Source organism: Esox lucius, chromosome 6 (genome assembly GCF_011004845.1).
Source record: "Esox lucius isolate fEsoLuc1 chromosome 6, fEsoLuc1.pri, whole genome shotgun sequence".
Classification (NCBI taxonomy): Eukaryota; Metazoa; Chordata; class Actinopteri; order Esociformes; family Esocidae; genus Esox; species Esox lucius.
Window position 1 is genome coordinate 28391639 of NC_047574.1, and position 68483 is coordinate 28460121.

The following is a 68483-nucleotide window of genomic DNA, read 5'->3' on the forward strand; positions in this document are numbered from 1 at the left end:
ACCCCTAGATACTTAAACTCCTCCACTTGAGGCAGGCACTCTCCACCAACCTGAAGCGGGCAAGCCACCCTTTTCCGACTGAGGACCATGGCCTCGGATTTGGAGGTACTGATTTTCATCCCCACCGCTTCACACTCGGCTGCAAACCGTCCAGCGCATGCTGAAGGTCCTGGTTAGAAGGGGCCAACACGACAACATCATCTGCAAAGAGCAGAGATGAAATTGTGTGGTCCCCAAACCTGACACCCTCTGGCCCCTGGCTGCGCCTCGAAATTCTGTCCATAAAAATTACGAACAGAACCGGTGACAAAGGGCAGCCCTGCCGGAGTCCAACATGCACTGGGAACAAGTCTGACTTACTGCCGGCAATGCGGACCAAGCTCCTGCTTCGGTTGTACAGGGACCTGACAGCCCTTAGCAAAGGACCCAGGACCCATATTCCCCAAGCACCCTCCACAAGATGCCGCGAGGGACACAGTCGAATGCCTTCTCCAAATCCACAAAACACATGTGGATTGGTTGGGCAAACTCCCATGAACCCTCCAAAACCCCGTAGAGGGTATAGAGTTGGTCCAGTGTTCCACGGCCCGGACAAAAACCACACTGTTCCTCCTGAATCCGAGGTTCTACTATCGGCCGTATTCTCCTCTCCAGAACCCTGGCATAGACTTTCCCGGGGAGGCTGAGAAGTGTGATCCCCCTATAGTTGGAACACACCCTCCGGTCCCCCTTCTTAAAAAGAGGGACCACCACCCCGGTCTGCCATCCCAGAGGCACTGTCCCCGACCGCCACGCGATGTTGCACAGGCGTGTCAACCAAGACAGCCCCACAACATCCAGAGACTTGAGGTACTCAGGGCGGATCTCATCCACCCCCGGTGCCTTGCCCCGAGGAGTTTCTTGACCACCTCGGTGACTTCAGCCCGGGTGATGGACGAGTCCACCTCTGAGCCCTCATCCTCTGCTTCCTCAATGGAAGAAGTGACAGCGGGATTGAGGAGATCCTCGAAGTACTCCTTCCACCGCCCGACAACATCCTCAGTTGAGGTCAACAGCTGCCCACCTCTACTGTAAACAGCGTTGGTAGGGCACTGTTTCCCTCTCCTGAGGCGCCGGATGGTTTGCCAGAATCTCTTCGAGGCCAGCCGATAGTCCTTCTCCATGGCCTCACCGAACTCCTCCCAGGCCCGAGTTTTTGCCTCCACAACCACCCGGGCTGCAGCCCGCTTGGCCTGTCGGTACCCGTCAGCTGCGTCAGGAGTCCCACAAGCCAACCAGGCTTGATAGGACTCCTTCTTCAGCTTGACGGCATCCCTTACTTCCGGTGTCCACCACCTGGTTCGGGGATTGCCGCCTCGACAGGCACCGGAGACTTTGCGGCCACAGCTCCGAGCGGCCGCTTCGACAATGGCGGTGGAGAACATGGTCCACTCGGACTCAATATCTCCAGCCTCCCTCGGGATCCAGTCGATGCTCTGCCGGAGGTGGGAGTTAATGATCTCTCTGACAGGAGACTCGGCCAGACGTTCCCAGCAGACCCTTACAGTACGCTTGGGCCTGCCGAGTCTGTCATTTAACGTGACTCTGATTAATCACAAATAAAGTTCAGCTGTTCTAGTAGGATTTTCCTGACATTTTCTTAGTTGCATCTCGGAGCAAAAGCCATGGTCTCCAGAGAGCTTCCAAAGCATCAGAGGGATCTCATTGTTGAAAGATATCAGTCAGGAGAAGGGTACAAAATAATTTGTACCCTTGGATATACCATGGAACACAGTGAAGACAGTCATCATCAAGTGGAGAAAATATGGCACAAAAGAGACATTACCAAGAACTGGACGTCCCTTTAAAATTGATGAAAAGACAAGAAGAAAACTGGTCAAGGAGGCTTCCAAGAGGCCTACAGCAAAATTGAAGGAACTGCAGGAACTTTGGCAAGTACTGGCTGTGTGCTACATGTGACAACAATCTCCGGTATTCTTCATATGAATGGGCTATGGGGTAGGATGGCAAGACGCAAGGATGTTGGATGTTTTTCTTACCTAGAAAAACATCCAAGTCCGGCTGAAGTTTGCAAAAATAAACATCAAGTCTCCCAAAAGCATGTAGGAAAATGTGATATGGTCTGATGAAACCAAGGTTGAACTTTTTGGCCATAATTCCAAAAGGTATGTTTGGTGGAAAAACAACATTGCACATCACCCAAAGAAAACAATACCCACAGTGAAGTATGGTGGTGGCAGCATGCTTTGGGGCTGTTTTTCTTCAGCTGGAACCAGGGGCCTTAGTCAGGGTGGAGGGAATTATAAACAGTCCCAAATACCAGGCAATTTTGGCACAAAACGCACAAAACTTCTAGATGTGCCATGCTAATAGACTCCTACCCAAAAAGACAGAATGCTGTAATAAAATCAAAAGGTGCTTCAACAAAGTATTGCACACTTATGCAACCAGGTTTTTGCGAGTTTTACATTTTTTATATTTCCCCCTCAAAGATTTCAGTTTGTTTTTCAATTGGATTGTTCACGATATGTTTCAAATTAAAGGTGGAAAAAGTTCTGACATGATTTATCTTTGTCTCATTCTTTTCATCACAAGAACCTGGCATTTTAGGGGTGTGTAAACCTTTTATATCCACTGTAAGCCATGCAGTCACCGCTAAAGGCCAAATGCAATATATTTCCTGCGTGGATTGCCACTCCTGCAACATATTAAATAAAATGCACCATTGTGCATCATTGCTGTATGTACGTGGTTGTCGTGGACTCTCTCCAGCACTCTAATTCAATTTGGGATTTCAGTCAGATTTTGGTTGGCGGCACATCCAGTGACTGGCCACAGAGAATTGGAAGCTCTCGGTAATTATGCCTGACAGCTAATGTCCAGCCCTTTCACTATTTTCTGTGTGTGCATTTGTGTCTGTGTGTGTGTGTGCATGTATGTGTGCGTGTGTATGTGTGGGTTAGGGGTGAAGGGACATCTACATGAGTGAGTGACTGAGATCCCTGGATACATCCCCAGAAATATTGGAAAACCCGAAAGGTTGTCCCAACAATTATTTTTGTCAGGTACTCGCCAGGCATAATGAGTTGTTTATTATTTTTGGCTTTGGTTTTAGGAAAACATTTTAAATTGAGTATCATGTTAGAATTGGGGTTGCCTTTAAGGTTGTTGATCAGTGTTAGGTTATTGAGGTTACGTTAAGGTTATGGTAAAGGTTAGATTTAGGTCTAAGAAATAGGAGTTACAGTCAGTCATATTCTAGAAAGACAAATGTGTGTGTGTGAGATTCGCCTTCTACTGTTTCAAAACAACTGGCCCCTGTCAAAGGTTTGTTATATTGTATATCTCCCAGTTCACTGGCAGTACAGCAGTAACAGAACAGTATATTGCTAGTATTAGATCATGTCACTCTGATGAGTGGAAACTGAACTAGTACTGGTTGAGGAAGTTGATCACACTAACCACCTCTGTTGGGCTATGAATTAGAGATTACGGGAAGAGTTTATTGCTATTACTATACATAGTTTTTGATAACTTATGCAGTCTTTTAAAAGATATAGCAAGTGAATTTTGTGTTAGTTTTTACTTATGCAATGATGATACAGTATAGTGGAGCCTTGGCTCTGATTACCGGAGGTGGGACCCAACTCCGTCAAAACTGTTCCATGTCAACGTCCAAGCCATTCATCTGGAAAGCATCTAACAACCAGCACAGTTCACACTGGTCATTGTCTTGAACAGGTCCTTTCCTTCCCGAATGAAAAGGGCTTTGAATTGGAGAGCAATACAACCACTCACTGTACACGTCAAGCAGCGGTTCCAGACGTTGCATTTTTCAGTTTCTCCTCCACAACCACGTCCAGTAGTTGTGCATTGAAACAATTTGTCCACATCTTGATCCAATCACAGCGTGAGCAATAGTAATAATGCTTTTTTTCCGGATCCTTGAGCGGGCTACTATAGAAATGTTCATTGTAAGCTGCACTAAGCCCAAGGCAGGGTACTTTGGTGGGGTGGTAACACTAACATCACCTGATAAACGTGGAGGTAGCCTAATATATGCCTCATATTTCAGCAGGAAATGATTTGCTGCGATTTAGCCAAACACTCCTGTCTGTTTCTCTATACCTTAATCATGCCACCCATGGACATCTACTTACAAAACGAGTCTGGACCTATACACTGGCGTTGCAATCAACCCACTAACCCCACCAGAACTCCCTTGAGAGACACCGCAAAGACGTCTCAAGCTGGTCAGAGGTCAATTTACCTCTGTGAGTAACCCATGTCTTTTATGAGTCTGTCCCTAAACCCCTGCTGTGCTATTTGACATGATTAACCCTGTTACTGGAGTTAACCCTCTAGTGTACAGGATACATGTCAAAACATCCAATTGTTATGATTTTACTGATTCCAAAACCTTTGGCAAATGTATTCAAGCAACCACCACAACACTTTGAGAGGCAGAACTAAAACAGGCATTTTCTATCCATCACCAAAGCCTGTTTTTCCCAACTGGCTATTATCTCCCACTTCAGTTATTCTTCTCTTCGGTAATACATATTATCCATTAAAAATCTCATCTTATTAAAACCCACCTGACCCATCCCCTCTAAAGAACACCTTTCAGACTATCTCTTGTTTGAATCCCGAGTCTGATGGAGGGTGTACAAGGTGGTCTTTTGTTTGGCTCTGATTAGAAGCCTGGGTCCCAGCCAGCAGAAGGTTCTGCTTCTCATCAAGAGACACACCAAGCCCCCAATCAAAGGTGTTCACACACACACACCAAGTATACATTGATAACATATGCTTCTATAACAATATCAACCATTTGCTGCTCTAGTCATTGGTCCTGATTTAGATGTATATTTTCTGACAAAAAGACAGAGCCGGAGAAAGTGTATTTCTAACAAGATATTTTCAAATGTCTGTAGAGCGTTGAACATGCCAAAGCAGTTTGAATGGACCCAAATTTAAATTGATTTAGATTTTGATAGAATGTAACATTACTAAGTACCTTTCACCATTCACCTATTATTCAAATCTAGTGAACACCTTTGGAGTTCGGTGCATTTGATTGGATTAAAGTTTTTAAAGTGGAAGGCATCACTGATATAAAGCAGGTTCCAATCCTAATTTCACGTTTTTCTATGGACTTCTATATCCAATTTATTTTTTAATCACAAACACATGGGCAGAATAGCAAATTTTACAAAGAAAACAAATTGCACTTGGTTTTTGGCAAGGCTGTAGGTCCTTTGGTGATCGGGGCTTTAGTTTGTGTGTACATGCAGGTTGCCTGACTCCTTCCATTCCCATGACAGATGGAATTAGCTGCAGACGTGCCTGTGTATTTAGACTAGACTTCATAATTTCCTCTGAGCATGACGAAATCTTGCATGCGTGTGTCCAGTGTCAGGGACAGACTTTTGTGCTAAGGACCTTGACAACATGAGGAAGAGTACACAGATCCTTTGTTTATTGGCTAAACACAAAGTGCAGTTTAGATGTTTTTTATTACAGATTCAAATAAACATTGTTGGGCACTTGAACTTATCAGAGCTATAGATAAATGCTCTGAATGTACATGACTCAGGATAGTAGCATATGAAATGTCTTCCTTGCGTTTAAAGACATGCATAAACAAGTAGCCTCATGTAAGCAGCCTGTGGGCTTCAAAGTTGGTTCACCTCAACTGTCTCTCTGCCTGTATAACTAACCTTTCCTGTGTACCCCTAATTTGTGGTATGAAGCAATCCTTTCCACTCAGATACAGTAGAGCGGGGAAAAAACTGGTTTGAATCCCTCTGTTCCTGTCCATTTTGCATTCACTACTCCCCTAAACAAATGGAAACAACCCAAAAATGACCATTATATCCAGTTGAAAATCTCATATTTTCTTTTCTGTTACAGACAGCTAGTCACAATGTATTTCATTGCTGGTCAGCAATTAGCTGTGCAAAGTATGTTTCTTAAAGCAACACAAGCATACTATGTTTCAGTGAAAGATAATCTTTTATTAAAAAAAAAATATATATATTGATTATGAGTAGAAAGATGGTTAAACGTATAATACATATAATAATTTATATTGTAACGTTCTAAAATAACAATAATTCTGCCTTATAACACAATTTGCAGAGTAGCATTATAAAACTCTCAGGAACACAAATTAGAAAGTCCAGGCCTATAGATGCATATGAATCCTGATATCTTTCCGACTGGCTCCCTTGAAGCTTTTCTCTACCCAAGAGTCCTCCCTGTGATATCTTTGGAACTAGCTTCCTTTATACTGTCAGAGGAAAGGATCAGTGTGGAAAAAGATAGACCGATGTCCAGGTTCTTATCTTAATGTTCTGGATAGGATGTAGTGTAAGACAGTGTAAGTAGAATTATCAGTTTGGGAGAGGGGTGTGACCAGCAGAGAGATGAGATAGCATGTGACTGTTTAGCCATGACCACCCACATAGATAAAAGGACAACCATGGTGTCTGTCTGCAAGCGAGTAAACAAAGAAAACAGGTCCCATGATTCCTTTAGATGCCTGTCGTTACTTAGAACTTATATTTTCAAGTCTTATTAAAAGTTGTCCATTTCATATTCAAACCTTGCCAGTTCCTGTATCTACTGTTTATATTCCTGATACATCCATAGGATATTGATAACAGTTTAGACTAAATTTGTTATTCTCTCCTTTTTGCAAGCATGTCTTTGCGTACAACTTGCAGTGGTTGTACTGCTAGGTGGGGTTTAGAATTTGTCACATAATTTTTTAATAATATTATTTTTATTTCTTTGTTTTGAAATTGGCATAATGTTATACAGAGCCAAACATGTGAGCTTACGTGAGAAATGAGTGTGGTGATGTCTGATTGGGAAGAGTAGGCATCACACATTGTAGCGTGTGAACTTTTGGCACCTGTCCAGGTGTGAGAGTATGCGGAGCAGATAGGACGTGGTTACGTAATGGATAGGAATTGTTTAGGAGACAGGCAGGGAAAGAGAGGGGGGAGAAGGAGAGCAAGGGGCTTTATAATGCTATAAAACTCCATTATGGTCAGTTAGACCATACTATTCTTTCTGTCTGAAGAAATTTGTGACATGTTCTATGAGCTTCAGACTTAAAACTGATAGCCCTCTATATTTTATCAGCAGTGGCGTTAATAGCTGGAGCCATGCCGCAATAAAACGATGAACACATATGAATGTTTTGAATGTAATTGCATAAGCTATTTGACATCCTTTAGTAAAATAGGTTAGAAAATGTTCAATAATCACATTCTGTATCTACATTTGCTACAAAGTTGCAAAACATTGTTTGTCTAGAGTGGAAACATGATATTGTCATATTGTAGGTGTGCCCTAGGAAGAGAGAAGATGGAGGAGAGAAATATATTACCATAATAACCAAAGTGGCAATGTGATCATCAAAACTGGAAGACTGAAGATTGGAAAAATGTTGCCCTGTCTGACAAATCTTGATTTGTGCTGCAACATGCAAATGGTAGGGTGAGAATTTGGCATGAATCCATGGGTCCACCCGGCCATGTCGAAGGTGCAGAATGGTTGTGGTGGTGTAATGGTGCAGGGAAAGTTTTCTTGGCACACATTTGTAATTTAATACCAATTGAGCATCATTTGAATGCTTCAGTACGCTGTGGCATTGTTCCTGACCACGTGCACCCCTTTATAGCTGTAGTGTACCCATGTTCAGATAGATAATTCCAGCAGGACAGTGTGCCACAGCATGCATCACCTCAAGGTGGTTCCACGGATATGACTGTCCCCAGATTTTACACTTCTTTGGGAAAAGGTGGAGCCAAAGATTAGATTAGATGATTAGATTCAACTTTATTGTCATTGGACAGTACAAGTACAGTGCAACGAAATGCATTTAGCATCTAACCGAAAGTGCAAATAGAAGAGGGAAGAAAATATACAAGTATTAAGCATGAAGGCAAATGCAGTACAAATGGCAATACTAAATATGCAATTAAGGCAAACTGAGGGCAGAAAAAAGTATTAGGTATAGTGTATGGTAAGTGGGATAACAGTTGTGCGGGTACAAATGGCAATTCTAAATGGCATTCAAGATGTGCAATCGAGGCAAATTAAATGAGTAGGGTAGCATGTGAATCCGGGATTCAGAGATAGAAGCAATGAGGTCCCCAAGGTAGACATGCGTATGTACAACTGTAAAAATGCCAGTACGATGGCAGTACTAAATGTGCGAAGCGGCAAATTGATCCAGGTCCCTGGGGGGTGGGGGGTTTGGTTAGTAATGGGTCACAGTGTTAGGCAGGGTTACAGTAGAAGGGAAGAAACTGTTCCTGAGCCTGCTGGTGTGGGAACGAGGAGACCTGTAAAGCCGCCTGTTGGTAAGAGGGTATATAGTTTGTGGCATGGGTGTGAAGTGTCCATGATGATCCAGCGCGCCCTGGAGCTCTACGATGGCTGGAAGTAGGGCACCAGCTATGTTGCAGGGCCTTCCCGTCGGCTACTAAGAGCTAAACCACACTGTGGCGCAGTTTGTCAGAATGCTCTCGAGTTTAACATGAATATATTGCCAAACTATCTGCAAGGACCGTGACATGCTATTGTTTCAGCGTGGACTAAAACCCCAATGTTTCCAGCGCTTCGTTGAATCTATGCCATGATGAATTCAAGTTCTACTCAATACTAGATAATTGTACTTAATAAAGTAGCCACAAACTGTAAATGGTAGAAATATGGTCATGTTGACTCAAAGTATGTCCAGTTTAATTCTGAGTAAATATCCATTATAGGGTATTGATGATGACGGAAATTGGTATGGCTCACATTAGGCACGTTGGTCTGAAACTTACATCGTTTGTGATATGTTGACGCACTCTAGTGGACAAAACGAGAATATTTTGTGTCTTTGAAAACCTACAGCTCCCATAATGCATTTCTTTATTGCCAACAGAACATTTCCGTGTTGAAGGCATGCATATATTGCGATAGTTAACCAGCTAGTGGATAATTTTATTAAAACTGTAGTAGAATTGAATGTATGCAAAACCTGTTTGTATAGCCTGCTGCGATGGACTGTGGGGGTATTAAGGCGATATTACTTGACTTGGACAACACGCTCATTGACACAGCGGGTGCTGGTAGAGTAGCCATTCAGAACGTGAGTTGCCCGTTTCATGGCTAATTCAAAATTATTTTTATACCGAAAACAAGTTTTTTCGATACAATTGTCTTTTGAATTATTCCGAAAATGGAGTAGCCGAGAGATTACATCACAATTGATTTCACTGTTTTGTTGCTAGCTGTGATAAATGTTGATATCATCCTTTTGCTCTTTACCAGGTCACTGAGCTCTTGAAGTCAACTTTAGGCGACAAACACAACATCAGTGATATTTGTGACAGCTTCAAACGGAAGCTCTTCGATGAGACCTTCGACCCTACTTCTGGGAGGACAATAGACGAGGTGCGGATCGGTCATTGGGAAGAAAGCATCCACGAGATTATGGCTGAAGGTGCCGGCTCCAGTCTTGCCAGCGAGTGCTACTACCTGTGGAAAAACACTCGCCTTGAGCTTCTAACCATAACGGCTCCAGTACTCACCATGCTAAAGCTGTTGAGGAAAAAACAAAAACTGCTGCTGCTGACAAATGGAGAGACCCAGACTCAGAGGGAGAAGGTGGTGGCAGTGGGATGTGAGGGGCTGTTTGATGCAGTGGTGGTGGGGGGGGAGCATGCAGAGGAGAAGCCAGCTCTGTCCATCTTCTCCCACTGCTTTGGCCTGTTGGGGGTGCAGGCTACAGACTGTGTCATGGTGGGAGACTCCCTGGACACAGACATTGCAGGGGGGGCTAATGCAGGAGTTAGAGCCACAGTGTGGATCAATAACACAGGGAGTTCATCTGAGGGTTTGACCAAACCAGATTACACAATTCCCTCTGTGCTGGACTTACCAGAAGTGCTGGCCAAGTTGGATGAAACTGCTGACAAGTGATTCTACAGGAAACAATGTCAGAACAAATTAAATTGATTGTTTTCCAGAGACCGGTTTCTCGTAAAAGGGATTTTGAAAATTAAATCATCTGGTTTGCTTTCATCTTGTGGTGGTACAGTGTAAGCATTTTATGTATGGACTTAATTCATTCAAAACATCATTTCACTGTGTTCACAGTAGCTCCCTATTCTCAGACTGGTCATGGATACTTGATAGAAACCTAAAAAACTATTACTTGTGTAACCATTATGCTCCATTTTATTTATTGTAAATAGAGACACTGTAAAAACATTGCTGTTAGGTTTGAATGTATACTGGCCTTGATAATCGATTGTTCACATACCAAATTATTACCTATTGCATTGTCCAATTCCTACTCTCGATTGTAGTGAAATGTATTTACTTCTCACATTCTATGTAGTTGGGAGAGGTAGGTGTGCATATATAAAAATGTACTGAAAAGACATAGAAGCCCAAAGCACATCAGTGTTTAGCTGGTTATAAAAGGAACAACTAAAATACTATTGATTACTCTTCAGAATGACAATGACAATGTCACTGTGAATGACAAAACTTTTATTCCCTAGAAGTCACATGAATCAACATAGTCTGCTCAAAGTACACAGTTACAGGAGTGAAATCCTGTAAATGCAAACTGACCGTATTTTGTATGTTTGACAGTTACTGTACAATATATTTGCAACATCTTAAAAAAAATTGAATATTCCAACTATCCTTTATTACTACAGTTCTTATTTTATGTGGAGAACATTGCGGATAATGGGCAAAACATTTTAGGCACACAGCCACTCTAATTATCAGTATGGCTTTAGGTAATCGTGGAAACTTCAGTATGCTTTTTTTCAACCTAAAAATGTATTACATAAGTAACAAAGATTAATTTGAGTAAGGAAGCCATTCATACAATATAACATCGTAACAAGGCCTAATACCTGTACAAGTCAACTCCTCCCAGTCACACATGGCTGAAGATGAACATCTCAGGCACAAAATAGCACGGTCTGGCTGCGCATAGAAGGGCAGGTAAACTGAACAAAATCACTTCACGTCAAATTTGATTTTGATGTTCATAGCCGCCAGCTCCGCGACAAAGTAGCGGAAAACGTATGGCACAGACACTGTGTCGATCGAGTCACTCTTGCCGCACAGGGCACAGACAGTGTTCCGGTGGCGCGTGGACGACCAATATGGCGGCGGTTTCTCCAGCAACGGGGACAGCAGGCTGCCGCAGTCCACGCAAACCTGGGCCGTCGAGCGGTCGGAGCAGTTGAACAGGCGGTCCTGGAGCAGGAAGGAGGTGCCGTGGGCGAGTAAGGCATCACGCTCCATCTCCCCGAAGCGTATACCCCCCTGGATGTTCCTTCCGCCCACCGGCTGGTTGGTCACCTTGTCTCGCGCCCCTGTCGTCCTCACCTGGAACTTGTCAGAGACCATGTGACGCAGCCTCTGGTAGTAGACCACGCCGATGAATATATCCGCCTCCAGCTCCAGCCCGCTGAGGCCACTGTAGAGCCGCTCGGTACCATAGTGGTTGTAGCCGGCGGCACGCAGCATGTCGCCGAAGTGCTCCAGCGCTGAGCTCTCCTCAGAGAAGGTGAATGGCGTGGCGTCGTGGCACAGGCCATGGAGGGCGCCCGACTTGCCCGCCATGCTCTCAATGAGCATGCCGATGGTCATGCGGGAGGGGAAGCCATGCGGGTTGAACAGGATGTCAGGTGTCATGCCGCTCTCTGTGAAGGGCATATCCTCGGCGGGCCACAGCCGGCTCAGGATGCCCTTCTGACCGTGGCGGCTGGCAAACTTGTCCCCAATGGTGGGGTTACGGGGAACCCGCACCGTGATACAGATGCGCTTGAAGCGGCCTGTTCCGGCGTCGTTGCTGCACACCTTGATGTTGTCTACCACACAGCTTTCCTGACTCCTATGAAAAATCGAGAAAAAAAAACAATGCCAATACAACGATTCAATATAAAATCGTCATTCTTTTTTTCACAATATTGTATCAATATTCTGATGTCTAGAATCAATGTTTAAATATAATGCTGTCGACAGCCACTTTGAAATTACTGTAGCAATCACTGAACGGGCGTGTTTCTTTAACAATAATAGTTGTGTGTAAATATCAAAAAATCTACCTGATAAAAGCCTGTTACTGTATTCCTATGGATGCCGTCATTAATAAGAAACCAGAAAAGGGAATGCTGTCATTGAACTTTTTTTTTAATTAATAGCCTCATTCAAAATGCTAGCGCCACAGCGGCCACAACTTTTTACATTAAAAGAGACGCCCTCTCTCTTTGAAAGCGATAATGATGTCAAGGTGAGTAAGAAAACTGGCCAAGTTTTGTGTTCTCCATATTTTATGCTGTGAAATGTTGGCAATATCTTTTAGATGAAAATAGCAACCCTGTCGTGAGCACATCAGCCACTGGCGTAGCGTGGTGACGCCTGGCCTCTGTGCAAGCTGGTGTAAACCCCCCCACAGCTCTCGTGGGACGAGATTTGTTTTGCGGCAATACATACGCTTTGTACAATGTTTTGGCGATCCTGCCATACATTAACAGCACACCTGACACCGCACTGCGATCACAAAACACAGGCCCTCCACCCACCGCGGGCCCTAGTGCAACCGCTCCCCCTGCACCCCCATAGCTAGGCCAGTGATATCAGCTGTGGAGCTCAAATGGTTGCTTGCTCAGTTTAGTAATGGAAGGCGTTGCAGAATCTGTGTAGTCCACTGATTAGTTGGTTGTTTTCTCTCGTTTCTTCTGATTTCATTCAAATATGGAAAATGCCATTCCTAACCAGACAACTAATTGTCCGGTTTGTTTCTTCGGTCAGATTAAAATAATGTTGTCTGCCCGCAAATGTTTCGCTTGTGCAGCTTGTGCAGTCATTTTCACTAGCCAGCCAGGAAGCAGTAATGTTGTGCTTCGCTGACGACGTTGTCACTTGATCGCGATGATGTTCTGCATCTGCCAAAAGATGTACGCCACATACTTCCCCTAATCATTTATAAAAACTCAGATGTCTTGAGATTTGCCTTCTGCTTACTTTATCATGATCACACATTATGATCAGCTGTATGAACCTAATTTGACTGCTTCCTCAATCTCGTTGCAATATATAATTTTATGCAAACATAGATGTTTGTTTCTTAATTTTGAATGATAATGAGAGAAGACAAATTATATTATTCCAAGTTACATTAATGTGTTGTCAAATTAGAGTATGTGCTTTTTCAAACAAAGTTAACTTGTAATTTGGTTTTGGTTTTTGTGCCATGTCTGTTGGTTTGAAATGTGTGAGAAAATTATTTATTTTGAGATTTTTCAGTAATCAACAGCCGCATTCTAGAATTCTGTTGGGGTCTAAATGTATAAGTTAGGGGTTCATTAGGAGTTGCTAATGGGGAGTAGCTAAAGATTGTGCTTTCAAGTATATGGCCTAATATTATTTCAGGTTTTCTTTAACACTTCAATAAGAATCTGGATTCAGTCATGAAATTGTGATGTATTGAATCGTAACATGTATCGTATCGATAGGTACTTGCCAATACCCACCCCTAAACATTGGATCAGGTGCAAAGTAGGGGCTCAGGGGTAACACTCCTGGCTAAATGCCCATATTCAGCTCCCCACCCCGGTGACCAGGGTTCTATACCAGTCTCTACGCTTCACCACTAGGTCTCCTCTTCAATTCTCCCTATAATTTTAGCTGTGAATAAAAGCCTAGAAAAGAAGCAAAAATGCGAGTGTCCATTCTCCTTTAAAAATAAAACACTGCATCAGTCCGACTAATGACTATAGAGCAACGAGAAGAGTAACAATTCTCCAAATGAAGGCTGTCTGAACAACTCACTTGTAGAAGTACACAAAGCTCTGTCCAGTGTTGAGGTTGACATAGCTATAGAAAGGGTCCCCGAACTGCAGCACAGATCCGATGAAGGGCAGCCCGTCGACATCCAGCTTGTCCTTCACCTTGGGGTCACCGGGCTTGATCCCAAACACCAGGTTGTCCTCGCCCTTTATCTTCTCCGTTAGGTCCACCAGCTCAGTCTTGTAAACACAGCCGTGAGCAAAGCCCCTCTCCCACGACGACTTGTTCAGGATCTGGTTGGAAATAACCGAAAGCGTGAGCATTCCCCCCTAACAACAAACATTGTTTATGTTTTGTCCACCAGCTTAAAACAACTGAAAATGCACAATTTGTTATGGCATAAATGTTTCAAAAGGGACACGGATGGTAGAACTACGACATACACTATTAACTGTATGTTTTCTCAAATGAATTAATTAAAGGGCTGACTTGTTTGGCTCCTGGGAAATTATAAATATTACAACAAGTCACAACACTACGTAAATACTGTGAAATAACATTATTCCACTATTACTGCAGATATATTATGGACATAAAAAAAATTGTATAGCAAATTTCAACAGAACATTTCTGCATATTATAAACAATACATTAACATTTTAAGTAAAGTAAGGAAATGTGTGCTAAATATTGGCAACATATAGCCAGCTGTCTAACCATGGCGTCCTCCATGTCATAGCCAGTATAGGAGATTACAGCAACAATGGCGTTGGTGCCAATGGGGTAATTGTCCATGTTGTAGTGGTCATACATGACAGGCCGGACCAGGGGGCTCTGCGGGGTCATGAGGCGGTACAACTTGTTGTCTGAGCGCTCCTGGAATGAGTGGAGGGGAAAGCCCATCGTCTGTTTACCTACGGAGAAGATATGAAGGAACCATCAAAATGTATATGGAATCATTTTAACGACAGGCATTCAATAAAACCAATGTTTCACACTGTTCTCTGTAGTGAGCTTTAATGGTCACTTCAAATGAAAGAGTTATCTACAGTGACTAATCCCAAAAAAATGCCTGTTTCTGAACAGTGGGCGGCCTTACCCATCTGGCATTGGTACATGTTCCTGGGACTCTGGTTGTGGTCTGAGTAAGGGATGAAGTTAGCCACCACGCTGAGCATGCTGTGAGGGAAGAGTTCCTGGTGGGTGGTCACACCAGGTTCAATCTCATCTTCACTGATGCCCACGTTGATGTAGAGCTGTCAAACAGGAGAGATGCACAGGGAAACGTCATTCTGCAATGTTCCCTGGTTCTCAAACAGAAGGAAGTCTTCGCAGGAAATACAATTACCTTTGTTTCAAAACTAAGGAGAGGCAACACTGTACCACAGACCTTTCTAAGTAGCTGCACAACAAAATAGTTTTTGTGTTTGATCGTTGTCCACTGTTTATATATTAACCAAGGTTTTATTATGTCATCAGATAATAATAATACACATTTCACTGCAACGTACTAGAAGCTGCCCTTTCTATAAAACATTGCAACACCACATTCCATCACATGTCATGTGACCTCCTGTAGTCGGTTTCCCATTAGAGAATAAGTCATACACTCCTAACAATCTATTGGAAACTAGCTACTGATGACGCCTCGAACCAAATGAAAGTAGTATCCTTCCTTGTCCCAGAGGCTACAATGAGCAACTAGGGGGTTTAATAGGGATGCGCAGAAGTTCAGACACTGGGGAGCCTGTGACCGTCATACCTGCTCAAAGGTACCGATCAGTTCCTCCTTGCCCAGGGCCAAGTTGCGGACAGGCCGGACCATGCGGCAGGGGGTGGTGAAGAGGAACAGGCCTGGGTACATGCTGGCCTTGCCGGTCTGGGGAACCAGGACTATCTCGGTCCAAGGGGGGATCCTCTTCTCATTCAACACCTGCAGAAGGGAGGCATGAACATGAGACACAAAGACCTCGCTAGATGACACTAGTCCTGCGTAATTAACTGTCTATTAAATATCCTAACGAAATATCGCCACTCTCGACGACCAAACCGGGTAAGGATTACGGACAACGGGAAAGTGCCGGGCCTTACTTTGAACCTGCGGAGGGAATCTACGAGAAGTGGGGCCATCTCCGTCTCCACCCAGCCCACCATGGCCCCGTCCAGGAGAACGGGGTAGCAGTCCGAGTAAGCTCGACCCGGCGTGCCGTCTACGGGAGTCACACCTGGAGGAAGACGGGATGGCATATAAAAAAAGAAACGGAGCGTTTAACACACTGACATACTGTTATGCAATATGTACCAATAAATAAGCATCATAGCTATTGGACCCAATAGTTTCCTGCTGCCAGCTCAAAACGACAATCGTGTATATACGATCACATTATCTCTCAGGGAATTGTAGTTATGTACCACTAATGCGATATGGACAGCAACCTTTTGGCCCCAAACCACTTGTGGATAATGTACTGACCCCATTCTTAATAGAGGTCAATTAAAAAAAAACTTTGACACAGGCTTAGTTGTGGAAGGAGCTGTGGCGTTCAAGTTCACCTATGGACATTATCACTCACCCAGGGAACAGAGCAGGGCGGGGAGTGTGGTGGTGGGCAGGGCCTGGGCTATGATGTCACAGTGAGCCGTCATGTGGTTCATCAGACCGCACGGCTCGCCGTCGGGGGTGTGTACGGGGCACAGGAAGCCCCAGGACTCGGGCAGCAGGCGACGCACCGACGTGGTCCTCATCTTGGCGAAGGCCGCCCCTCGGTGCACGCATCGGAAGTGGGACAGGTAACGGATGAAGTTGAGCTTGTCAGCCACCACGCACAGTCCCGTGTTCTGGAGCATGCCCAGACCTGATGATCAAAATCAGTAACACTGAGGTGGTTTGTGACCAGTACGTCTTACTACACGAGACACTTATGTAGTGTCGTTAAAAACTGGACACATCTGTTTTTCAGGGATCCTTTATCTCAAGCCTAGCTTTATCTTATCCTGAAAACAGGAGGATGGGACCACACTCAGGGGTTTAGTTTTCTACCTGTCAAATTAACAATAACATCGCACATGCTGCACATATTCACAGCTGACAGAATATATACTTGGAAATACAGTTACATTGTAAAGACATGTTAATGTTTTTGTTGACAGCCTACCCGTCTTTGAGTTGAGATTTCCAGTGGCCAGCAGATATTCAAAGGCCTTGGTCACATCAGAGCCCATGTTGAACATCTTCACCAGGTTGTCAGAGGTTATCCCTCCAGTGAGCCGATGGGCCTTCTTTTCCAAAGACAGTTTCACTGACACCATCCAGGCAGACATTCTTTCCTATGATCACATTGCAATGGTAAATATGAAAAAATATGAAGATCTGTGGCATAATGTAATACCAATACCTATAGTGCAAAGTAAGAAGAAGGGAAAAAAAAAAAACACTGCTATATTTTACCTCATGGTTTTACACCAAACATATAGTCTAGTCTTAACAATGGTTCAGTATCTTTAGATGAAGAGTTTCATTTCAAAACTTCCTCTGATACAGAATGGGTCATTGAAGAATTGCACCTCAGTCACGTCGTTGCCATGGTCGGTAACATTCTATAGACAACGCGGCCATATTGATTCACATTATATTTTGAGTGTAAGATGAAGTTGAACAAAAATGTATTTTTCAAAGCCTGTTTTGTTCATTATCTTGTGTGCCAATAATTCCTGAGGCCACTGTACATGCAGCCATTGATACATTTACCATGCATAAATCAACTAAATTTCACCTCAACATTTTCTTGGGATACAGTTTTTGAGCTACTAGAGTCAGTGAGCACAAATGGCCTGAGATTTGCTCAAATGGTCTGAGGTTTACCCATGTTTCCTAGTAAAATTCAAAACTGATATCAACTTCTGCAATAAACATGGTGCATGCAAGGTTTTAAAAATGTTCAGGGCACAAATAACTTTGATATATAATGACACTGGTATCTGAACTGACCTTAAGGTACATTAGGTAGAGCCGTCCTGGTGTGAGCACCTCCTGACACATAAGACTGTCCGGGTTTTCCTCCATGCATTCCTGCTTGGCAAACGTGAATAGCTTCCGCGTCATCAAACACAGCAGGTAGAACTTCTCCACATCCGACTTCAGGTGAATACAGATGCACTGGCTAGGTAGATACATTACAGAACAACCATGTCAGTATATGTGTATGTGTGTGTGTGTGTGGGTTTGACTGAGTGACTGAGTAACACCTACTCTAGCAGGTAGTTGGCACACTGCTCGTGGGTGTACCACTCTGGCAGGTTCATTTTGACCCGGAAGCGTTCACCAAGGTAGCTGAGGACCTTTCTGCGGGTCGTGCAGCCCTCCTCCATGACAATTCGCAGCATCTCAGACACACAGCTCTTGTAGAAGGAGTTCTCCTCACGACCTTTTATAAGCTCCTGGAAGATCTGGAAATCTGTGAAGTCCACTAGGGCCTAACCAAAAAGGACAGAATGTACATGGTTAAAAATTCGACAAATATGCAGTTTTTTGTTCTGCCATAGAAAATCTAGGGCGCTTAAAATAAAAAACATTACAGCCCACCTTATAAGAAAAATGACAAAACCCAAATGTCAACAAATATATACAATTTGTCAATGTTCATAAATTATAAAAATACTTTATGGCTAAATATTCAAATTTCCAAAAAGTCCTTAGGTAACATTCATTTATGTTCTAAATATCACATCTCCATCTCACCTTGAGTGCAAACCCCAGGGGCAAGAAAAAAAGCTCTTTGTGGTAGATGAAGTTCAGCATCACGGTGCCATTGTCCAGATAATGCAGATTCATATTGATAGCTGTATGCTCCTCTTTCACACAGTGCATTGAGATACCTGGAGAGACAATAATTTCTTCACTATTGTCTGGGTTAAAGCGGGAGGATATTTATGCACCTATAAACTTAAGTCTCTTTGGCCAAAAAGGTTTGATAAGTACTGTGCAACATGGACCCGGTTTCATTTTTCAAATGTATATTTTAGAAAATACATTTGATTGATACCACAACCCTGAAGTGCCTTACTGCAATTTTAAATGGTTTACAAATGCAATTAGAACAGTAAAAAGTAACTATTTGTTACACCGGTATGTTGGCTATAAACTACATCCCCCATTGCCTTATTGCAGTGCTTCCCAATCATGATCATGGGGAACCCAAGAGATGTACATTTTTGTTCTAGCACTCAAACACCTCATTCAAATGTTGCCCTACCACATACCCACTTGATAACATAATCATAACATAATCAACCTATCATCAGGTCTTTAATTTGAATCAGTTGTGTGTATTAGGACAAAACCAAATGTGCCCCCTTGGGAGTCCCCAGGACTACAGCGAGGGAAAAAAGAAATGTCAACCCCTACTGATTTTGTACATTTGCCCAATGACAAAGAAATTCTGTCCATAATTTTAATGGTAGGTTTATTTGAACAGTGAGAAAATCCAGAAAAACTGATGTCAAAAATGTTATAAATTGATTTGCATTTTAATGAGTGAAATAAGTATTTGATCCCCTCTCAATCAAAAAGATGTCTGGCTCCCAGGTGTCTTTTTTACAGGTAACAAACTGAGATTAGGAGCACACTCTTAAAGGGAGTGCTCCTAATCTCAGCTTGTTACCTGTATAAACGACACCTGTCCACAGAAGCAATCAGATTCCAAACTCTCCACCATGACCAAGACCAAAGAGCTGTCCAAGGATATCAGGGACAAGATTGTAGACCTGCACAAGGCTGGAATGGGCTACAAGACCATCGCCAAGCAGCTTGGTGAGAAGGTGACAACAGTTGGTGTGATTATTCGTAAATGGAAGAAACACAAAAGTACTGTCAATCTCCCTTGGTCTGGGGCTCCATGCAAGATCTCACCTCGTGGAGTTGCAATGATCATGAGAACGGCGAGGAATCAGCCCAGAACTACACAGGAGGATATGTCAATGATCTCAAGGCAGCCGGGACCATAGTCACCAAGAAAACAATTGGTAACACTACGCCATGAAGGACTGAAATCCTGCAGAGCCAGCAAGGTCCCCTTGCTCAAGAAAGCATGTACAGGCCCGTCTGAAGTTTGCCAATGAACATCTGAATGATTCAGAGGAGAACTGGGTGAAAGTTTTGTGGTCAGATGAGACCAAAACCAAGCCTTTTGTCATCAACTCAATTTGCTGTGTTTGGAGGAGGAGGAACGCTGCCTAAGAACACCATCCCCACCGTCAAACATGGAGGTGGAAACATTATGCTTTGGGGGTGTTTTTCTGCTAAGGGGACAAGACAAATTCACTGCATCAAAAGGGACAATGGATGGGGCCAATATACCACTGCACCTTTTTCTCTCTTTTCCAAAAAACTGGAAAGGGAAAGTTTTCAGTGAGGAACAGAATCATTCATTTTGCAGTGGTCTCATAATTTGAACCCTTCTGTTCCTCACTCAAAACCTTCCTTTTCAACTTTTTTGGAAAGGAAAGAAAAAGGTGCAATGGTCAAATATTTTTCCAGAGCTATATATAGCAACGCTAAGCTTTGTGTCCAGGCATTCCATAAAGCGCCATTCTAAGAACAATATCACACCCATTCGAGCCTTATTTTGTACTTATTAACCGGGTGGTTTGAATTCTGAATGCTGATTTGTTTTTAACCATAGTATATGAGACGGTATACCACAATTATGACACCACATTACTTTTTACTGCTCTAATTGAGCTGGTAACAGGTTTATAAGAGCAAAAAGGCATCTCAGGGTTTATGAAGTATTGCCAATACACCATGGCTATGCGCTGCGCCTTACCAAAGAAAAGCTCTTAGCCGTGGTATATTGGCCATATACCCCTCCCCACGTGCCTTATTGCTTACATAGACCACGGCTGTCATCCAATCAGCATTCGGGATTTGAGTCACCCGACTGACTTAAACTGTACACATCTCTTACCATACTGGGTGTACCCCTGGCCTCTGTTCTTCCACTTGGGTCTTGACATAGCAATAGGATAGTTCCTCCTTGGCATGATCAGCATGCGAATAACCTTCTCAATCCCATTAACAATAAAATAACCACCCATTTCCTGTTTCAGCAAAGCAGGAGAGAGAAATATTCAAATTGGAAGATTGTACAGAATAAAAGTGTGATTTTTTTTTTGTACTGTTTTAAAACTAAAATAATCAGATTAGATTGCTGGTTGATTTTCTGTGGACTAGGAAGCATGTTATTTGCCTACCTCAGCTTCCTCATGGTGTTCAATAAGTTCTTTCGGAGAGAGCTCGTGAAGGTTACAGAGCTTAGACTTCACCATGATGGGCACCTGGCCCAGGGACTGCTTGATGATGCCTTTGGGAATCCCATTTATAGACCAGCTGACATCTGCCTGCAAAAAAAAACAACTCAATCACAATCAGAAAGTCTTGTTATTTTAGATCTGTTGACAGTACAATCCTGATATAGAATGCATATTGGATCAGCAGGCAAAATTACCACAATCTTTCCCCGGTAGGAGCAGCGTCTCCCTCTGCACTCGGCCGGAAACACCCTCAGGTCCCGGCAGATGCTCCCTTTGCCCACCACTGGTTTAAAGATGGTGGCCTCTACAAAGGCCAAACTGATCCGGTCATTTCTAAACATAAACTCTAAGGGAGGGATTGCCTGAAAAGAAAAAAAGGACCATGGATTCTTCAGCAACCAACCCAAAGGTTGACCAACAGACATTAGCAAACTACAACAAGGTTCCTGATGTGACACAGCTAGTTTGTTAAGCAAATTTAACATCAGCTAAAAAATATGGTTAACTACTGTGGATAATAACAGGAAGCTGAACTGAAGACAGTCAGCTACCCTAACTTGCTGGCAAGCAAATTTCAGTGGCTTCCTTGAACAAAATCAACATATTATCTAGCAAAGATTTGAGCTAAAGGAAAGTGTTCTAGCTTGGTTGGCATAGCCAGACCTGTTACGTATCCCACGTGAGAATTTCCTCTGCACCAACCTGCACAGCACGACAAAGTCCATCTGAAACGGCTTGATCAAACGACTCAATATGAGCCTTCGTTAGGTCCTGAACAGCGGCATGTTGTTCTTTCCTCGGTATGCCATAGCCTGGTTCTGTTAACTGTTTAAGGCTAGGACTTGTAGGTAAATTACTCCACTTCGTTACACAATCCATGCTCTTTCTTGTTTACCACATGCACATTGACCTAGGAAGTGCAATTGTCGTAAGAGGAAGTAAAATGTCAGATAATTTAAAGGTGTAGTATCTCCTTTTTCAACGTCTTTGTAAATCGCTGTAAATACACAAAATCAACTGCCCTGGTTTGGTTTATTCATAGAAACGTAAAATACATGAAATTAATAAACCGGAACCAAAGTGTATGCAATGTCTAATTAAAGAAAATTATACTGTGTGAAATATAATTTCCATCCATCCATCTTCTTCCGCTTATCCGGGGCCGGGTCGCGGGGGCAGCAGTCTAAGCAGGGATGCCCAGACTTCCCTCTCCCCAGACACTTCCTCTAGCTCTTCCGGGGGGACACCGAGGCGTTCCCAGGCCAGCCGGGAGACATAGTCCCTCCAGCGTGTCCTAGGTCTTTCCCGGGTTCTCCTCCCGGTGGGACGGGACCGGAACACCTTCCCAGGAAGGCGTTCCGGAGGCATCCGAAAAAGATGCCCAAGCCACCTCAGCTGACCCCTCTCGATGTGGAGGAGCAGTGGCTCTACTCTGAGCTCCTCCCGGGTGACCGAGCTTCTCACCCTATCTCTAAGGGATCGCCCAGCCACCCTGCGGAGAAAACTCATTTCGGCCGCCTGTATCCGGGATCTTGTCCTTTCGGTCATGACCCAAAGCTCATGACCATAGGTGAGAGTAGGAACGTAGATTGACTGGTAAATCGAGAGCTTCGCCTTGCGGCTCAGCTCTTTCTTCACCACGACAGACCGATACATCGACTGCATTACTGCAGAAGCTGCACCGATCCGTCTGTCAATCTCCCGTTCCATCCTTCCCTCACTCGTGAACAAGACCCCTAGATACTTAAACTCCTCCACTTGAGGCAGGCACTCTCCACCAACCTGAAGTGGGCAAGCCACCCTTTTCCGACTGAGAAATATAATTTCCATTGTAACCAAGTAGGGAATACTACATAATTGAACTTCATTCCTCTATGAGGTACTGGTTTTGGCAAATAACCGCCAAGTTCAAAAGCATGAAAACAGTTACAAATTATGGGTGACTATTTGCTCTATGATGTAATATGTTCATGTCTTGATTCACCAGCTGTAATTTCAAATATATAACCTTTACATTATATTGTTTAGCAGATGCTCGATCAGAACTATTTCCAGTAAGTAGTAAATGCCTAAATGTTTATACTTTCAAAAACACAGTTTGAGGTAGTTTTTTACCGTTGCATCATCAGAATGGTCATTCAGTTGAATAAAATAGATGTTGGCAGTTGAGCACCACAAATATGATTTTCTTTCATGTTATACTGTAACTAGCGTACATCCCAGGGTCCCAATTTACACCACAACTCAGAAGCCTCAAGTCCACGATACATAACATTTTATTCTACATGATATTTTTTGATACAATCAAGTTCTCATGCAAGAGTTTGATAAACATTAGAGAAAACAAACAAGCATTCCTCTGACTAAATACAGTACGGTAAAATCATGTTGACTGGAGGAGAGGTTCATATTTTGATGTGCCAATGTTGCTGTTGTGTCTTATTAATGGGTTGCCTTCAGTAGGTAAAACATTTGATAATGTTGCAATCTGTACCTTCTTTATCTCCCATGGCCATAACACACACAAAATGAAGTTAAATTGCACTTTGAAGGCCTTGAAATAAAAACACTTCATTTTCACAGCTTGGAAAGTAATACTGATGGAGAAAGAATTAGATTGGTTCTTTGGTAAGAAATAGGAATTTATAAGATACCCAAGATGAAAATGCAGATCAATAAAATTGGAAAAGGTTCAGTGCAAATAAACTCTACATGAGAACCAGATATGGAAAGAATGAACTAACACAAAAGATTTACTACCACACAGAGGCCAAACAGTGATTGGCGAATTCTACAATCAAACAAATGAAAGGTGCATTTATATGCAGGAGGTCTGTATTGCTTTTTCCAAAAATCAAGAGGTAATTCCCATTAAGGCACCCCTTCCTTTGGATGGAAAGACATTTTCCCAGTTTTGACAATAATACTGATAATTTGTGTTTAATAATACAGTTCAGCTTTTTTGTGTGCAAAATGATCATATTGTTCCACCCCTTTGATATACAATTTAGCTGAACATTTGACTTTAAATCCATTTTAGTTCATAACCATTGAATGCTTTGAACATGTGCCTATGAAACGGATTCAGTTCTAGCCTTCAGTCACATTTGTCCATACTTCATTCTTCATAGCATTCTTGTAAACATTAAATGACAGTGACTGACATAAATGTGTCAATGTTGTCCCTTAAGTGGTGTTTCAGTCAAAAGAGGTGAGGCATAACCTCAACAAAAACATAGGAAACGGTGAGATCCAGAAGATGCTTTAGACTTAAAGTTTAGCATAGAACAAAACTTAATTCTTAACTGTGGCTTTGATATGTTACAAAGCCCTGAACATAAATGGGGTGAGGTGGTTTATACTTAAACCAGTGTAAAGTGTAAAAGAGAGATGCAGACACAAACAGGGAAAATTACCTTCTAGCATGCAGGTATCTCAACTCCATATAACGCCATGGGAGCTGCATAACAACCTGAAGGACAGCGTTAATAGTCTAAACATTTTAAATAAATACATTAAAAGAGCAAACTTGCCTGTATAAAAATTGGTTTGCGGGGTTGAAGCTACTATGTTCACTTCAGGTTTACAACAGGTTTTAAGGAAACAAGCAAAAATGACCAGGAAACCCAATTTCTATCAGCTAGAGTCACTAATGAAACACACTAAACAAACAGAAGTACTGCAAATACTGCAGAAGTCATGAGCACAGGACTAGGTCTACAATAAGCACCACTACGCAAATCAAAACATCAGCTGTCAAAATGCAATGCAGTTGCATTGACGGATGTGTCCTGTGGATATATTGGGAAGGCAATGAAAGACATCATGACAAGGCTCTTGGGTAAGAACTCAGTATTAGAAGGAGGAAGGGGAGAATAGACTTACCTGCATTAGGACACCGCAAATGTGGGGACATGCATCCACACCAACCCTCTTTAAAATGACAAAAACTGAAATAATGGTCTCACTGAATGAACTTAGTAGGTTGATAAAATACTTTGAAACATTTAAAAAAGTATATATCTAATCTTAAATGGACAAGTTTCTCATTCCATTAATGCTTTTCGTTAAATGAGAAAATAGAGTAGAGTAATCTAACAATGTTGTAAAAAAACAATAATAAAATAATAAAAGTCTATCAAAAATGTAAGCCCTAACACTACACATCGCGCAGGCAACAGTAGCTACGAAATAGCTGTGATACAATTTAGGTAGCAATAAATTAGAAACCAGATTCTGTTTTATTCCTCTTTTAAACTACCAAACACAAAGCTCTCTGGGGTTTTGAGAATAACCATGATATGAAATACGCGTATAACCACTGCTTGGTATTCATATCAAGACCGAGGAATGTCCCAATCCCCAACAATACTAATTTCTGTGGATGAAACCTAAAGATCTCTGAACCCAGTGAAAAACACCAGAAAGCGCAGACATCCGGATTGCCTCAACTACACAAAGGCTCACATAACACACACATTAGCAAAGCCGGTATACTAAACTAGACAAGCTGCATCTTTAAGTGGGTATGGGTGGAGATGTAAGGCACTATAGTCTGTTTTATAAATGTAACATCCCCTCCATCTTCAGAGGTTGATCATACAGTCTGGGGAAGTGGCAGCACAGGGTTACAACAGTTACAACAGCATCTCTCCATCCATCCCATATTCATCTTAACCACCATCATCAGCATTCAAACATTCACCAGGTCCCCACTGACATTCTGCCTGTCTGTCCAGGCATTCTTCTGAAAACCTCTTCCGCTGTGGTGTATGAGAGAGGAAAATGTGGTAGCATGAATGTGATGGTCCCAGATTCAATCTTCAGTCAATCACAGGGTAAATCCCCTTCCACAAAAAAACATATTGACCTGCGGGACCTCTCGAGGAAAAAGCATGGAAGAGCAGGAAGAAGAAGGCTGAAAATTCTGAAGCGAAGTCGGGGTGGACCTACAGTCGGGTAAACGGGCCCACGTGGAGGGGCCCTCTCAGTTTTGGAGAGGAACAGGATGAGGTGAGAGTGGAGAAGGAGGGGGAGGAGGGGTAGGGAGCAGGAGAGGAGGAAGATGAGCGGGGCTCAGCATCATTGGTCAGCGGGAAGACACTGGAGATGGCTACATCCACGATACCTTGGCACAGCTCGGGGTAAAGTTTCCTAGAGGATGGACGGTAACAGCGCAGTTAATTAAATGTCAAAAATCTGATTGACATTACATGGGGCGAAGAAAAAAAATATATATATATCTAGGCTCCAGAAACTTTACAGAAAGTAAATTGAAAATCAATTCCAAGAAACAATTTTACACTCAAAAAACATTTAGATTCACTGGGAAGTCAGAGAGATCCAAAAATATAACATTAATGAAAACTCTAAACATTGAACAATGGAGCAGACATTTTCAAAGGAATTCAAATTTAATCAAGAGCCCCTCGGTGGGGCAAAAACAAGCGAGAACTAGCAAATAAAATACATCTGAGCAGAGAGCAGAGCCTTAGACATGACCCAAAGCTCATTTCAGATAATTGGTGAATAATTAAATCAAAGTGTCACACAAACTTAGCAGGCAGAATTAAATTCTGAAAGAATAAATTGGAGGGGAGGCTAGGCTGAGATGGATATGAGTTAAAAAAAAAAACATGAAATAAAATGCACTGGAAACAGCCAGCAACAACAAAAGGAATATAGGTGGAATAAGTGTTGTAGATCTTACATTGACAAGCACAATCAACACTAATTTCTCTCTGCATGAACAAACAAAAACATTTGAGGCGTATGTCAATTGGACCACTTAGAGGCAAAATAGGCAAATACGCAGACAAAATAATAATTCTGTAATTACATTAGATTGTATGTTTAGAATGCTGCTACTAGCATATGGACATGTTTTTGTAAACAATGAAATCAAGATTACACTTTACATTTTAAGATAAGTGCATTGGAATGCAGGATTTCAACATGGTCAATAAGGACCAGTAATGGAAAGTTTGATTCAGATTAGGAGGCTATTGCGAACATGTTGTACATTTGTAAAAGATGGTTTAAACTAGGTACATTTATAACAACTAGGCATACAAAAACCACATTTCTTAATACATTTGAAATTAGGTTTAGTTGCAGCTTCAACACAACTAGATTGAAGTGTTCTGCTTGATAGCAGCAAGGGCTCCAGATTATTTCCAAAAATAACCAATTGTTTATGTACTGCACATCACCACTAACGCCATTGAAAGGTTTCCCGAACCTTATAACCTATGCGCCTCATATTTGCGTCAGTATGTTGGGAGCTAGGAAACTTGATCAGCATCATACAGTGCCTTCAGAAAGTATCCTGACCGCATCACCTTCTCTACATTTTGTTGTGTTACAGACTAAATCTATTTATATAAAATCTCTTTTTTTTAAATAAATTGGCACAGATAAAAAATATATATATGTTTTTCCATGTCATGATTTTGTAAAGACTGACAATTATTATTTCATAAATTATAAGTGTATAACAAGAAAATGTGGAGAAAGTGAAGGGGTCTAAACACTTTCAGACAGCACCATATTATTTATTTTGTCCAAATGAATTGAGTGAGTCTGGTTTTTGTAGAATGATCTTCGCTGTCTGACTAACAGCAAAAACACTTAAGGTTCTGCCGATGGAACCAATTAAAAATAATTGAAAAGCCAAGAAATAGGATAGAAAAAAGCAAAACTGGGGTTGCAGGCTAGAGACCATTCCACAACCATTAAAGATACCATAATGATGAAACAGGATACTGACAATAAAACAGTGTAAAGTAATTATATGTAAATCCAATGACAGTTCATTTTACAGTGAACAGTTAAAAATGTTTTCCCAAAAGGTATTGAGAGAACAAACCAAGTAAGAAGAAAGGGAAGGAGAGGAAGATAAAAAGACACTAAAGGTGGTATTATGCTACACACCTACGTTTATGCCGATTGAGAGGAGTATATAAAATATTACTCACTGTGCGCACGCTGGAGCTCCATTGATCTCGATCAGCCACACCTTGAAGCTCTCATCCACCATAAAGTCGAAGCCGAAGAGCTGGAAGCTCTGATAGGACAAGTGCTTAGTGCTAATTGCTGGCTCGATGCATGTCAGACAGCTCCTAGGAAACCAGCCGGAAAAAACATTCTTAGGAGTTGGAGTTGACTAGTCGTGAAGCATTTGTCTTCACATGGCTATTGGCAGAAAGATGCATGTAATGAAAAGGTCACGTTTGCAAGGCTATTATTTTTATATATATATATATAACACACACACACACAAGATTGTACTGCTACCCTCATGGGGACCAGAAAATAGAAACTGCATGCTCCCTTGCCCTAAACTTAACCCTAAACCGAACCCTAACCTTAACCTTACAATAAACCTTAACCTTACAATAAACCTTAACCTAACCTTAACCTAACCTTGACCCTAACCCTGACCCTGACCCTAACCCTGACCCTAACCCTGAACCTAACCCTGAACCTAACCCCCAATAAAGTAACATTTATGCCTAAACTTTACCTAGATGTAATGCCTAACCTTAACCCTAACTTTAACCCTAATTCTAACTATAAAATCAATTATAAGTTTGACCCTAAACGCTGAGCCGGAAATTGACTTTTGCCTCACGGGGACTGGCAAAAGGTGCCAATTAGGTAAATTTTTTCTGGTTTTACTATACTCATGGGGACATTTGGTCCCCATTCGTTCAGTAAGACCTAACCGCGCGCACACACGCACGCGCACACACACGCACAGTTTCCCACTTACAAAGCATGTAAAAGTCTGTAATTTTTATCATAGGTACTCTTCAACTGTGAGCGACAGAATCTAAAAAAAAAAATTATCCAGAAATTAACATTGTATGATTTAAGTAAGTCATTTGTATTTTATTGTATGACATAATATTTTGATACATCAGAAAAGCAGAACTTATTATTTGTGAGTGAGTGGAGTTTAGACCAAAAAGCTCCATTTTGTCTCATCAGACCACATTACCTTCTCCCATTCCTCCTCTGGATCATCCAGATGGTCACTGGCAAACTTCAGACGGGCCTGGACATGCGCTGGCTTAAGGAGGGGGACCTTGCGTGCACTGCAGGATTTTAATCCATGACGGCATAGTGTGTTACTAATGGTTTTCTTTGAGACTGCGGTCCCAGCTCTCTTCAGGTCATTGACCAGGTCCTGCCGTGTAGTTCTGGGCTGATCCCTCACGATCATTGATGCCACACAAGGTGAGCTCTTGCATGGAGCCCCAGACTGAGGGAGATTGACCGTCATCTTGAACTTCTCCCATTTTCTAATAATTGCGCTAACAGTTGTTGCCTTCTCACCAAGTTGCTTGCCTACTGTCCTGTAGCCCATTCCAGCCTTGTGCAGGTCTACAATTTTATCCTAGATGTCCTTACACAGCTCTCTGGTCTTGGCCATTGTGGAGAGGTTGGAGTCTGTTTGAGTGTGTGGACAGGTGTCTTTTATACAGGTAACGAGTTCAAAGATGTGCAGTTAATAAAGGTAATGAGTGGAGAACAGGAGGGCTTCTTAAAGAAAAACTAACAGGTCTGTGAGAGACGGAATTCTTACTGGTTGGTAGGTGATCAAATACTTAATAATAAATTATTTAAAAATCATGAGATTTTCTGGATTTTTGTTTTAGATTCCGTCTCTCACAGTTGAAGTGTACCTATGATATAAATTACAGACCTCTACATGCTTTGTAAGTAGGAAAACCTGCACAATCGGCAGTGTATCAAATACTTGTTCTCCCCACCGTATATAATAGCACCCACACACACTTCAATAAAGTAGGAACAATCAGCAAAGCAGGAGAAGTAGCTACCTTATGATCTGTTTGATCTGAGGTAAAATGCTGGTCTCCAGCACTACGTTGTGGGTGCTCAGCAGGTACTGCCGGAACTCGTCAAAGAACATCTCGTTGCCTTCCTCGTAGCGGCCATAGTTTTGCGAATGCTCTTTCTGGATGCAGTGGTTGGTCAGGTGGCTGGTCATGTCCTGGAAATTGGAGGCATCGTAGGGCTCAGAAGCTGTCCGCAGCACACCCTCCCGGTACAGGTAGATGTTATACTGATGGTCCACAAGCACCCAGCTCCTACAAACACAATAGCACACCCACAATGTAAATGACAAGGGCAAAATGCCAGAATGGCTTTGATTCTGTTGCTTTTCCTCTAGCATCCTAAATTGCCCTTGAGAAGTATATGGTCATTTGTTGGTCATGCATGTATCAGAATCAGCTTTATTTGCCAGGTACGTGTACACATACGAGGAATTTGACTCTGGATTATACAGGCTCATGATGTGCTTACTCACAAAAAAACTTAAACAAAGGACACTCAGAGTCACAGACTGCAATATACAATACACATAAATCCATTTTAGACATGTATAAGAAAAACACTAATTGTGCTATGACAAACAAACATCTGTACCAGCAGCTTACCTGATGTCAAATTTGCGATTGCCAGGTTGCAGCAGTAGTGGTCTTTCTAAGTACTTTTGAATGACATGAACCTGCCCTTGATTATCAATGAAGTCCAGCAATTGATTTGCATCATGGGATATCAAAATTCCAGCACCTGGAAGAAGAATACCAAAATGTTGTCTTTGTACTCAATACTTAAAATAGATATTTTTCCAATGATGTGTTGGTACCTTGGTGAAGTCCAACAAAAGTTTAGCAAAGATAAGGCAAGCATTAGCTCAAAAAGTGAGCTTATTTAGGAAGCAATATGACTACCTTTCGCTCCAGCAGATGATTTAGCAATCCACACTGTTCCCTCTCTGCTTTCCTTCTTTGAGTGATAAGAGGCTAGGAAAACTTCTCTTTCATCTGTCTTGGGGTTACTTTTCAGGTGGCTTATGCCATTCTTTGCTGGAGCAACAGGAGTGTTGAGGTTAGTGGGATAGATGATGTAGGATTCAGGCAACCAGTTTCCAGCTTCTGGCAGCTCTGGACTAGTCTTGATTAACCTGCACAATGTGATAAAGTACGACATTGGTGATACAGTATCAAACGAAGAACTGTGACCTTTTCAAATTGCCACGGCTTTATAATACCTACTTGACTAAAGATGCTTTGCGGCACAACTTATCTGCCCCTCTGTAATAATTTACCAGTTGCATAAGTCCAGGTTCATGACCTGTGGAGAATAAATTAACATGTAGACAAGAAAGAAATTAAAAAGTGAGAGCAACAGGGGCTGTTTAAAAATATTTTGCAGTGTAACATTTATGTATGTGGTCATTTTGTGAGCTCAAATTTGGCATTGTAGTGTGTCCAATAAGGCCTACTTGCAGTGTACTCTGACATATCTAAAGAGGATGCTATTCAACAACCAAAGATACAATAGATTAAGTTTCCAGATAGTCAAAGCCAAATTCTTAATTGTGAACTGAACCAGGGGTAGCCCACAAACCAAGAGGTCAGGATAATTATGTTTCAGGAAGGCAGTAAATTTATTTTTATTTAGCATAATGCAGAAACAAATGTTGACGTTGCGGTGTGATTAGAAAGGAAGCTTTGTCCCTCAACTTAGACATTCATATTTAAATGTATTTAAAAATAATAATAATATTTAAACTTAAAAATCTAAATTATGTCAAACAAATCCAAACAGTAATTACAATGGAAGACCATTTACAAACATGCTTTGTGGTACAAGTAATCTTACCAAGCCGTCCAAATGGCAGTCTGTTCCTTTCGCCCAACATCAAATTGAATCGGGGATTATCCCTTTTCAGCCTCTTCCATTGTCCGGTTGCGACGAGAATTTTGGAAACTTCAGCATAAACGGTGCTGTTCTCATCTCGGGCGACAAATGTATACATCGGTGCATTCATATTACCCCAAAACGAATTGTACCAAAGCACACAAACAAACGATTGGTATGCTAGATCCGGTGTGGCAATTGAAATTAGCAGACAGGTTGGCAAGCGCTATCTCGAGGACCGCTGTGGCATGATGATGATGAAGTCATGTCCAGGTTCTAAAAAAGTGCTGCGCGTGTTTTTGTTAGTAATGAATGTCTTTCATTATCACAAAATGTCTACTTCATGTTTCCTTTATCCGGTCTACATTTCTGCAGGAGTCCCAAGATTTACTGTGGTCAACTGAGCCGACTCCTAGTTTAGGGTGTGACAACTGGACCACGTCTGGCTCCTCCGATCCTTGTATGCTAGCTAGTTTGCTTAGCTAGTTGTCTATGCGGTTAGCTTACTTGCTTTCGCTTACTCTGGTAGCTGGATGTATTTCTTCACTGTTTGACTGAGTATCTGTGTAAGCTAATACTTGCATACGTTTCTTAACTGATTAGTTAGGGTTAAACAATCAAAGAGAAGATATCCAAATTGTCTAATAGCAGATTCACTGCTCTCTATTCTGGATCACTCTGTCGTCATATTGCTGGTCACATGGAACATAGATAAACACTTAATGCATTGAGTTGTGGTTATTGTAGTCTTCTTATTCTTGTAGTATGAGAGCAGCCCATCCCATAAACATTTGGCCCATCCGGGTACTTGGCCTTCGCGTCATGCTCCCGCCCCTTTTTGTGGGTAAGCAGCCCATTTAATTTGACTGGCGGTGAATAAAAAATCCGACGTCTTTGCCAATTCATTCATACAAAATAAGAAAGCCGTATTGTTTTTTTTTAGCTATAAGGAACACAAACACTATGGCCAGTCAGGCAAACAATTATTTTATGTCGCAGGTGGCCGGAAGTGTCTTCCTCATAGGCTATATACAACTACCTTATTGAATCTCCAGGTAATGTATTTATGAGATCTATCACATTACTTTTGCTGTTTTGGTAGTCTGTCCAATGTGACGTTACTGTAAACGAATTAAATCTCTAACATGTTTAGAAAGCTGACTAGCTAACACCCTGCAAGGTAGGCTACAAATAAATTATGTGCATTGCTACAATAGTTTGCGATGAACAGTTACATCTGTTTTAACGATTCAATTCCCTGTTATTTTCTATCATGGCATTAATGCTGCATTTAGACTCACGTTTAATTGGGATTATTATGACGATAATCATGACACAATCACTTTAGTGAAGTGAATGTTCAATGTCCTGCCTTTTCATTGCAGCATCAACATTCATTTATTTGACTTTTAACATTGTAACAGAATGGGGCCCTACTTGACCATTTTCACCCTCTCTGTGGATGGCCTGAAGCCACAGATCTCTTCTTTTGCTGTCCTTCGCTTTTTTGGTAAGTAAAGAAAAGCGTAAACTAGCGTATTTTCTCTTATTCGACGCGCAAAACAGAACGCAGCAGCTTTTGGCAAGATACATATTGACTCATACAGAAAAAACTATTATATATTCTGCAGTGAACTGTAGGAAATATTCTGTAGATTCAAAGTATGCTGGAAAATCAAGGGGCACTGTGTATTTGCAATTGTTGCTGGCATTATACTCTGCCCATATTTGCATGATCATATACTTGCAGACTAATCTTCTTGTAACAATGTACATGGAAGCATTTTTTCATGGCATTCACCATTGGATGAATATGTTCTGACATTAATGCACAACTTTTTTTCTGTTAATTCATATAAAATAGAACATCTCAAGTTGTTTTGAATGAATTAATTAATGTTATCTCCAAATAGGACTGCTTTAATGAACAAGCACACATAGGGACCACAACTACTTCCATCTACCTGGGCTTTGAAATTCCCACAACAGGGATAAAATTCATATTTCAGAACAATGTCCATAACCTTTGCATGGAAAGCCAAATAGTGTAATGCCAGATACTTCTGTAGTGGGTGATGAATACCATGCAGTTCATTCTCATGCTACTTTAAGGAGTCCATTAATTGAACATTCAGTGTTATACAGTAATGTGCATCTACTTTCTTTTTAATATCTATAGCCAAATTCACAGGTATTATTACGTTCTCAAAACACTACCAATTGAGTGGTACGTAGGTAGAACAACCATCCTTTCGTAGCTGTTGGTTAACAAAAGACGCAGGGCACATCAGCACAAAGTGATCCTCCAAATGTGATTTTATAAGATCAAGATACTCATCATGTATCTTATCATTGAACCAATTTCCATTGCTTATTGTATCAAAATCCCTAACAGCCAGTTAAGATGGTTTTCTGTGAGTTGGCTTAGGAATGCCTTTCTTTTGAGAGGAATCACATTCCTTGCATTTGTCAGTGCACATGTGAATTACTTATTTCTGACCAAAGAGAACTTCTACACTACTTGTAAGATCATATGCAAGAAGACAGAATGTTTCCTTGTGCAAGAATTTCTTTACTAATTCAAAAGTATAGCCCACCAGCAATTTTGATGTCTTAGTGCAGTTTGCATGCCAAAGCTGGTCATGGTACAGTTTCATAAATGGGTATTAATCTGAAAATGTGACTATACTGGAAAGAGTATGTGTGTTTTCTAAATATGGATGGTAAAGTAAAGCTTCTAGGTAAGTGCATCGTCCTGTGTGCATTTTTATAAGCAAGGTCTTTGGGGTATGGGGAACAAAACAGTTGGAATGTTGGGATGTTGTTGATTTCTTAGACATATTACATGCTCTGCTCTGTTATTCTGAAACAAGGTATTCACCAATGCTTTCTTCAGAAATCTCCCTTGGTTCTACTATAAGTTGTTTTGTGTGTAGGCTGTTAATGTAGAGCAGGTCATTTGCTAAGATTTAAGCAGATAGAATTTCCTGAACAAAAGGTTCAACTATATGTTTTACACAACTATAATGACGTTTTTGTTGAACCATGGATTGTGAAAACATGGTTGAAACCAATGCTGCTAAATGTGAAATTGCCTTTTTGAAGTGACAAGATGGTTTTAATTGATCAGCTCTAAGTAATCTCTTATAGCATTCTTGAAATGCTGAAGTATTATTTAGTAAAATGAAAATTGGTAAAACTTCATCCACTGTATGGTTGGAGAAGTATTTATACTGTGGAATCAGAAATCTCAACTCTGAATCATCACTCTATACAGTCTCCTGAACATTTCCTACAATACATTAACTGCGGCGTATAGAATAGTTTTTTCTGTATCGGGCAATATGTACATGTACTGTCTATTATAGTGTTTTGCATTGGGGGCGTGGAAAATATTGTGTTCCTAAATGCAGCACACCATTCCCCATGACTAGACAGGTTTTTCTTACTCAACACACTCTCCTGAACATTTCCTACATTGCTTTCTCTGTGGGACATTGAATCGTTTTTGAGCTTTGAAGCAATATGTATTCCATATTCAGTCATTCGCATTGTCTGAATTTTGACCTTGGAACGTGTTTTAATACCCACTTTTTATTTAAATTACTCTTAAATATGATCAAGTATTAATTGTTGTAAATGTTTTGAGAGGTACATTTTCTTAGAACAATTCATGAAATAATTTTGTCAGTTTTGAAGTGATTCATTGGCCTCAATGTTCAAATTTTTCATGACCCTGTTTTTTAAATGTGTTTTTTAAGTTTTGCTCACAAGATGCTGATATTGGTATCTTCAAGTGTGGTCGGAAGAGAATTTTCAAGCGTTGTAAAACGAGGAATTTACCACTGATGTTACAGTTACAGTAGAAATTCACTCTGGATATAACATCATAATATTTCACTGTTGAATTGGCATTGGTAACTGGTTTTGAAATACTTATGCAATAAAATGCAAATTAATATCTTAAAAATCATACAATGTGATTTTCTGGATTTTTGTATTAGATTCCATCACTCAGAGTTGAAGAGTACCTACCCAGATAACAAAAATCATGCGGCCCAGATCTGGCCCAGATCCTTCATAAGTTCTGGGCCAGATCTGTAAAACGGACCTGGGCCGGTGTCCTTTAGCACAACGGGCCAATGCCGGTGCGGATCCGGTTTTCACATCTGGGCCGGCACTGGCACAGCTCCAGAACGGATGAGAATTATTTTATAGTCATTTGGCCCAAAGGTGGGCCAGATACTGGATCCGAGTCTCCAAGATACTCTAGGCCACATCTGGACTGGCACTGGGCCAGCTCCATTTATTAATTCTGGTCTGGATTCACACCACCTCTGGCCTCATCATACCACAAAACAAACCATATACAAAAATACAGATTTTATTTCAGTTAAAAAAATTTTTAGATGTTGTGCATGATTCAGCTTGTGCTATGGGTCCTAGTAATAGATATCAGTGAAGGTATACCATTTCTGTCTGAGAAGCCAAAGGGTTACTGGGATAGTTTCAACCACAGAACTTATGGCAGGCGCTAATGCCCATGCACAGTTACAATTATAGGATGGAAGTCTGCTACTAAGTTACTTTCATTCTCAATTAATCTGTTGATTTGTTTCTATTAACTGACTGGTCTATATAATGTATAACATATTATGACTTGTATTTACCAAGGTACACTAAAGCTGATGATACACGGAGCAACTTTTAGAGCAATCGTACTGGGCAACGTTGCCGTCAATGGTAATGAGTAAATATTACTACCGTAATCCCCTTCCCCCACCATCTTAAGACTTCTTGTTTTGATAGAACAGATGAGTGACACATTTAAAATTTTATTTAAAATACACATTTTACATTTTATTTAAAATGTCTGAGAAAAAGACAGGACAGAAACACATTTTTACAGCTCATTTCTGTCTTTAACAACTGTAGGAATAAGAAACTTCTTGTAGGAACAACTACAGGACAACTGTAGGAATAAGAAACTTCTTTACTACCACATACCTATGACACAGGTGTTTTTTTTGTGGTTATTTTTTTTAATTAAAGCAGAAAAAAAAGCTAAAGCCAGCAGAGAAACGAGATTCTACAGCCTAAACACAAGATGTAACGTTTTAATTAGCGATAAGTTTGTCTTAATAGATAATACCTGCCAGCCATTTAGATTTTAACCATTTTCCATGACCATGGTATAAATAACTAAGGTTTTATAGCCAAAATACAATATCCAACTTTAGTCATATGAAACCCAGAAAAAACTGCAAAATGTTCATATGCGTTCTTTGGTGGCTTTACAGGAAACATTGATGAGGCAAGTGAAGTGGGAATGCCACAACTCTCACATAACAAATCATCAGTGGTGGAAGAGTGGGGGATGGCCGATGCGTTCATTTCTGCATAAAAGAATGTTCAGTTAACAAAGATCAGTGATGCTGTTTTTAAATGCTACATTGCTTGTCAGCACCCAGTCACAAATGTGCTCTGATTTAATTTGGCATTCACTTAACAAGGGCTCGAACAATTCAATTTAGTATTGAACTGAATACTAAATTGCATCCATGCAAAGCTTCGTTTAATCCATATAACTATATAGAACACTGTTTTGCATGGACATTTATTACTGTCGCACATCGCGCTTATGCTGTGAACACAACGTAATTATGATGGCGCTGTTTGCAAAGTGGAGGAAGAGAGAGAAAATAGGGAGGGGCGAAGAAGAAAGTGTCTAAAGTATGGGATTATTTCAAGCTAAAAGAAAACAACTCCGTAATGTTGCAGTCCGTCCACCGTAAAACAAAATTTATGTCGCCTCGGCAACATCCCGACGGCACCTGATCAGAAAGCACCCGGTGTTCTGCCAGCGGACCACAGCCCCGCCAGCGGACCACAGCCCCGCCAGCGGACCACAGCCCCGCCAGCGGACCACAGCCCCGCCAGCGGACCACAGCCCCGCCAGCGGACCACAGCCCCGCCATTCATTAACCGTGGTAAGAGACCACAGCCCCGCCAGCAAGCAAGTCTCTTACCACGGTTAATGAATGGCCTCTCTGGCCATGGCACGTTCTTTGCGGCCACCTCCACGGTCAGAGGCCAGGTTGAACCAGCGGATGGCGTGCTGGTTAATCTCGTTGTCCGATGCGCTGCTAGCAGCTTGGTTCTTCCGTACAGCCTCTGTTAAGCGAGAAAGTCAATTGGTTGATGAGCCGTCATTAACAGAAATTCTGAAAATTACCTCTAAGTCAAGCCAATAACCCACTGTTTTGAGAAATGCTTTAGATGTTGCCCATGATTACTATTGTTGGTGTGGCAGTAGACCTACTTTTCTGTAGCCTTTCATTTAGTAACTCAAAACAAATGAATAACTAATCACATCTAGATTGTATTGGATCATCCTTAAATCTCAGTGCATCTTATCATTCAAAATGTATCTGTGTGGATTCTCTATCAGGTCATGGATAGGCATTGGTGGGTACCGGTTTCAAGGTTTCCCACGGTATGAAAAAGTAAAGGTTACAAAACCACAATTTTTACCGTTGCTATGTTATTAATCTGCCAAAGATGTAAAGTACAGGAATCCCACAGCGTAAAGAGTAACACGGCCCTCCCCCTCTGTTTGGTGCAGTAGTCAGTGGCCTGTGTAGGATGGCCGAAGGAGAGGAACCCCTCAACATTTCCCCAGTATCTCCAGGCAGAGGACATTTAGGGGAATCACGTTTTCTGACAGCTCTTTCAGAGGTGTGTCAAGCAGGCTACAGACTCTTTTTAATGTCGTTCAGAAATTTTCAAACTAAAAGCTCTCAATTCAACTCCAAGTAAAGCATTACGTGATTATGTGAGTAACCGGTGCTGTCATGACTGCAATCTATTTCAGCACCGCTATCGAAGTATTTTTTTATGTTTATTTTTTGGCTTTAAAGTTGCATCCCTTATATCTAAAAATCCATCCATCGTCAACCACTTATCCTGCGTACAGGGTCGCGGGGGGCTGGAGCCAATCCCAGTTTACGTTCGGCGAAAGGCAGGGTACACCCTGGACAGGTTGCCAGTCCATCGCAGGGCCACACCTAGACGAACAACCACTCACACTCACATCTAAGGACAATTTAGGGACACCAATTAACCTAGCCTGCATGCCTTTGGACGGTGGGAGGAAGCCGGAGTACCCGGAGAGAACCTACACAGACACGGAGAGACACATGCAAACTCCACATAGAAAGGCCGGGGCAACCGGATCGATCGATCGATCTATATTTAATTGTTCTCATCTACTAGTCACCTCCACATATACTACAATACGTATACTAAAATACTTACTGGTGTTTGTCAGCATTTCTTTAAAACCTCTTTTCCCATTTACTCCTTTCCAATGAATCTGTTTAATCAGTACAGTAAACAACAGTTTAGCTTTGAAAAAATGGGTTACAAATTAAACTCCATCAATACAAACAAAATTCTCTTTTTTCTTGTTTTAAAATAAAGTCGATATACCACCTGGCCCTACATTGTTACCATACCATGTTTTGCTTAGCATGCGAGTTTCTTGCATCTTTAAGCCAACTCCTCCACTTCAGACATGGTGGCCAGCAGAACACTGACATTTTGAGGCATCTCAGCCATAGGAGTTTCCGTCCCCATTCTTGCAGCAATGTCATTTACAGCAGCAGCCAGCTGCATTTGCTGCTCCTTGATATGTTCCAGCAAAGTTAGAATGTGCAGTTCAGCTGCTACAAAAGGAGTTAAGAAACAATTATATTAAAAGTGCTGTTACATGAAAAATATGTTTTTTCATGTAACAGCACTTACAGCCGGTACGGCTCTGACTACAGCGTTTCACATCTAACAACGTCACACAAAGAGGAGCTACAGGAAGCCGTGTTAGAGTCTTGTTCAGCTCACGTTTATTTACATGTCCGCTCTGGTTTAATCATTTCAGACACGCAGACAATAACTGCAGACAGGTGGCTGGCAGAAATATTTAGAATACATCAGAAACAATCAGTTTAATGGCTCACTACCGTTAGCACTCCTCCACTGATAAACACGGCATTAGCTTTGTGGCTCATTTAGCAACGGGCAGCTACCTGCTGTAACGTTACCTGATTGTAGAGAATATTTAGAAGTGATAGGGACAACTAGGGACAAATGGGGACCATTCACTAGAACTACCACACTGTTTCAGATTAAATCTACAGTTAATTTACGTCTGTCAACAGCTAGCTTTAAACACCCAGCTACCGTAACATTAAACTTGTTTGCCTCTGGTGGGCAAACTATGCAACACCCATGACATGAGTGAATGATCTGAGTCTGTTTCTCTTTTAATAGTCATATCTGCCGTTATAAACGGCCGATGCCAATGAAATTAGCTCAAATCGGTCGGCTCTAATACACACACACACACAGTATCCTTCTATAAGTATTTTTTTAAATAGCTCTTATTTAAACCATGTATACGGTCACAGAGTTAAAAAATATATATATTTTACCAGAGCAAGGAACAGGTCCAGTGCCAGTCCTCCCCAGTTTAAAAGTAGGGACAAAACAATGGCCTTGATAGTCATTTGTGAGAGGAGTGGCAGTGATCCGGCGCCTAGGACTTGAGGGCATGCGAGACGTAGGGGTAGGAACAAGTGCCACTGGAGCTGAGGAGAGGTAGATTGAACATATTATTTTTGCTAACAGGTGAGTACTTTGATAAGAAAAGCTTAACAAAAATACTCTATTGTGGTACCTGTGTAACTACCACGATCACATTGCCTCAGATCAGGCAGAGGTCCAGCAGAAATCTGGCATGGAGGACTTGAAGGCATGCAAGGTGGAAGGACGGGAACAAGTGGTGCAGCCGCTGAGGAGAAGGCATTTGACAATTTCATTATTAGGGTCCAAGCACTGACAACATATTTTAAAACAGCCCTTGTTATCTTATAGAAGAAAATTTGCAGCATACGTATATTTGAAGAAAAAAAGAGACATTCAGAGGCAGATCAATGAACGTAGTAGAAGAAAGTAGGTGTAAGAAAAGGTGTTACTCAGGATTTCTGCAGGGTTTAGTCAGTCAAATTTAAGACCTTTTAAGACCTTTTTATGACCATTATGATTTAAATTTATGACTTACACGAATTACGAAAAATAACTTCCTTTCAAAAGTCTTTTTTTTATTGACTTTCATTAAAAGTAATAAGTTTCATTATTTAAAGATTCCATTTTCTTAAGAGTAACAAACTGAAGGCTCCCTTTTCCTAAGTATGAATAACACAGGAACAACACTTAATTATCACAATAATATATCAGTCAATATCCATAATTATCACGATAAATGTCAAATCTTTATTTCTTTCAAGTTTAAAGGCAGAGTTTTGCTCCTAACTGAAAGTTGTAGAAACCAGAGCGTTAATTGTGGTTTTAAACTACTCTATATTGTCAGAACATATCATGACAAACACTTGCCAAACAGGAGAACATTTACCAAATCTGAGGTAGAAAATTCAAACATTTGTCATTTTTCCTTAACAAAATTAATCTTTATTAGAAAATTAATTTCTTTTTAAATATTATCGAACATTTATCGAACTCTTGATATTGTTTTAGTCAAAGTTGCTCTTCTATCAGCTTGAATCAGTCGGCCCATTCTCCTCTGACCTCTAGCATCAACAAGGCATTTTCGCCCACAGGACTGCCGCATACTGGATGTTTTTCCCTTTTCATACCATTCTTTGTAAACCCTAGAAATGGTTATGCGTGAAAATCCCAGTAACTGAGCAGATTGTGAAATACTCAGACCGGCCCGTCTGGCACCAACAACCATGCCACGCTCAAAATTGCTTAAATCACCTTTCTTTCCCATTCTGACATTCAGTTTGGAGTTCAGGAGATTGTTTTGACCAGGACCACACCCCTAAATGCATTGAAGCAACTGCCATGTCATTGGTTGATTAGATAATTGCATTAATGAGAAATTGAACAGGTGTTCCTAATAATCCTTTAGGTGAGTGTATATCAATTGTAAGTCGCTTTGGATAAAAGCGTCAGCTTAATGAATAAATGTAAATGATACTTCATAACCAGGGGTTGAATGATACTACTGCAGTACAAGAACATACCAGTGGAATGAAGAAGTTCAGCATGATTCGGATCTGGCAGAGGTCTAGCGGAGAAGTTAGGAGTCGGTGGAGCAATAGGTGGTGCTGGAGTGAGGGAGAGATAAGTGGGTCTTGTATTGTTCCTCTCCTCTGGCTCACTTTCAGAGTCGGTATCACCAAAGATGAGCCTAACAAACAAAGCAACCCCCCCAAGGCCTAGTTAACAATGTAGCATTTGCAAAAAATACTAAAACTAGTTAAGACAATAAAAAATTGCACCTGCAACCAACTTTAAAATGTGAGAAATGTTGTGCTAAATGTCAATACTCAAAATATTTAATTAGTCGACACTATTAAGTTGCACTAGGAATCAGTTACTTCTAAAGTGCATTTAAATGCAAGATGCAATACCATTTCGACCTTTACCATTTGACATTCAGTGCATATAGCTATATCAGCAAAAGACAAAATGTTGTCTTGCAATACTTCTTTGTGAGATCTCTGAATAATTGTATCTGACTGCAGTAAATGGTCTTTTGTTTTTAAATAATGTATACGTGCAAATACCAAACCTTGGCTTAATTTTTCTTTTCCTAGCTACTACTACTTCTTGTTCGCCATCTGTATGTAACTCTGATGTATTACAGGTCAGCGAAGCCCTCAGCTTTTCTCTGGCTATTTGATAATCACCTGATCAGAATTGAGAAAAGATTAAATATTAGTTTATCTCTGGAAACTCACACCTCAGAAATTGGTGCTGTGTCCAAAATCACTGTTAACAATAAAGTGCATTAATAAATAAATAACACAGTGTGTGTGTTTGTGTTAAAAAATAAAAATATATTAAAAAATAAATATATACATTTAACCCAAGTGAGCAGTAAAGACAAAATGATACAGAGAATGTGTGTGTGACAGTGAGTGTGAAGTTGGCAGTTAGCTGTGAATGTAGCAATGTATGTGTGAGTGTAACGGTGAGAGTTAAGCAGTAAAGTTATAGCTGTGTAGTGTGTGTAAAGTTTAGGCTATGTGTCAGTGAATAAATGCCCCAACTCAAGACTCAAGCCAAGCTGATTTAAGTAAGTCCTGAATCCTGATGTTAGCAACAAGCTAAAGTGGCCCAGGCTCTTTAAGGTGTGCTGATCTTTAAGGTCAATCAGCTATTCTCATTTTAGTGATAGGCAGCTCCCTCGAGTTCTGCTCAGCTGAACTTAATGGGAGCTGTCCTGACAACCAGAGAGAACTATTGCTTATAGTTGTTAGACCAGATATTTGTAGCAATTGTCATTGTATATATAGAAAACTCAGGAAGTTATTTCTGCAAAAAATAAAAATACTTCTGTTTTCACATCTTTACTTTTTGCACCAAATTATAAAGAGTAGTATTGATTACTATCAGTATTGACAAGCAGTATCAGTATCAATAAAATCCTAACAAAACCCATCACTATGACAGGCTCTAATTTCTGTTTTCAGTTACACACATATACAAACCCAGTTAGCAAGTATTTGACAATTTAATACTTAATAGGTAGAAAAGTTGTGGAATAGGTACATTTTAGTGCACCCTTACCAGCTCTTGCGAGGACTCGAACGTCATACATTTTCCAGTCTGATCCTGGCACCTCATGTTTTCGAACAGCTCTGTTGATGCGTTCATCGCTTTTATAGCTTGGCCACAAAGTCGCACCATCTTCAAACCACGAGTCTGATATAATATTTACAGTGTTGGACTCTGTGAATTCTGCAACTATATACATCTGAAAAGGAAAATTATGCAGATTTATGTTATTATCCTTAAGTTTTTTTTGTTATTTTAACCCACCTTTTAAATACTATCTGTGATCATTATAGCAGCACGTGCACCGCATGTGGAGTCTTGTTAACAACGTAGCCTATCAGAACAAAACCAACCGGGTAGCTAATGAATTACATCTGCACTGGTGTGTTCACTGTCGTTGTATCTCGTGCTTGTAAAACATCTTTGCGTAGCGAGTCAATGGCTGAGCGAGTGAGAGAACGGCAGAAAGTGATGCGGAAAGCGAGTAATAAGTTGTCAGTCTGGAAGTAAATGTACAGAGTAGGTCACAGTGTGTCTGTTATTAAAAGTATGTCTGTTGTTTCCACAACTACTGCAAAGTGAAGGCAGTTAGCACTAGCAAACATCTCCCTGACCTTCAGACTGAAGGCTGAGCAGGACTGGACGGGGCGGAGTCACGTCACTACACACGCAGTTTTTTAAGGGGAAAGTACATAAACACAATATTACCAGGGTTAAATAACCAAGTCTTTTTGTCTCCCACTACTCAGCTCCTCATACTCACTTCTAAGCCACCACCACACCTATGCCCTATGACTATGCAAAAAGGGCATGACAACAAACCTATCTTTATAAGGTAGGAGCACACACTTATGAGATATCTCTGATGCTTTGGCCACCTTAAATGGCCCTGTTGGTTGACAGACAATAAATAGTTTAAGAAAATCTGAACTTGGGATAGCTGAAGAAATGTCCCATGTTTGTGAAAACTTTAAATACTACATGAATTTCTTCTGCTGTTTGAATGATGTTATATATACCACATATATCTTTGCCTATAGCAAAAACATTGTCACCTGTGGAAACTTTCATTTGCCATTTTTCTGTGTGTAGCTCTCTGTACTGTGCTTCTGCCTGAAGGCCATAAGGAACAGGTCCAACATAATGTTGCTTTTTTAAACCCTTACAAGGCAACTCAATTCTGCAAATATTTTGAACTTCTGATAACCTTCTTATTATCTGAGCAAGTGGAAATTCCGGCTTTCTTACAAACCTCTTCAGTTTATGGAGGTAATTCTCATACAGAAAGGCAGAGATAGAGTCCAAACAACCATGTAGTTGTACATCTGCAGATAAGTGGACCAAAGCATGCACATTATACACAAATGCATCTCTGCCGTACAGCTCCCCAAAGTGACTTACAAACATGGTGAGCAAAGTGTTTGCATAATTACTATACACCAAGCAGAGCTTTGGACTGACAAGGATGCAAATACCTGTATATAACAACATAAAGTTGTTATATACATTACTGTCTACATATGGTGCCAGAATAACAGGGCCTGTATACAAGAGAAATTGTCTTAACTCAGTTGCTTTCCAACGATCTAGCTCTCTGAGGGATCTTGGTTTCCTTGCAAACTCTGCCGGAATATACGAACGCATGTGAGTTCGACTTTCTGAAATCCTTTCAACAAGACTAGAGGACAAACGAAACTTCAAAAGGCCCCTCATCCAAATGTTTAACAATCGACGCATTACACCTAAACATGCAAGGTGCATGAAATCTAGGGGGAACTGAGTTACCATACCAACATCTAAGTCAGAAAATTCATGTGGTCCTCTATGATGATGGCCCTCATCAGCCCTCTCTGAAAATGATGAGTCAGTCCGTAACATGTAATCATTAATGGGGTATGTCATTCGCTTGTTAATGTAAACACCTGGCTGGCAACATTTATCACATCCATGGTATCCATTGTGAGCCTTTGTGTTTTTTACAAATGCCCTAGCAGGTGTATCACACACCACAGAATCCAGTTTGATGAACACCTTTTTCCCTTTGAAATCAAATCCTCTCTGCAGCTGCTGTAGCTCATGTGTGAAGTCTTGCAAAAATTCATTGGCAGCATTTGGTTTTTTTACACCACAAAAAATGCCAATAACAACAGGTTCCTTCATTGGAACGCTTAAAAGAAGTCCTAAAATAGGCCACAACTGCATATTTGTGCTTTTAAAAAGTGGTAACCCATCAATATTAACCTGCAGCCTAAATGTAAAGCCATCAGCAACACTGACAATCAGTTGAGTTAAGGTGTTATGAAGCGCTTTCAAGATACCTCTATAATGATACAACCCACCACATTTTTCTTGGATTCTATAGTCCATTTTGGTTTTGAGAATAGTCCTAGCATCTTAGGGCAGTTCTGGGTGGTACACCCTCAACAAACTAAGAAGAGCTGTGAGCGCTACTAAAGAAACACTGAACTGGATAGCCCAACTGGCCAAGCTGTCCAAAAGGTTCACATGCTCATTTAATTCTTCTGCATCAGACTCTGAAACAAGTTCTCCCTCTGCCCATTCTATGTCTGAATGGCCATCTGAATTGTCAGAGTCACTTGAGTCACAGTCGTTGTTGTCATCAGCCTCACTGGTGGTGCGAGAATCATTGTTGCCATCAGCCTCACTGGTGGTGTGACAGTCATTGTTGCTATCGTTGTCATTGGTGTTGTGACAGGTGTCTGCTTTGTTTGCTACTGTCTGCTCTGATGTTAACTGACAGTCTTCAGCAATTTCATGGAGTCGTTTTTCGAGTGAAAAACGGGCCCTCCGCCTGACTCCAGAGCTTGTTAATAGAGGTTGACTCCTTTTCATCTTGTCTCTAAAAAATATTTTTTGTGACAGAAAAAGAATGAACATGACAGTGTACTGGCAGGGTTCCCCAAGTAAAATGTATGACTTTGTAAGACCTTTTTAATGCCACTTAGAAAATAATTTAATGCCAAATTCACAGTATGAAGGATATAATGGAAAATCAGTATTGGATTTGAAATCCTAGATTTACCAAGTACTTGAATTTAATAAACATTTTATTATTCATTGTTAATACACAATAACTTTGTTGTATTAAGGGCACCCACCCACCCCTCCATGGCCTCACAAAACACCTTTAGGTCACAAAAATTTTGAACTAAAGCTAATCAGTTTTCTTTCCTGAATACCCAGCCCTAGTGTGAAGTGGCTTGCACTTGGGTTGCTAGACCTCCAGTAAAGCAGGTGGCAGTATACAGACAGTAGCTTAGGCTACTATCGACGAAGAAGACAGTCGCAGAGGCGCGGGCGCGAGGAAGAGGGAAAAGTAGCGGGATGTGAATTTTGAATGATCAAGCAGAGTAGAGTAGATGAGTGTGATGTGTGATGATGGATCAGGACGCCGACGGCCAAAATCACAGAATTTTTCTCACTCTGTCTCCCAACATTAAGCTAAAACACGTTGTAGCAAATGAAAATGTAATGTTTACTTTGTTCATAAATAAAGCACTTTAAACATATCCATTGGTCTGTAATTCTTTAATATATATTGTGTAGTTATAAACTCTTTAGACTGTTAATGATTAATGCTTTTTTTAAAAGTTTGTGGGTAAGAATCGTGTAAAAAAAAAAAAAGAAATCCCTTATTTTGGGGATGGATTCCGGGAAATCTCCCTTATTTTCAATGTTCAATGTTGACAGTTATGCATAATGCGCCGATTAAATTTTACCGAACAATTACGTTGACATGTCGGCAATGTGGAAGCATTTAAAAAAGTGTTGCAGAAAGACGCACAAATTGACGCAGATGCAGTTCTGCATGTAACGTTAGTCTGTGTACAATCAGGAGTAGGCTGAGCATCTATCAGTCAATTTTGACCGGGTTTTAACTTCTTACGTTAGTTTTGAACAGCACCTCAAACCTAACGTACAACATCATTGTAAGTTAACCAACGTTAAACAGCATTAATGTTTTATGCTAGCTACACACAAAGTTGTTTATTAATGCTAGCTAGCTTATCAGTCCATTCAGTTAATTTAGCTAACCCAGCTAAAAAGCATACGTTAGCCAATGCCTCTTCAATTAACGTTAGCCATCGTAAGAAGTTAAAACCCGGTCAAAACATTCAGAAATGATGTTAAAAAGCATTACAAACAAGCACACTAAACTGTTTGATTGTTTGACATCCTTCAACTTACCGTTAAACTCTTCCACAACGCTTGCAGTCCGAATTGTTCCAAAGAAAGACCAACAGTCAATTAGCCATCGAAAACCTGGTCAAAACATTCCGAAATGATGTTAACAAGCATTACAAACAAGCACACTAAACTGTTTGATTGTTTGACATCGTTCAACTTACCGTTATAAACTCTTTCCACAAAGCTTGCAGTCCAAATTGATCCAAAGAAAGACCAACAGTTCGCTCGCTCGTTCCGAATGCCCCGGGCCAGAACAACTACGATTCCGCCGACTGACTTCTGGTCTGGTATGAACCGGTAAAAAAAAATAAAATAAAGAAACAATTTGCGCGCTCGTTCCGACGAGTCCTGGCCAGAACTATTATGATTCCGCCGACTGATGCCTACTCTTGATTACACAGACTACATGCGGGCCATATCTGGAACGGGGCAGTAAAACAGGCGTGACTGTTACACGGATCTGCCGGTTTGGAGGCGGATCCGGCCCAGAGTCAGCTGCTATCTGGGTAAGTAGTTAGTGTAGGGTATAGTGTGTCAGAATGGTGATTTATGGCCCCGGAGAGCGGGGCTTCCATATTGGTGTGACAGGTGGGCGGGACATCCGGTTTGTAGGGTGGGACTTCCTGTATGACGTATGTTAGGGTGGGACTTCCTGTATGACGTGTGTACGAGCGGGACTTCAGGAGTGACGTATGCATGTCTGGTGACTTTGTAATTTATGATTACATTGATGTGGCCATGTTTGATGTTTTACAACGTCTGATGAGCAAAACAGACTAGTGTTATAACAGGTGGGATATGTTTGATGATTAACAAATGGCCCTTAGGGTTCTGGAATGTTAAATTTCCAGGCAATAAATAAGTGTTGTGTCAGCGGTAAGCTGTTTGATGTTCAACAAATGGTGTCCGTCAGATCTAAAACCCCCGGTGTTTTATCTTCTGACAAGTGGTGCAACAGATGGCCTACAACCGGTGGTTGTTAACCTTTCATGTTTTATGGGGTGATTGGCATGGTCTGCGTATTTAAATCATGCAGACATCGGTGATGGTTTTTCAGTCTTGCCTGAGCAAACTTACCTACACAATACAAAACATGGAGGATTGTGCTGCAATCAATCTATTGGGTGAAACACAGGTGAAAGCTAACATCTTAAACGTTGCTCAGCAATTTCTTTGGTAAGAAATTAGATGGACCGCAGAGATGCAATCAACATGCCAGCCCCGAAGAAACCGATGCAGAGTTTAACCTGAATCCATCAACTACACCAGGATATGTTGGCACAGGAATGGGGAATGGATGATGGTCGGATCGGTGGATACATTTTCAACCCAGAGCTACCGGAGGTGGCATTTTATGAATTACCCAAAGGCTATGTGTTTAAGGCTGGTGTGACTGATCAAATGGTTTTTAATGCCGGATTATGGGCCACCTTTCGAAAAGTGTTTTATTTGGGGCCAAAACAAGGCCCACATAATACAGTAGATGTACTGTTTAAAGTTGTCGAGGGGCTGAAAGAGTATGACTCTGTTAGATTGGAGCTATTTCTGGAAAATGTTAGCGGACGGATCGACTGACGTAAGACCCTGAAGCCCCGCCTTATGCTAACACCGACCTCAACACAGCATAAAAACAGACAGACTGCCTGAGACTATCAAGCAGTCGGAAGAATTTACGAAACATGTCTCAAGATTACAACCGAGGACTGGCTGTGTGACACCTGGGATGACTATGCTGAAGCCTTCTACGGAACCCCTGACCCCAACAGCTCGATTCCACCGGCATACCCAGCACGAAATACCACTGGATTGACCGGATTGGTGAACAGCTAGGTCCAGTTATCACAAAATGGACAAACACCTTGTACTAAAAGTTTTAAAGATCATCAAAACATCAATGGGTATGATTCTGGAAAACATTGTGGGGGCTATTCTACACGAAGCATGCATCGGATGTGAAGTGGACCACCCGAGCCAGACGAGACATTCTTGTCTCGAACCGCCTGAGTATTTTTTTTAGGCCTATTATGATGACATTGTGGCGACAGTTTTAACAACGCGACTGAAACATGTGTTGGTCAAGGCTTTGAACGCATCAGGTTTTCACGCACCGATGACTGATGTTCACGAGGCCGCTGAGAACTTTCTGCATGAGCTCAAGTTGGAGCCGAACATCACACAGAGACTGAGTGAGATCAGGGATGAATACATGGACACATTTAATGAGGATGCTGTATGCGACGCAGCGGCGTCATGGTGTGATGAAAGCAAAGAGTCTGTTGTCTAAGGCCAGGGTAGCTTCAGTTCTCATGTTAACATGTATATAAACAAAGACTATGAGAAATCTGAATGTTTGTGTAACTTTTCTGAATATCTTTTTTCATTCATTCATCTTCTTCCGCTTCATCCGGGGCCGGGTCGCGGGGGCAGCAGTCTAAGCAGAGATGCCCAGACTTCCCTCTCCCCAGACACTTCCTCCAGCTCTTCCGGGGGGAACCGAGGCGTTCCCAGGCCAGCCGGGAGACATAGTCCCTCCAGCGTGTCCTAGGTCTTCCCCGGGGTCTCCTCCCGGTGGGACGGGACCGGAACACCTTCCCAGGAAGGCGTTCCGGAGGCATCCGAAACAGATGCCCAAGCCACCTCAGCTGACCCCTCTCGATGTGGAGGAGCAGCGGCTCTACTCCAAGCTCCTCCCAGGTGACCGAGCTTCTCACCCTATCTCTAAGGGATCGCCCAGCCACCCTGCGGAGAAAGCTCATTTCGGCCGCCTGTATCCGGGATCTTGTCCTTTCGGTCATGACCCAAAGCTCATGACCATAGGTGAGAGTAGGAACGTAGATTGACCGGTAAATCGAGAGCTTCGCCTTGAGGCTCAGCTCTTTCTTCACCACGACAGACCGATACATCGACCGCATTACTGCAGAAGCTGCACCGATCCGTCTGTCAATCTCCCGTTCCATCCTTCCCTCACTCGTGAACAAGATCCCTAGATACTTAAACTCCTCCACTTGAGGCAGGCACTCTCCACCAACCTGAAGTGGACAAGCCACCCTTTTTCCGACTGAGGACCATGGCCTCGGATTTGGAGGTACTGATTCTCATCCCCACCGCTTCACACTCGGCTGCAAACCGTCCCAGCGCATGCTGAAGGTCCTGGTTTGAAGGGACCAACACGACAACATCATCCGCAAAGAGCAAACCAAAACCAAAACCTGACACCCTCCGGCCCCTGGCTGCGCCTAGAAATTCTGTCCATAAAAATTATGAACAGAACCGGTGACAAAGGGCAGCCCTGCCGGAGTCCAACATGCACTGGGAACAAGTCTGACTTACTGCCGGCAATGCGGACCAAGCTCCTGCTTCGGTCGTATAGGGACCTGACAGCCCTTAGCAAAGGACCCAGGACCCCATATTCCCGAAGCACCCTCCAAAGGCACTGTCCCCGACCGCCACGCGATGTTGCACAGGCGTGTCAACCAAGACAGCCCCACAACATCCAGAGACTTGAGGTACTCAGGGCGGATCTCATCCACCCCCGGTGCCTTGCCACCGAGGAGTTTCTTGAAGTACTCCTTTCACCGCCGACGACATCCCCAGTTGAGGTCAACAACTGCCCACCTCTACTGTAAACAGCGTTGGTAGGGCACTGTTTCCCTCTCCTGAGGCGCCGGACGGTTTGCCAGAATCTCTTCGAGGCCAGCCGATAGTCCTTTTCCATGGCCTCACCGAACTCCTCCCAGGCCCGAGTTTTTGCCTCCACAACCAACCGGGCTGCAGTCCGCTTGGCCTGTCGGTCATCGTCAGCCGCCTCAGGAGTCCCACAAGCCAACCAGGCCTGATAGGACTCCTTCTTCAGCTTGATGGCATCCCTTACTTCCGGTGTCCACCACCGGTTTCGGGGATTGCCGCCTCGACAGGCACCGGAGACTTTGCGGCCACAGCTCCAAGCGGCCGCTTCGACAATGGCGGTGGAGAACATGGTCCACTCGGACTCAATATCTCCAGCCTCCCTCGGGATCCAGTTGAAGCTCTGCCGGAGGTGGGAGTTAAAGATCTCTCTGACAGGAGACTCGGCCAGACGTTCCCAGCAGACCCTTACAGTACGCTTGGGCCTGCCGAGTCTGTCCAGCTTCCTCCCCCGCCATCGGATCCAACTCACCACCAGGTGGTGATCAGTTGACAGCTCCGCCCCTCTCTTCACCCGAGTGTCCAAGACATACGGCCGCAGGACAGATGAAACGACAACAAAGTCGATCATCGACCTGCGGCCTAGGGTGTCCTGGTGCCATGTGCACTGATGGACACCCTTATGCTTGAACATGGTGTTCGTTATGGACAAACTGTGACTAGCACAGAAGTCCAATAACTGAACACTGCTCGGGTTCAGATCAGGGGGGCCGTTCCTCCCAATCACACCCCTCCAGGTGTCACTGTCGTTGCCCACGTGGGCGTTGAAGTCCCCCAGTAGAACGATAGAGTCCCCAGTCGGAGCACTTTCCAGCACCCCTCCCAGAGACTCCAAGAAGGTCGGGTACTCTGCACTGCCGTTCGGCCCGTATGACAAACAACAGTGAGAGACCTATCCCCGACCCTTACGCGCGGGGAAATGACCCTCTCATTCACCGGGGTAAACTCCAACACATGGCGGCAGAGCTGGGGAGCTATAAGCAAACCCACACCAGCCCGCCACTTCTCACCATGGGCAACTCCAGAGTGGTGAAGAGTCCATCCTCTCTCAAGGAGTGTGGTTCCAGAGCCCAAGCCATGCGTAGAGGTGATCCCGACTACCTCTAGTCGGAACCTCTCAACCTCACGCACGATCTCAGGCTCCTTCCCCGCCAGCGAGGTGACGTTCCACGTCCCTAGAGCTAGTTTCCGTGTCCAGGGATCGGGTTGTCTAGGCCCCCGCCTTCGACTGCCGCCCGATCCTCTCTGCACCAACCCCTTATCGTCCCTCCTGTGGGTGGTGAGCCCACGGGAAGGCGGCCCCACGTCGCTCGTTCGGGCTGAGCCCGGCCGGGCCCCATGGGGAAAGGCCCGGCCACCAGGCGCTCGCGTACGAGCCCCAACCCCGGGCCTGGCTCCAGGGTGGGGCCCCGGCTGCGCCATACCGGGCGACGTCACGGAACTCAAGAACATTTTCATCATTAAGGGGTGTTTTGAACCGCTCTTAGTCTGACCCGTCGCCTATATCTGAATATCTTGGTTGTGTAATTTCGAAAACTCAAATAAAACGATGTTAAACATGTATTAATTCTCATTATTGCTCGAACACTCTACGATGTCTGAACAGGTTATGAACAGTATTTACTACGGCCTGTAGCTATACATTTGAAATTGTATTGTTCATGATATAAATTCACAATTTCAGCTGGATTTGGTTGACATGAGTGCTTACAGTGTGGAAAACGATAACATGAAATTAAGTGCTATCGAGGTAAAGCGAGCATTTGAAAACATATTAAAAGAAGGAAGAACACCGCAAAAAGTCCAAACGGACAAGGGGAAGGAGTTTTTTAATTCACATTTTGAAATGTTAATGAAGAAGTAGAACATAAAACATTTTGCTACAGGAAATTATGTCAAATCGATTATCGTTGAGAGATTTAATAAAACAATTAAATCACGAATGTGGAGGTATCTCACAGCTGCCAACACTCATTGCTATGTAGAAGTTATTCAAGATTTAGTTCACGGATACAACCATAGCTACAATCGGTCTATTAAGATGAAGCCTGCTGAGGTTTGTGAAGAAAATGTTAGATTAGTTCTCAAGAACCTGTATGGTACAACATTAATGAGAAATGGTAATCAAAACTACAAGTTCCAGGTTGGGAATACTGTGAGACTCTCAAAGCTGAGAGGTGCGTCTACAAAAGGCTATGAAAAAGGGTGCACAGATGAATATTTTACAATAACAGAATGCATTCCAGTGGTATCTCCTGTATATAGAATAAAAGATTATGATGGTGATGTGATCGTTGGGACCTTTTATGAACAGGAATTGCTGAAAATAATCATGGCTAAGGATAAAACTTTTAAAGTGGAAGCAGTTTTGAACGGGAAAGTACAGAAAGGGAATAAAATGTGTCTTGTGAAATGGCTTGGTTGGCCTGAGAAATTCAACAGCTGGATACCATCGGAATAAGTGCTTGACCTAGAAACTGGATAAAACTCCAGGATTTTCAGGATCACGTCATTTACATTGATTGCAATCAGCATGGGTGACGGTGGCTTCTACATAATGCTGCCCAGTAACTCATCGAGACATGTCTATTCAAGCAATACGAGTTCATGCTATACCACAAAATGTGCCATTTGAAAGGTGACTGGGAAGTATCTTTGATTGAATTCCAATACCTGCATACGTGGAAGACTTTTACATGGGGTGAAAACGCATTTGAACCACATGACTCGATTAAAACTTGGAAATATGAACTCAACACTAGTTATTACAGCAGCATATTAAAACTAGTGACAGAGATCAACAGTTATATAAAACCACATGGTGTTTGGTGTTTGTTTCAAAATAGTCTACACAGATATAATTGATTATCAATGTGTTGGTGACAGTCATGTCCCACTGCTGCAAACTGTACTTATTGCTGGGAAAAAGAACGAAGTTGTCACAGTGACGTACGACAAGCCACACTACGTACCTCTTAGTAAGAGTCAGTTTGATGAGATCTGTATTGAAGTAAAATCTGATCAAAACCAGCTGGTTTCATTTGTAGTGGGTAAGGTGATTGCAAAATTACACCCATCAAACATTCTTTTAGAATTTAAGATGTAGCCTCAGAAACTCTACGATGATCCTCAAAGGTATGTTGAATACTATACAACACAGGCCGGTAACGGTTTACCGGGGTATCATGGTAACGCTGCAATGTATGGGGCTGGTCTAGGGGGCCTTTTCCGAGGGCTTTTCCGAATGGCAATACCTTTGTTGAAACGAGGGTTCTCAATAGCAAAACCACATCTGAAGTATGCGGCTAGGAATATAGTTGGCGATGTTGTCAACAGTGTTATGTCACGGCAAACAAAATAGCAGGATGGTTCTGGACTGATGGTTATGACTCGAGGTGTTAGAAAGAGACCACCTGGTAGGCGGAGCCAACCCAAGAGTAAAAAACACAAGAATGAGACAAAAACTAGAGCCAAGGTTAAAAGAGGACATACACCCCGGAGGACACTCAAAGGGAACACGGCAAAGCTGATTAAGAATATATTTTAGAAAGATGGCACTCCTACACTGTATGTCTGGCGAATGTATGAAAACAGAGTTGGATTTATTCACAGTTCCATTCACACAGACATCTATCGAGAAAAATACTTACGTTGAAATACGGACCCTATCAGCAATATCAGACGCAGCCCCTCTGGAGTTCTTTATTGCCGGGAATGGCGAAGACTATGTTGATCTAAACAATACTTTTTTGTACCTACGTGTAAAAGTCACTAAACCGGACGGAACTAATATTGATGCCGGAGCACATGTTGGGGTTATCAACTATCCGATAGCCACCCTTTTTTAACAAGTGGATGTCTCCTTGGGTGATCGTTTAATTAGTCAGAGTAGCAACACATACCCCTACAGAGCCGTTATAGAGAGCATTCTGAATTATGGATGTGAAGACAGTTTTCAGCTGGGTTGTTTTACAAGGATGCCGCAGGTAACATGGATGTTATGGACCCTGCAGGCGAGAACGATGGACTTACGAAAAGGGCTGCCTATTCAGTGGATAGTACAACATTTGAAATGATTGGCCCTGTTCATAGCGATATCTTCTTTCAAGAGAAACTTATGTTAAACGGTGTTGATATAAAGGTTAGGATGGTCCGCGGTAAAGATGAGTTCTGCCTTATGGGGGTTGGGGATGTGCGTTATCGTTTGCATATATTATCAGCGTCACTATTTGTCAAGAAAGTTTCGCCAGCCGTGAAACTTGGACACGCTCAATCGCTACTCTCAACCAATGCCAAGTACCCAATTGAAAGAGTGTGTATGAAGACATTTAGTTTACCGGCTGGGGGTCGTGTTTGTAACCAGGAAAACCTATTTTTAGGACCACTGCCAAAATGTATTGTCATCGGATTGGTGGACAATGACAGTTTTACCGGAAGTTACACAAAAAATCTATTTAATTTCAAAAATTATAATTTGGAGTTTATTGCTATGTATGTAGATGGTCAGCAATTTCCTAGCAAACCATTCCAACCAAATTACACAACAGGGTCAGCAGTGCATGAATTTTACCAAATGGCCTTAGCTTCAGGAACACACCTAAAGGACCAAGTCTTGGCTATTGACAGGTCGGACTTCTTACACGGCTATGCCCTTTATGCATTCAACTGCGCACCCGACGAGGAGTGTGGTCAGCACCTATCCTTGATCAAGTCAGGGAATGTACGACTTGAGATGAGGTTCAGACAACCACTACCCCACACAACATTTATTCAAGGTAAAACATACACTTTGACAGTGGATCACAAATGATAAAAAAGCATGAAATAAAAACACTTACGCTTAGTAACTGCAGTAGAAAACCTCCAGATTGGTTGATGGTTTTTCTTTTCCTTGCGACTGAAGTGTTCTTTCTAGACATGTATATAATTTTCTTTTTGTCTCTTTACTTTTTGGAGCTGTGATTCTGTTAAGGGTATATTTCCGCGCCTTAAGCGCTATTTCACAGAGTGATAGAATGAGGTTGGTGGAGGCTGATTCTAAAATAACTTTTCGTTGACTTGCCGGTGCCTTAAATATCTTCAAAGGTGGTAAATTTCTACGAATGCGTTTAGACATTATCAAACTTTCTTAGGAACGTACACGACAGGCCAATCCCCTGAAAATGACCCTGTTCTCAGACGGTAGTCTTCTGGTGTTGTAGCTTTAAAGTCAACAAGTAAATGACCAAAAGGCGGATGTGTTGCATCTTTAAATCTCGCCATGAAGAATCGAGAAAGACCGGGGTATATCTGTCTGCCTAAAAGGCTAATCTGCTGATTGTCGCAGGGGTTTTTAAACAAGATGAGGCAGTTTGTGTTCAAGTTAATAGTTCTACTAGATTTGCCTTTAACAAACATATTTTGGACAAGGTAAATTGCACTCAGGTTACGGTGGTGTGAATATTGTGTGAAAACTCTCCATCTCCAAACTCTCTGATGCACTTTTCATTAAATCGTCAATAATTAAAAGGTTGTTTTTCTGAATCGGTAGCAGATTGTCATCACACAGCGATGTTGGTAGACCTTCTATAAAAGTAATCTCCCTCACCTTCAACATTACGTCATACAGCGGTTGCCAACATGAATTAACCCAGACGATATTTTGACAACATCAGCATTATCCAGCAACATCTTCACAAAATATGTTTTACCAGAGTTACTGGGGCCACTAATGACACAGCTGAACGGGTGTTGTAGTCGTGGGTCAAAACCGCTATCCATCCTAGACTGTGTACCCATAAGGCCTAGTGCTGTAATCAGGGAGCAGTACACGCTTGTTGTACACAACTCTGAAACGCTTAGACACTACTCGGTTTTTCAAGGTGAATGTTCTTTTATATCTAGCAATTGTGTCTGCATTAGCAAGGACATGATCATCATCACCGCCCTCCGTACAAAGTTATCAACCAGTCGTGTCAGCGTCTCCAAATTAACAATGGCTGTGTTGTAGCTGTTGAGCGTAATGCCTTTTGCTTTGAGACAGGTCAGACCGTATGTCTTTGGCCCACCACTAACAAATTGAGCGATGCTGTCACCATCCTGTAACCCATCGGTCAAGTCACCCAAGAACGGCCCAGTGGGGGCACCCAATCCCCATGGCGTGTGACAAAGATCACGGAATCAGTGTCTGTGTAGAGTATACGTCTATCTAACTTCTCCAAGAGTGAATACAACTCGAGTCTAGCATAAGCGGTTGTGAACGCTGCAATGAAAATGTTGCCATTACGTGGTTTGATAGGGGTCTGTTTTGTGTAACGCCACTGTACCATTGCAACAGTGTCTGAGATGAAAGAGAAATAACCAACTTCTATTTCACTGGAAAAAAGGTAGTGGCTAAACTCCTCCGGATCTGTAATAAGCATTGTGTTCATAAGGTTAGGCCGCTCACCCATCTTACCCCAAAGAATATTCATCGCAGATTTAGCCAAAGATTGTCTAGCACTGTTTACAACAATGTTTTCCTTGTCAAGCTACACACCCTCCTTTTCATGAGAATCACAGGTATACTGGTCTTTAGCCTCATCATCAACCACAGATTGCGGGAAGCCGCTAGCTTCCTGCTTGTTCTTCAGGAATGTTCTCATGTAATCTGCAAAAAGATCATCTGATGTCCTGGTGAAACCCCAGACTTCAAATATTTCCACAATGCGATAACCTTTCTCAACAGCCTTAACCAGCTCAATAGAAACCCAGGTACCGGTTAAAGATCTTTCTGAATCAGTATGTGAACAATCAGTTACCTGGTTTTCAGACTCTGCACATAATCTACACAATGGAAAGAACAGCTTACAGCCAACCCTGTGCTGTAAAACAGGGTGATAAAGGCCTTTCGGCGGACACACCGTAGCCTTAACAATACCAAAATAGGTGTCTAGTGGTTTGAAATCTCAAAAGATTATGTCTGGATGCCCAATCGGATAAGTCTTTGTCTTGTTGCAGAATGGGTAAAAACTACAGACATCGTTATACTGAATAGTCTCCCCTTCTCAAGCCGTAAAACTTCAGATGAATCGCATTAGTACGACCGCCAAAAAGAGCATCCCAAGGGTCAAGGCGCTCTGGAGCATCAAAGGTCTTCAAGAAAGATTTGACATCTACGGATGTGTTTTTAAGCTGATTCCACTCACACTCCCATATGTATTGAACATGTACGTTGTGTTGTTCTTTCAAAGCCTCTAGCTTTGTCAACCATTGCTGGTGCATCAACCCATACTGAATCTTTGTCACTGGATTGATGCTTGTTGAACAATGACCCTTTGGGTGACCGTGTGTGATGGTAATTTTATCGATCAGAACTCTTTAAGAAGGAAGTACAGAGATGATAAAAATGCATCAGGTTTCAGAATTTCCACAACACGTGCCAGAAACAACATAGAAATTCATAGACTGTGCTCAACCCATCGCGTTCAGCATATCCATCAACGCAGTAGACACCGATTTTCACTTTACCCTTGTTCAGGGTGTGCTGTATTGATATATTCTCATCGGAGGCCACATATTCAAGCCACTGGATTGAGCTGTTTGAGAATGTCTTCTGACAACAGTTTTAGTTGTCTGAGGGGACCAATGCAATGGTGTCCTTGGTGAGGAATCTGTTGCAAAAGACTTTCATGCAAGCCGAAGCAATCGTAATTGACCGGAATGGGTCAACATTACCACACTCCAGGAACTCCAGTCTGTAGCGCATACAACCCTCTCTCAAGATGACCACATCATTCACGCAGTAAGCCTTTATTTCATCCTGCATGACAAAGGTGTCTGCGGAATCCGTTGCATACCATTGCAAAAACTCATCTTTTTCTTTAGCCATCATGGTATTCACACCATAGTAATGCGGTTCCGGATGGGGGCCAACATAGTTCTCATTCTCCTTGATATTAAACTTGTAAGGAAAGTAGCCTTTTTTCGAATCCTTAAAACCCATAGCACGTGGCAAGGCCGACAGCTTCATAGGTAGGAAGCAATGACTATCAATGTATCTTTGATTGAATGTGCTGTCTGTAAAAATCATGAGCTTGCTACCATTAGCAATAAGTGTCGTGCCAATACCATTGTTAGCAAGGTATTGCATCAAGATGTAACCATCGAAACCTTTAGAGTTGTGTGCTATAAATGTGTAGTCATATTTCGGTTGCCTAAACTTTTGGAAAAAAGCAGCGACACAACCATCTCCGGCTGAACACCACATCTTGTTATCAAAGCTTATTGCGCACACAACATTTGCAGTGTGTACACCATTCACCAGAATGGCAATTGTCTCGAAATCATAAAATATGTAGCGCTCACTGGAGTCCTCGGGCTTGGAGGGTTTTATAAAACACTGATGATTCATTTCAACCGCCAGATCCACGTTACAATTGTGACACGTTAGCCATGCACCTGTGCGCTTTATAGTTGGTAACACTAACATTGTAATAACGGCCGCAATCAACACAATATTTCTTCTGGTCACACCTGCTAACCCAACGATCCACACTTTTGTGGTGCTTCAAGCGTTTATGCTGGCTATAACAAAATTCATATCCGTTTACAGTCAGGGCACTGCTTTGTGTTACGGGGTTGGGTATGACAATCTTCATGAAGACAGACACTACAGCTATGTTTACAACCATGATCACCATGTGTGTTGAAACTGGTATAGCACCAGTCACAGACATAAGACACACCCAGACAACCCTTCAGATTCATGATGCCATCAAAGTGAAAGTGATCAATAGTGTAAGTACATAAAGACGGTTCTAGGGTGGGTGTCCTCGCTGTTTTGAAACTTAGTAAAGTGACCCTCCCGTGTTCGGTGAAAGACAACAATTTTACACCCTGTCATTTCTTCAAACCGAACAATATCTGTGAATGCCACACAATCATCTAAAGCTAAACCAGCGCCCGTATTTAACTCACGACCACTAACCAGGGCCTCAGGATATGTGTACTTCGGGTTCAACATACCCATCAAACAAGCGGAAAAACAGGTAGAATCATTATTCACAGCCACATATGAATGACTTCTTTTTATATTGATAATCTGATCTATCAACAGTGTTTGAGCTTTACGTCGCGGGGCACCACCCTCACCGTTTTTGACAATTTGTACCACCAGTTCTAGTGATTCATCAATCATAATCTCGGCATTTCTCTGCATAACACTTTCAAGTAAATTACCAAACGTGTGTTCGTGAGCTCGAAGGAGAGTCAACTAGATCGTGTGAAAAATGGGGGCTACTAAGCTCGGTTAACAAGCCTTGTATTTGAGGATTATTGTGTGCATCGCTGTGTAACAAAGTAATGTTTGGTTCATTTGTATATTGGGGTGTGATCGATTGATTATATGTAGAGGTTGTTGACTGTTCCATGTCTGATCTGTTAGCATTATCTTTCGCCATTTCTCTGGCTTAACGTGCAAATAACAATCCACTTTTCAGGTTTAAATATTCTAACTCAAACATACATTTACATACAGCGCAGTTTTGAAGAGTTGGCTGTATTACCTTCAGCTTTCAAGCCTGAAAAGAAACAAAAATCCCCTCATGCTGTGCAGCCACATGGTAGGGTGTCCGTAACTGAATCCATTGTGTTAATGTACTTTGTATCATCACCGGGCTGTCCTCAATCTGTTGGAATAAAGAATGTTGTACCAAGGTTCAGCTGCATGCATATTGTCATCATTGTTAATAACACTTTAGAACAAGACTAAAATTGTCTGTAAATTATTAAACTTACACAAAAAGTATCTGCTCAGGTTGTGTAAGATCACAACCGCCCAGTCCAACTGACTCAGATGCTGGTCACTTGGTCTAAATACAAATAGGATTAACAAGCGTGTACAGGTAATTAAAGATGATTAACAATAATGTCAAAAATCTACTTACCAAGATTTGAAGGTCCAAAAATGTGTTTACCAAACACGGCCGGTGTTTAATTCCGGTCAACCTAAACTGGAAATTTAAACAGGCAATATGAAAGACAGCTAAAAATGCATGGATTGCGCAATCGTAAAATTGCGCAAATGCATGGGCGAGGCTAGCCCATTTTTAGGGGTGCTTCACCAGCTGAGTGAAGAAGGTTTTGTGTTTGTTCCAGGGGGCTGTCTGTGTGAACTCTCACAATTAAGCTGGTGCTCTGAAAAGGTCAAAAAAAAAAAAAGTTTGTTAAACCAATGTTAAAATGATAAAGTAATTTTTCAATAGACATATTTTTTGTTTTTGTATGAAAAGAGGGTGGGTGGTGGCAGTGGGGCTCATTGGGTGCTCGGCACCCCTAAAGCTCTGACCCTAGAATCGCCCCTGTTCAAATCATAGACTGTATAAATAATGGACGATGCCCTTTCGCTCTTTTCCATTGGTGAAAAATGAAGCCACCAGTGTCCTGATACGGCGCTGACATCTTGGACTTGCGTCTGCGCAGATAGCGATCTTGGGACCAGTTCTGCGCAGTAGTTATGCGCAGTAGCGAGAAGGAAGTAAAGCCGTAAAGCCGCGAAATCAACGGCCCCACCCCTGTGCCCCGCCCTCACTCTCCCTCGCAGAATGCGCATACCGTAATCAATCGCAAGTCCAAGTACAGTACAACCTTTGCTTGTTAAACCTAGACGATATGTTATAGCCTAACTTACATCATGTTTAACCTTAATTTAGAATAGGCCTAATACAAAAATAATTGGTAACTTCTAGCTAACGATCACCTGCTAGCTATTAACATGGCTATTAACGAGGCTTGTTGTCTTTTAGCTAACGTTAGCTAGCCCATTACATTTATTTACTAATTAAATAGCTTATAAATTGAACTTACCGAAAAAAATTCAAAGATCGATTGGAAATGCCAGATCGGTTAGCACAATGTACTGCAGAACAACCCATTATGTCCGTGTGAAATTATATCAATTATAGAAATTTTGAGATTAAATGTAAAGTTCCAATCTTCTCAGTCCTCCGAAGATTCAGTGGCTCCTCGGCTCAGATAGCTGTCAATCACAGCTGTGAATCACGACGTCACACCACCGTTTTTAGAGCATTAAATAACGAACTAAAAACAAACTTATTTTAAAAACAAACTCTTGAATTTACATTAGCGTGATACAAACTACAGTAAATGACAGAAACCAGCTTCGGAAAAAATATATTTGAAGGGTAATTTAATTGTTTAGTTGGTCTCGCGTCCCATTGAATAACATGGGGAGGGCGGGGTTTATGACCTATACTGGGACCACTCACCAGGGGGCGATCGAGACGTTTTGGCTTCACTTTTCAGGGCTTGTGCGGCACGCTTGGTTCAAATGTCTCGTTTGTTAGCGTTTGTAATTGCAGCACATTTCAAATAAATTACTTCAAATAAGGAACAATATACTCCGCGCTTGAAACAACAGCTGACTTCTGTGGATGCTGCCGGGTTAATTACTGTCTTCACATCGCAGCCGGGGCGCCTCCAGCAAGTCACGCCTCTTAACTTTGTCATTGGTTACATGTCATTGTTCTTCAAGTTAGATTCAAATTGTGTTCGAACTATACAGGCTGCAATGATAGAAATTCAGGATAATACTTAACTATTTAGTTCTGATTATTGTTGCCGTTTGACAACCAAATATATTGATACATCCTGTCTGGTAGATCCGCCATTCTCATTAGTTTTCGCGGCTCAGCCATGACATCACGTCATATAATTTTGTATATTAACGATAAACTAATCTGCTTATATATAAACGCTGGTGATTGTCACCATATAGCCATTAATCTGTTCAACATTTAACAAACACAAGAACGTAATACAACAATAAAAAATCAGATTTCAAGAGTTGGTCATTACGAGAATGCAGATACTACAGTATTCAATCTTGCGTTGATCCCCATTGTACAATTTCAAAAGACGCGTTTACGAATGTTTTAATTACCTGAAATAACATATCCTGACCTGTCAACGATTTGCAGTTGTTTATGCAAATTTATACGCTACCTGGCGGGTAACTTTATAACGTTTTGCCATATAATGCAACTTAAAAGTTAATGCTGACTTAAAACAACAATTTTTATTACAAAACTCAGCATTGCTCATACATACACATGTGCCTAAATCCATGTTTTTATTTATAACAATATTTTAAAACCCAAACCGCGACACAATCCACCTTTGCGTAATGTGTGGTTGGCCCTGGCCATGACTCTTCCTTCAAAATAATAGCATTGCTCATGTGATGTTAGTTTGCTGTAGTGCTGTGTTGGACTACAAACCGTGAAACACAGGATGATTTTCGACCTGCATATACTACAGTTTGATATAGTGGTTATTAAGGGACTGTTACTACAGGGCAGATATCATCTTAAGCCCCATTTCTTGTTCAAATGAAATATGGGCTGAAACTATCCAAATCGTAAGTCCATACCCCCCTTCTTTATATCTTACACAAAAAGCATGTCTCTCACGTGTAACTCTGTACTTGTGGAAAAACACCATGTTACACGAACATTGTAAAACATGGAAGTTTACATCTGTTGTACCACATGGTAGTGGAACCCTGGCACCCTTTTGTTGAACACCAAACAACTTACCGCTGACACAACACTTATTTATTGCCTGGGAATTTAACATTCCGGAACCCTAAGGCCCATTTGTTAATCAACAAACATAACCCACCTGTTATAACCTGTTTGCTCATCAGGCGTTGTAAAACATCAAACACTGACACATCAATAAATCATAAATTCCAAAGTTACCGGACATATATACATCACTCCTGAAGTCCCACCCGTACACACGTCATACAGGAAGTCCCACCCTAACATACGTCATACAGGAAGTCCCACCCTACAAACCGGATGTCCCGCCCACCTGTCACATCAATATGGAAGCCCCGCCCTCCAGAGGGCATAAATCACCATTCTGACACATTATACCCTACACTAACTACTTACCTATGATAAAAATGACAGACTTCTACTTGCTTTATAAGTAGGAAAACCTGCAAAATCGGCAGTGTATCAAATACATGTTCTCCCCACTGTATGTCCCAATACTGGCATTAACTGATGTATGAGTATGAGTCATAATCCCCATAAAACCTTGCGGCAAAACTGGAAATATCTCTTTTGGACCGTTCATTTCTTCCGTAGGGAATTTTTTGTTCCATTAAAATACGATTTTTTTCGGGTAGGCTTACACCACCTTTCCATTTTCATAACGTGTACATTTCTAAAAGACAAGTTGACTGTTATCAATATTCTTTAAAAATAAACAAATATATTCTTTGTAAGAGCTAATTGAAGAAAATATGTAGATGTCACCTTGTCCTGACGAAATTTCTGTGGTTGTGGTTGCCTTGCAAAACACAGGCCTTATTTGAAGCAATTATAAAATGTATTATGAAATAAATGAATGGTGAAATGAAGCACTATGATATTTTGTCGTCTATTTCAATCTATATTGGCTTACTGGCTTTTTCTTCTCAATAGGGAATGCAAGCACTCTTTTGTGGGTAGACGCATTCACACACTAGTGGCCGAAGACTCTATGCATTCCAACCGATCTTTCCCATCCAACCTACTTTGGCCATGGTTCAGTCAGAGAGTCTGTTCCCCCTTCTTGTGGCTCCTGTTGACCCAAGAAGCCATGGTTTTCTGTGTATATTGCTCACAGGTGACGCTGGGTCCCGTTTCATGTTCCTGGTGGCTGGGACACCCTTTTGGGTCCTCACCCAATGGTTTGGCTGCCTCGGTTCCCGGCATGAGGCTGTCGGTTCTCGCCCCTGATTGGGCTAATGTCTTGGACAGAGGTACCATTGCTCTGTGGCAGATGGGCTGGCTTTCCTGCAGGAGGACTTTCTTTTTCCACTATTAAGCTGTATCTGGCGGCCATTCCGGCTTGTCTCTGGTAGGGCAGTTCCTTGCCAAGGGCGAGGTGGTTTTGGACATTTAGCTCTCTGCCCCTGCTTGGGAACTGTCTCTTGTGCCCGACGCTATGTGTGCGGCCACATTCAAGCCTCTTCAGTCAGTGCCTGATTAGATATTTTCCTTTGTTCAAGAAACAGCCTTTCTTATTCGGAAAAAATTAATTAGCAAAATTAAGTTATTTCATCACTGAATAAAATAAATTAAAAACTCAGTCATGATATTTATCAAATTATCGCCCAGCCCTGCAGCCAATGAGTTTTCAGCTGATCTTTTGAATTTCAATAGGATGATCATGTGACCGGAGTGCACTTTAAAAAATATATTTCTAATGTAAGTCGATCTAGATGAGTCTGTCTGCTAAACCTGCATGGCTTTACTTTATGTCTGTAACCGTAGAATAATTGGTACTGAATTATGTATGAATAATGTATAACAAACTGTATGATAATTATTTTGAATATTCAATGTCATCATTATAAACACTGTGTATAGAACCCACAGCATGCTTATTAGTCAGCATTGTATCTGAAGTCACACAACTCTCCTTGACAAATAATGTATTTAATGCTCAGTCCCATTCTGTACATACACACAGCCAATGAGCCAGCCAGCTGCCAGTCCATATAAATTAAGTGTTATTGTACATTGTATAATAGCCTGAGTATCCCACCAGGTGACAGTAGGTTGACAGAGGTTGCATGTCAGAGGTTTGAAATTACCTGTTTGTAATCTTGTTTATATCATTTGGAAGCATTGAAATAGTTTGAGAAAAGCTCTTTGGTGGCTTAGGTGGTCCAATGGTCTAATAAGCCCCTGCCTCTGGTAGATTTGAATCCTGTCCACTGCAATTTCAACAAAATCTTTCCATACTCTCTCTTTCTGATAAATAGTAAATTATATTGCCTAACAAGTGGCAGTCTGGTTTTGCACAGACTGGTTTGCAGTCTGTGCAAAAAACATGAGTAGATTACTTTTCATTAAGAATTATATTGTATCATTTAACTTGTTTTAACTGTTTAAGGGTTAAATCCTAGAAGATGACTTCAAACGAGGCATTGACTTGTTTCATTTAATTGCTGGATACACACACGTTTGGACAGGATGGAACACACCATAGCACCCTATTTAGCTTTGCAGTTCTGGGCAGCTGGAGACTTTATTAAATATATATATATATATATATACTGTGGATATAAAAAGTCTACACAGCCCTGTTGAAATGCCAGGTTCTTGTGATGTAAAAGAATGAAACAAAGATAAATAATGTCAGAACCTTTTCCACATTTAATGTGACCTTAAAGGTTCAATTGAAAAACAAACTGAAATCTTTGAGGGGGGAAAATAAAAAACTCACAATAACCTGGTTGCATAAGTGTGCACACCCTTAAACTAATACTTTGTTGGAGCACCTTTTGATTTTATTGCAGCACTCAGTCTTTTTGGGTAGTAGTCTATTAGCATGTCACATCTTGACATGGCAATATTTGCCCACTCTTCTTTGCAAAAGCGCTTCAAATCTGTCAGAATGCGAGAACATCTCCTGTGCACAGCCCTCTTCAGATCACCCCACAGATGTTCAATTGGATTCAGGTCTGGGCTGTGGCTGGGCTATTCCAAAATGTTAATCTTCTTCTGGTGAAGCCATGCTTTTGTGGATTTGGATGTGTGCTTAGGGTCGTTGTCGTGCTGAAAGGTGAACTACTTCTTCATCTTTCTAACGGACCCCAGAAGGTTTTGTGCCAAAATTGCCTGGTATTTGGGACTGTTCATAAATCCCTCCACCCTGACTAAGTCCAGTTACAGCTGAGGAAAAACAGCCCCAAAACATGCTGCCACCACCATGCTTCACTGTGGGTATGGTGTTCTTTGGGTGATGTGCACTGTTGTTTCTACGCCAAACATACCTTTTGGAATTATGGCCAAAAATGTCAACCTTGGTTTCATCAGACCATAACACATTTTCCCACATGCTTTTGGGGGACCATATGTTTGTTTTTGCAAACTTCAGCCGGGCTTGGATGTTTTTCTTTGTCGAAAAGGCTTCCGTCTTGACACCCTACCCCATAGCCCATTCATATGAAGAATATGGGAGATTGTTGTCACATGTAGCACACAGCCAGAAATTCCTGTAGTTCCTTTAATGTTGCTGACCTGTTTTCTTCTCATCTTGTCATACATTTTGGAGGGACGTCCTGTTCTTGGTAATGTCTCTGTTGTGCCATATTTTCTCCACTTGATCATGACTGTCTTCACTGTGTTCCATGGTATATCTACTCCTTTGGAAATTATTTTGTACCCTACTCCTTACTGATATCTTTCAACAATGAGATCCCTCTGATGTTTTGGAAGCTCTCATGGCTTTTGCTCTGAAATGCAACTAAGAAAACGTCAGGACAGCTGAACTTTATTTGTGATTAATCAGAGTCACTTTAAATGATGGCAGGTGTGTAATGACTTCTATTTAACATGAGTTTGAATGTGATTGGTTAATTCTGAACACAGCCACTTCCCTAGTTATAAGAGGGGGTGCACACTTATGCAACCATGTTATTGTAATTATTTTTCATTTTTCCCCCTTGAAGATTTCAGTTTGTTTTTCAATTGAATGGTTCACATTATAGGTCATATTAAAAGTGGAAAAAGTTCTGACATGATTTATCTTTGTCAAATTGTTTTACATCACAAATGTGTAGAATTTTTATATCCACTGTAAACATTTACTGTACCAAATTTACTGCGTTCAGAATTTACTACAGAAACCTGTGAAGTTCAGACTCTGTTTACAGACTCCTTTACCTATTTGCACAAGATAGTTCAGGCCAACCCAAACTATCAATATGGGATTTATCATTTTAGGTCATCCAAGTACTTAACTGTTTTTCATGTAGCTTCCCACAGAGGGCACCTTTCCTTTTGGGAAAATGTATACTCAGTTTTCCAGGCATTACTACACCCCTGGGTTTACCGGTTGAACAGGGCCATTGTGTTTGCCAACAAAAACAATTTTTGTTGCCCACTAAATGTACACATCCTTACCCTCCATATATTAAACCCTAAAGTTTTTCTCCATATATATTCTAATCTTTAAAATAATCTGTTCACAAGATAGATTTGTGTACCTGTTCAACATTTGGAACGAAAATCACAAGCATGTTTTTG

At 41.8% G+C, this 68483-nt stretch overlaps 4 protein-coding genes across 9 annotated transcripts; 1 reads left to right on the forward strand and 3 right to left on the reverse strand.

Moving 5' to 3' along the window:
- The first annotated feature begins 8954 nt into the window (after positions 1–8954).
- nanp (N-acetylneuraminic acid phosphatase) lies at positions 8955–10089 on the forward strand. Its single transcript, XM_010903217.4, has 2 exons — positions 8955–9154; positions 9337–10089. The coding sequence occupies exons 1-2, from the start codon at positions 9065–9067 to the stop codon at positions 9985–9987; spliced, it is 741 nt and encodes a 246-aa protein (XP_010901519.2). The 5' UTR covers positions 8955–9064; the 3' UTR covers positions 9988–10089.
- A 453-nt stretch (positions 10090–10542) lies between these two features.
- polr1b (RNA polymerase I subunit B) lies at positions 10543–22017 on the reverse strand. Its single transcript, XM_010903218.4, has 15 exons — positions 21841–22017; positions 21333–21500; positions 21079–21225; positions 20793–20925; positions 18566–18702; positions 18077–18300; positions 17816–17987; positions 16983–17154; positions 16401–16682; positions 15919–16052; positions 15590–15760; positions 14927–15083; positions 14545–14741; positions 13870–14120; positions 10543–11929 (listed from the first exon to the last, which is right to left on the reverse strand). The coding sequence occupies exons 1-15, from the start codon at positions 22015–22017 to the stop codon at positions 11047–11049; spliced, it is 3405 nt and encodes a 1134-aa protein (XP_010901520.1). The 3' UTR covers positions 10543–11046.
- Positions 22018–23396: 1379 nt separating this feature from the next.
- Positions 23397–32580, reverse strand: ttl (tubulin tyrosine ligase). The gene is made up of 7 exons (XM_010903219.3): positions 31837–32580; positions 31227–31305; positions 30903–31135; positions 30606–30741; positions 29985–30254; positions 28116–28259; positions 23397–26292 (listed from the first exon to the last, which is right to left on the reverse strand). Exons 1-7 carry the CDS (start codon positions 32003–32005, stop codon positions 26088–26090), a joined length of 1236 nt encoding a protein of 411 aa, XP_010901521.1. The 5' UTR covers positions 32006–32580; the 3' UTR covers positions 23397–26087.
- A 4148-nt stretch (positions 32581–36728) lies between these two features.
- LOC106023887 lies at positions 36729–44136 on the reverse strand. 6 transcript variants are annotated; one of them, XR_004575819.1, is made up of 9 exons: positions 43891–44136; positions 43531–43717; positions 42530–42647; positions 41979–42145; positions 40610–40723; positions 40365–40520; positions 39393–39602; positions 39193–39250; positions 36729–38049 (listed from the first exon to the last, which is right to left on the reverse strand). XR_004575819.1 is itself a non-coding variant. In XM_029120485.2 (7 exons), exons 1-6 carry the CDS (start codon positions 43715–43717, stop codon positions 37910–37912), a joined length of 882 nt encoding a protein of 293 aa, XP_028976318.2. In that variant the 5' UTR covers positions 43718–44136; the 3' UTR covers positions 36729–37271; positions 37905–37909. The 6 variants fall into 6 exon arrangements, 2 of the variants coding, with proteins under 2 accessions (XP_028976318.2, XP_034148763.1); XR_004575818.1 differs by having other exon boundaries at positions 43872–44136; XR_004575817.1 differs by having other exon boundaries at positions 36729–37271; positions 37905–38049; positions 43531–44136.
- Positions 44137–68483: the final 24347 nt, after the last annotated feature.

Bases quoted from the DNA above. Each gene is read 5' to 3' on its own strand.
- nanp (XM_010903217.4), top strand. From the start codon at position 9,065: ATGGACTGTGGGGGTATTAAGGCGATATTACTTGACTTGGACAACACG. The intron at 9,155-9,336 runs GTGAGTTGCCCG...GCTCTTTACCAG, and splicing joins GTAGAGTAGCCATTCAGAAC to GTCACTGAGCTCTTGAAGTC.
- polr1b (XM_010903218.4), bottom strand. From the start codon at position 22,017: ATGGATTGTGTAACGAAGTGGAGTAATTTACCTACAAGTCCTAGCCTT. The intron at 21,226-21,332 runs GTAATTTTGCCT...TTTTTTTTGCAG, and splicing joins CCTACCGGGGAAAGATTGTG to GCAGATGTCAGCTGGTCTAT. The intron at 17,155-17,815 runs GTCAGTTCAGAT...ATGTGATCATAG, and splicing joins TCTACCTAATGTACCTTAAG to GAAAGAATGTCTGCCTGGAT.
- ttl (XM_010903219.3), bottom strand. From the start codon at position 32,005: ATGAATGCACCGATGTATACATTTGTCGCCCGAGATGAGAACAGCACC. The intron at 31,136-31,226 runs GTAGGTATTATA...CACATTGTGCAG, and splicing joins CGCAAAGCATCTTTAGTCAA to GTTAATCAAGACTAGTCCAG. The intron at 28,260-29,984 runs GTAGCTACTTCT...CTGGTTTCCTAG, and splicing joins CAGATCAAACAGATCATAAG to GAGCTGTCTGACATGCATCG.
- LOC106023887 (XM_034292872.1), bottom strand. From the start codon at position 43,717: ATGTATATAGTTGCAGAATTCACAGAGTCCAACACTGTAAATATTATA. The intron at 40,724-41,978 runs GTATGTTCTTGT...CCTTCTCCTCAG, and splicing joins TGAACTTCTTCATTCCACTG to CGGCTGCACCACTTGTTCCC. The intron at 40,521-40,609 runs GTACCACAATAG...ACCTCTCCTCAG, and splicing joins TGATCGTGGTAGTTACACAG to CTCCAGTGGCACTTGTTCCT.